General features: G+C 45.5%; 1 pseudogene; it reads left to right on the top strand.

Moving 5' to 3' along the window:
* The first annotated feature begins 15543 nt into the window (after positions 1–15543).
* Positions 15544–40090, top strand: LOC141042873 (uncharacterized; annotated as a pseudogene).
* The last annotated feature ends 31999 nt before the right edge of the window (positions 40091–72089 follow it).

Genomic DNA, 72089 nt, shown 5'->3' with positions numbered 1-72089 from the left:
GTGCCATCGCATCCTGGAGGGTAGTGGGCCAGAAGAAACCTTGCCGGAAAGCCTTGCCGGCAAGGGCCCTCGACCCTATGTGGGAGCCACATATGCCTCCATTTATCTCCGCCAACAGCTCCAGTCCTTCCTCCCGGGGGATGCACTTCAATTTCACTCCATTTGGTCTTTTTCTGTACAGAACGTTGTCAACGAACTGGTACAGGGCAGACCGGCAGGCTACTTTCTCTGCTTCTTCCTGCTCCTCAGGAAGCTCCCCTATTTGGAGGAATTGGACGGTATGCTGCGCCCATGCTGGAGTCGGTTGTCCCACGGCAGGCTCGACGTCCACGGCAACATCTTCGCCGGCGGCTCCAGGGAGCTCGGTGGGGAAGTACTTGCCTGGGTCTGACTTCCTCCGCTTGTTCTGCTCTGTTGATGGTTCAACGGATGGTTGAGTTAACTGAAGCACAAAAGTACCTGGGTCCACAGGTAGCTTGAGGGCAGCACGATTCGACAGGTAGTCGGCGATGTCATTCTCCACTCGGGGGACATGCTCTGCCTGTATACCGTCAAAGCGCTCCTCCAGTTTCCTCACTTCATCCATGTAAGCTTCCATGAACGGGCTTTGATAATCCTTGTTGATCTGCCTGACGACAAGCTGTGAATCACCCCTGACGATGAGCTTCTTGACCCCGAGGTCTGCCTCGATCCTGAGACCGGCAAGCAATCCCTCGTATTCAGCAGTGTTGTTCGTCGACATCTCCCTAGGAAAGTGCATCTGGATCACGTACTTGAGGTGCTCTCCGGTGGGTGCGACGAGCAGCACACCAGTACCGGCGCCTTGTAGCGAAAAAGCCCCATCAAAGTACATAATCCAGTTGCGACTTGTTTCCTTGCCGGGGAGAGTGGTCTCCTGGATCTCTTCGTCGGGCGTCGAGGTCCATTTGGCAATGACCTCCGCCAAGACTCTGCTCTGAATCATCGAGGTGCTTTCGAACTTCAACCCAAAGCTTGATATCTCCAAGGTCCATTCCACAATCCTCCCCGTTGCATCTGGGTTATGCAGTATCCGTTGCAACGGGAGGCGGGTGAGAACGGTGATCTCGTGCGCTTGGAAGTAATGACGCAGCTTCCTCGAGGCCATAAGGAGGCCGAAGAGCAATTTCTGCACACCGGAGTACCTCGACCTAGCCCCTTGCAAGAGGGAGCCGACGAAGTAAACCGGGTGCTGCATCATCTTCTTCTTCTGCACCACTTCACCTAGTTGCGTGGGCCCTGTCGCACTGGTGTCAGATCTTGCTGGGGGCTCAACCTTGCCGGGACCAGGCCTTGCTGGGGGAGTTTTGGCCCGCCATCCGTCAACTCTGCCGTTGCCGTTGCCTCTTCGTCAACCTCCCTCTGCGCCACCAGTGCGGCGCTAACCACTTGATTCGTTGCTGCTAGATATAGCAGCAATGGCTCTTGTGGTTTGGGCGCAACCAGCACCGGGGTGGAGGAGAGGTATTTCTTCAAATCCTGCAGCGCTGCCTCGGCCTCCGGGGTCCACTCCATTGGGCCCGCCTTCTTCAAGATCTTGAAAAAGGGAAGGGCACGCTCAGCAGACTTGGAGATGAATCTGCTCATGGCGGCGACGCAGCCAGTGAGCCGACGCACATCCTTGATCCGCTTAGGTGCCTCAATCTCCTCGATGGCCTTGATCTTGTCTGGGTTCGCCTCAATCCCACGCTATGACACAAAGAACCCGAGAAGCTTGCCGGACGGGACACCGAAGACACACTTCTCAGGGTTCAACTTGAGGTTGATCTTGCGCAAATTTGCAAACGTCTCTTCCAAATCTTGCACAAGTGTCACCTTGTCCTTGGTTTTAACCACCATGTCATCCATATAAGCTTCCATATTTCTATGTAGCTGGGGCTCAAAACCAATTTGGACTGCTCTTGCAAAGGTCGAGCTAGCACTCTTCAACCCGAAAGGCATCCGTAAAAAGCAATACGTACCACATGGGGTGATGAATGCCGTATTCTCCTCATCTTCTCTTGTCATGAAAATTTGGTGGTAGCCTGAGTAGGCGTCAAGGAATGATAACAGGTCGCACCCGGCCGTGGAGTCAACAATCTGGTCGATGCACGGCAACGGGAGAGGATCTTTCGGACAAGCCTTATTGATATCTGTGTAATCAATACACAGCCTCCACTTCCTGTTTGCCTTGCACACCACCACTGGATTGGCCAACCACGTCGGATGGAGTACCCCTCTTACCAAGCCTGCAGCCTCTAGCTTCCTGATCTCTTCCGTGATGAACTCCTGCCTCTTTAGAGCCTGCTTCCTGACCTTCTGCTTGACGGGCCACGCATGAGGATAGACAGCAAGATGGTGCTCAATCACGTCCTTGGGAACGCCGGGAATGTCGGATGCTTGCCACGCAAACACATCGACATTCGCCCGCAGGAAAGTGACGAGCTCGCCTTCCTATTTGTTGTCGAGGGTGGAGCTTATGGTGAAAGCCCCTCCCGTGCCGTCCTCTCTAATGGACACCTTCTTGGTCTCTGGTGGTGCAGCTCTGGACTTCTTGCTCTTGCCGGTGGAGCTCTCTGGCACGTCCTCGACGGGAGCACAGCACTCCGGAGAGGTGCGCTTGTCGGAGTGGGTGCGAGAGGTCTCGCCGGTCTTCTTCCCTCGCGGGGCTTCGGCGGCAGGAGCAAGTGCCTTGGCGCCAGCTGCTGCGACTGCTTCTCGGTAGAGTTGGTCAGCGCAGATCAGCGCGTCCTTCTTGTCGGAGGGGACGGTGATGATGTTCATCGGCCCGGGCATCTTCAGCGTGTTGCAGGCGTAATGTGACGCTGCCATGAACTTGGCGAGTGCCGGGCGGCCGAGGATCCCGTTGTAGGGCAAGGGGATCTCGGCCACATCGAAGAGAATCCTTTTCGTCCTGTAGTTCAGCTATCCTCCAAACGTCACGGGCAGCATGACCTTACCATTTGGCTGGCTTCTCCCCGGATTGGCCCCTTGAAACGTGCCAGTCTCTTCGAGGTCTCCATCAGGAATCTGAAGCCTTTTGACCACGATCGGCGAGATCAAGTTCAGACGGGCCCCGCCGTCAACTAGCATCTTCGTCACTTTGAGGTTGCGGATTGTTGGAGAAACCAACAACGGCAAACACCCGACCGCGGGTGTGCGATCAGGGTGGTCCTCGGTGTCAAAGATGATAGGCGTGCTGGACCACTTTAGTGGCTTCCTTGCATCGAGTGACGGCTCCACCGCTGTGATCTCGCACGCCAACTGCTTGAGTTGGCGGTGAGAGGTGTGCAGCGAGGTGCCACCATCGACGCACATGGCCTCTGTAGCTTTCTGAAACTCGTGGTCGCCGGACTCGTCATCCTCATCATGATCATCATCTTCCAGCTTCTTATCGCGGCCCCGGGCGGGCCTCTCTTGCTGATTATCCTTGCCGCAGCGGCCTCCCTGGCCGCCACGCTTTTTGCCGGATCCTTCGGCACCTTCCTGGCCCTTCTCCTTGTCCCGCCTCTCAAATTCAGCTTTTTGCTTCTCAGCAAGCAGCTCGACTTGCCGGCAGTTTTGGAGGTCGTGGCCCTTGGTACGGTGGATCTGGCAATACTGCTTGTCGGAGCCTCCCGGCTTGTCGGCTGCCGCCAAGGCCCGGCAAGCGGCACACCAAACAATTTCCTTGCCGGGGTCGCTCGCCTTGGCCTTCTTGGCGGTGCCGGTGTCGTCGGACCCCTCGACAACAAGTACAGTCTTGCCCTTGCGCTTCCTTTTACGGCGCCGGCCTTTCTTCGTCGGGGCAGCGGTGTCGTCGTCCGTGGAGTCGGTTTCCACGCCGACGTCCTCGCCGGGGTACTTCCTCCCCTCTTCAGCCCGAGCGCACCTATCGGCCAAGACATAAAGCTCGGCCACATCCCTGACCTTGTTCATCGCCAGCTCCTCACGCATCTTGCGGTTACGTACATTCTGATGGAACACACTGATCACGGCGGCGGGATGAACGTCTGGGATGTTATACTGCACTCGGCTGAACCTTTGGATGTACTTGTGCAGGTTTTCTCCTTCCTTCTGGGGGATAATATGCAGATCGCTTGCCTGGCCATGAGCTTGATGGCCTCCAGTGAGGGTGCCAACAAACTCATGGCACAGATCCGACCAAGAGGAGATGGAGTCCACCGGCAAGTGCATCAACCATGACATGACATTGGGCTTGAGCGCCAAAGGGAAGTAATTGGCAAGCACCTTATCATCGCGGGCTCTAGCAGCTTGCATCGCGACGGTGTAGATGCTGAGGAACTCTGACGGGTGAGTCTTGCCGTTGTACTTCTCGCTAACGTCGGCCTTGAACGTGCGGTGGGAGGGCCACTGGAACTGCCGCAACACACGGGTAAAGGCCGGACAACCCACCTCGTAGGGTAGGCCACCGTAGCCTCCCGGTGCCGGGTGGTCCATAGTGGGTCCTACCCGCCTGTCTGACTGGTGGCGTGCATCACGCCGGCGCTCGATGGTGGTTCGAGCGCCTTCAAGGGCTCGCTCCCGAAGAATTCGACGCTGGTCGCGGTGGGTCGGCGGATCGGACGACGCTATGGAGATATCATCTCAAGCGTCATCGCGACGGATCGACACCCGCGGTGGCTAGCGTGGGGGAGGAGAATGCACCATGGCTGCATCGCCCCCGACCCTTCCACCGCTGACATGCGGTGGCTCTGTCAGGACCCTGATCCAATGCCACACCGATCTAGCATGTAACACCTCATATCACTTTGTGGCCTCACGCACGGTATTCCCACGGGTGTCGCCTTACCAGGCCCGGGACCGTTTGCGCCTTTTGGCTCACGTATATGATAGTGTCGCTAGCATCCATATGACAAGGAACCCGGGCTGACATGACTAGTCGTGAACCCAAAGTGGCACTAACTTACAGGGACAGGCATACATGACCCAACAACGAACGTGTCGGTCATCAGCGAGTGAATCCGGGCTGTAGCAGCTGGGCTAACAGGACTCCAGAGAATCCGAGCTGTAGCAGGCTAGCAGGACTCCGGTAGACACCGCGTGACATTTCCCCGAAGGGACAGACACATGAACGAAGAAGGACACATGCCGGCCAGCATAAGTGTTCCGGAGCAGTAGCAAGCTACCAAGGCTCAGTGGAAGCACTAGGAGACATTTCCCGGTAAGAGAGGCTACCAAGGATAAACAACTAGATAGTCAGATCCCACACATACCAAACATTTCAATAACATACACACAATATGCTCGATATGTGCAAATACAACATGGCATCACAACATGACTCTACAACTCAAGTATTTTATTCAGTAGGCTCCGAGGAGTGAGATATTACAAACATGGGTCTCACGACCCAACATTCAGAGCATGCAAGTCAAAGCACATGCGGAAGCTTAACATGTCTGGGTACAGACATCTACAAATGAAAAAGGCTGAGAAGCCAGACTATCTACCAGATCCTGCCGAGGGCACAAGATCGTAGCTGAGGTAGCAAGCCAAACGTCGAAGTCCAAGCGGAACTAAAGTCTCTCTGCAAAAACATAAAATAGGCAAACGTGAGTACAAATGTACCCAACAAGACTTACATCAGAACTAACTACATATGCATCATTATCAACAAAGGGGGTGGTGGGGTTTAACTGCAGCAAGCCAGCTTTGACTCGGTGGCTATCCTGAACTACGACTGCAAGTAACTCTTTGAGGTGGCGCACACGAGTCCACATATTCACCATATCAATACACCACTATGGATCCGCTTCCGTCTCCCTACGAGAGCGCCATCCATAGCACTCACACTTATCTTGCGCATTTTAGAGTATCCATTTTCACTTGTCTATGAACTGTATAGGCAACCCAGAGGTCCTTTACCGCGGACGCGGCTATTTGAATAGATTATTTATAACCCTGCAGGGGTGTACTTCTTCATACATGTTTCCACCATTTAGCGTCTGCACACGACATGTGCTCGGCAGACTTCAAGCGAAAGCCGACGTGGGTGTAGACCACGACCTACCTAAACACTCAAGTCTCTAGTCCAGGTTTATCGCCTATTCAGGTTCCATCCGCAGGGAGTCCGACCGAGGTTTCCACATACGGCCCCGAACAATGTGTACAGGGTTCCCCGACACCAAACGGGCACCCTGTATACCCGGCCACGTGCCTACCGCATCACAGCCCACCCCTCGGGTCAGCGCTGCGCACGGCCTCCAGCATACTACAAACACCAGAAACTACTTGCAACTCCTGGACAGAGGACTAGGGTGATTAAGAAGTCGAGCGGGGTCATATTTCAGGGCCCAATGCATGGTAGTAGCTGTTTCATGCATCACAAACACAGAACTCAGTTCCTGAGGATGGCTTAACCCACCATGTACTCCTACATGGCCTCTCACCGCTACCTTTACCAAATCGTGTTCACACACTTAGCTCACACACAGTAGGACATGCTCACCACAATCCAATTCATCCCTGATGAATCAGACCTGACAGAACTCTAAGCAATAGCAGGCATGACAAACAAGCATGAATGAGTAGGCACATCATGGCTCAAACAACTCCTACTCATGCTAGTGGGTTTCATCTATTTACTGTGGCAATGACATGTCATGCAGAGGAAAAGGGGTTCAGCTACCGCAGCAAGTAAGAGATGAATCGTTGTTGTCCTAATGCACTAAAAGAGAGCAGGAGCGAGAGAGTGGGCTTGTATCGAAATGAACAAGGGGGTTTTGCTTGCCTGGCACTTCTGAAGATAGTATAGTTCTTCATCGGTGTCATCGAACTCATCGTCGGAACCACGTCTATCGAGAGGGGACAAACACCGGCAAACAAGGAAGAACACAATCAATGCAATGCACAATATGATGCATGATCATGACATGGCAATATGCTGTGGTTAGAGCTAATGTCACTAGCAGCGGGTTAAATGAAGTTGGTTTGAATCTAAGATTCAAATTCAAACTCCATATATGACATTTCAAATGCCATTAATTCAAATTGTTGTATACAGCAGCTTTAAGTTGTTCCAACATGCATGATAATGCCATAACAGATTCTTTGGATTTTTCTGATCATTTTTCATATATAATTTATTTCATTCTGAGTTACGGTTGATTTTATATGATTTTTAGAAGTTTATAACATTTTCTGAAATAAATAAACCATTTAAGATTTATTTAAATTCCAGAAGAATTACTACGTCAGCATGACGTCACTTTGACGTCAGCAGTCAACGGAGATGGTACAGGTCAAACCTGACCTGTGGGTCCCGTCTGTCAGTGACTAACCTAACTAATCTAATTTAGTTAGCGTTAAACTAACACTAATCTAGTTTAGTTAGTGGCCTGGGGCCCACACGTTAGTGACCCAGGGGGGTCAAACTCGCCGGAGTTGACCCGGGGCTCGTCGCCGGCAAGCCCAGGGACGGCGGAGAGGTGCGGGTTTCCTCCTCCGGCGACCAAATGGACGGCGAAGGGCATCTATGAGCAGCTGGGAACAAGCCACGTCGATTGATGTTGGAGGTGGAGCTCGGGGTCGCCGGAAACGACGCTGGCGACGACCTTGGCGGATGCCGGAGCTCGGGCGAGCTCGGGCTCGTCGCTAGGGGCCACGGCGAGGTGCGTGGAGTGGTGCTATGGACTCCTGGGGATGCGGTGAGTGCGGTAGCGTGCTCTGCAGCAAGTTGCACCGGCTGTAGCCACGGCGGCGATGAGGCATGGCGCCGGCGAGCTTCAAAGCTCATGGGGAGGACGTCTATGGCGAGAGATAAACCATGGGGTCAGGGGAAACAGTGGCAGAGCTCATCGCGGTTGCAGCGCCGGTCTCTGCGAGCTCGGGGAGGGCTGGAAACGACGTGGGGTCGCCGGCGATCTCCGCGGCCGAAGGAGGAAGAAGGGATCGGGGACGACGCGTCGGGGCTCTTCCGGTCGCGTGGGCCGTCGGGGAGGACGAGGGAGACGCGGCGGTGCTTCTGGGATCAGCGGCAGAGCGAGGGGAGCACGGTGGCGCGGCTATGGCGATGGCGAGCTGAAGCACGCGTCGGCCATGGCGTCAGGGGGAGGAGAGAGCAGGGGAGGAAAAGAGAGGGCCAGCTGGATCGGGACGGCTCTGGGGCATTCACCCACGCGTCCAGAGGCTCGGCGGCAAGCAGGAGGAGGCGTGGCGCCTCGCGCGCGCGTGCGCTGTCCCGCCTCTGCCTACTGGCAGAGGTTAGGGATGACTGGCACCACGCCAGGTGGGCTGGGCCAGCACAGGTGAGGCCCAGGTGGGTTTCTCTCTCTCTCTCTCTTTTAATCTGTTTCACTTTTCTATTTTATTCTGTTTTGTTTTAATTTATTAAAAATACTAAACCATTTTTAAAAGTCCTGAAAATATTTGTGGGCACTGTTGAAATTATTCCCAACAGCCCGCACTTATTTCCCTAATTATTTGGGCATTTAGATTATTTCATAGCATTTAAGTGCCGAAATGCAAATAGGTAATGATTTAATCGAGTGACCTTATGTGTCCTAGAAAAATGTGAACCAATTTTTGGCAGAGGTTCTAACCCAAGGCAAAAATGATGGACATTTTAGAAAGGCATTTCAGGTTCGTTGAAAATGATTTTATGTTGAACCTATTTGATTTGATCTGGTGCTAGGGTTTGATCAATCCCCATTTCAAATTCAAAAGAATTTAAACATGATGCAACACATGACTAGCTAGTCTAGGTCAAACCAGAACTAGGGATGTGACAACTCACCCCCACTAAACAAGAATCTCGTCCCGAGATTCAAGCGTAGGGTAAGATGAAGGGGGGACGCAAACTAACACAATCTTCACGATCCAGGGTGCACTTCATAAGAACGTTGATTCGATCACCATCATTGTCTCAGTGTCTTGCTCTGAGAACTCCAACTAACATGACAATGAGAGGAAAGGGAAAACTCTAAAAGAATCGATCTTCTCGGAGATCAAGCAACTCAGGATCAACTCACGGAGTAAGACATAGCACATCTCTCGAGCTGGGACACGAAACACACATCCAAAGGGATGGGGTGAAATAGATGACGAGGGTTCACTAGGTAGACAACAATTCCACATTTAAGAGGGTGGTGAACGGTTGTCAACGTAGCGAGGAGTTGAGTTGCCATGATACCATAACGAGACATCTTAGAGGAGGTGACTCGTGAAATCATCCCTTAAGTGGCAAAAAGAGTTACCTTTGATTCAAAGATCATTGAAACTCTTTATACCAGCTTAAGGCAAATCACAATCGATCATTTGGAGGAGTTCGGTAGAATGACATACTCGGACTAGTATGGGTGATGTGGATTAACTTGTTGAAGACAACACAATGGATGGTTTTGCTTATCACCGAAAATGGATGGGACCCATGGTAGAATGGCACATTGGCGGTGCAAGCTGGGAACAAAATGCAAATGCTGGGAATGATTCTGGTAACTGGGGAGAAGCTTAACAGTAGAGAGTGAATCCACTGTTTGAAAGGTTATAGCATATCAGAGGAAAACTGGGAGCAATCCCAGTTAGTGCCGGTGCTAACACCTAGCGCTTGTGCGTGCTCTCAAGAACTTGAGCATCTCCATATTCATCAAGGTTTTACCAATATCCGTGTCAAGGATCCTGGCAACACAACGTACTACCATGATGAATACCGGTGGAAGATGCAGATGCAAAGGAAGATAACACCTTCTCAGATTTCACCTTGGCGGGGCCAAGGGAACAAAATCTGGATGATCGACCGAGAGACATTCAGCACTCCGCTTCTAATGTTCGCCTTGATGTGCTAGTGTATCCCATTCATAGATATGGTTTGATATCTAGAACATCAAGTAAAAGGTCGGACTTCAGAACACAAAAATCCATAAGGGACAACTAGGGAGTAAATCCTACGAAATCCTTATGGGGGAGGTGGCCAACTTCCTCAATCAAGATACTACAATGATGGGTCTTCCGGCTGGGTGTGTTGCCATGATATCCACTTTACCGGGTTACAGAGAGGCCAATATTATAGTTCTTGGGAAACGTCCCAACCATCATATCTGCCTGAGATTCAGATCTGGTTGGTGTCAGAATAATCCAGACTCATCGAGTCTAGGAAGAAAAATGAAAGTTTGCAACACAAATCGACGAGATGACGTTGCGAGATTCTCGGGAAATGAACTACGGTAGTAAGCTCCAAAACATGAGCTGGTTGTGCTACAAACATGTGAACACGTTGTCCCAGACAAGCATGGCCACGTAGTAGTCTTATAATAACATACTACCGAGTTCAGGTGGGGAACCATCATCGAGGATATCAAAGTCCTTACATAAGGCATGCTCTTAAGAAAGAACTTCTTCTCCCTGAAAAATTCAATCAGTGGCTTAGTATGCTAGGGATACATATGGAATGAAGGTAGCTAGTCTCACAAACCAATGTATACTTCGCACATGCATGACTGACTTGGGATGATTCCAGAGGAGGCAACATTGACTTCTCGAGGTCACGGCGGCAACTTACATCAGATGCACATGAACTGGAGAAAGTCACTTCTTACATCCGATCATATGCTTCATGAGCTAGCATGAAGAGAAGTTTCTAACACTAGCTTAATGTTCAACAAAATCATGGAGGAGATCAGGATGTTGTCGATGGGCTCAACAACAATTCATCCAGGTTTCCGTATAAACGGGATTCCACAATTAAGTGAACACGGTGATAGCATTGGTCAGACCAAAGGATGTAATGGTGTATGCCCGAGGAAACAATCACGAGTAAGACAACGTTACGAATATGGTTGGTTCTGATTTGATTTGGCGATAACCCATACCCAAATCAAAGATTGGATAAGATGATAGATCCATTAACTGGCCATGAGGGTCAATCGATGAAAATACCATCTTCCTTCAATACACACACACAAAGATATCCCTTTAAATGAACTAAATCGGACAAGCTTCTATCTTCCAACTCTCCAAGTTGTTGTTCAGCTTAACAACTAGTTCAGGGGTACCCAACACAGATTCTTGGAGAAGGGGTGGTTACAAGCAACCAACTTGCTCACGAACTCAACATAGCGGTCAGGTGACGTCCTAGTGATACTTCTGAGAGGATATTCGGAAAATCACGAACCACCGATATGTTATTAAGCTCGGGAACAATCTTGCTTTCGAAGCAAGACGATATGATCAAAGGAGCGAGGGATTGGCATAATCCTAACTCATTGATCGAAGAGTGCACCAGAAATAAGGACAACGTAGCACGACCAATCCTAGAATAGTGATTCGATAACCAACACGCTAAGAATGATAGTAATGTCCATTAACTACCAAGCAACGGAGTTGCTAGGGGTATAGATTTCACTCATCACGATTCACTTGTCGGCACTCCGGTTGCAACAACACGGAAACCGAGAAATGAATAATGAGGGCGAGACGTATCACTGTATCAAGAGTTCATAGGATGGTGTGCAATTCCTATGATATTGCTGATATAAAAGATGGTAATACTCCAAGGTAGAACAGAATCAAAAGCTGGATTGCAATTGATCTGCGGAACACAACTGCTTTGGCCCAATCCTGGATATGGATGAGGTACCGGAAATTGTTTCTCCTAGTCATTCCGGGGTAGAATGGCTTGACGGATCACAAGGGTAATAGGCATCGATGAACGAATGCACGCATACTGTTGACTATCAATTGAGAGACGAAGGTCAGAAGACAACTAAAGAGGAACAACCCAAAAGAACATATGATTTTCTGAGTTGTGGATGCATGGACTAGCATGTCGAACGAGTTCAACATATTTCTTCCGGATAATCCATGCAGAAAGGTTGAACTGGCAGAGACACACCATAGAATCGGGAACTCGTCAAGAGCACTCTGGTTGTGATCTTTTGATCAGCGAGGAACTTCTGCCATAGGGAGTTCATGGTATTTGGAAGAAGGATATACCACGAACCTCGAGGACTATCACAAAGGTTACTATTAACCTAAAGGAACTAGCAAACACTATCAACATGAAGTAAGTAGGGTAAATCTCGGGTTCAAAACCCAGGAGTAGAATACCTACTAACTAAATTGCATCACGGGATGCTTTCAAAAATGACGGCCAGAATCATCACACTGGGAACACAAAATATGGCTAGATTACGAGGTGATCCCCTAAGACACCTAGGTTCATAATAATAACTCCAACATATATACCGAGGTAATGAAGTACCATACACTAGCTAGTGTGGTTAATCTGGCCAAAGGAACATCGGGAACGGAAAGAAGGGATTTGCAAATGCATCAGACTATTTAGAGACCTGGGATGGCTCGGACAGCATAACGGTTCTAAATGCTCGAAAAGATTTGAGACATCCTACAAAAAGGTGGCATAACCACTTAACAGCATAATATCGAGGTTTCTAGACCAACTGTCAACATACAGAATTAGTAGGAACTGAGCAGAGGCTTAAATCCATCAACCCTATAAGTCTACGGATTAGTAACACGTGATCCTGATAGAAAGAAGATAAATCCTAGTTCCTTAACCCCGTAGGAAAGATAAGATGACTCGGATCAGAAGGCATAAGGTATAAGGAGTAAAAAGAGCCTTACGTTCCATCCCTCAATCAATTCCCTTATATAACTAAAGAATTTCTAGACTCAACTTCGACCAGTTTGGATTGGTAATCCTATAGTCAGTCAGGCTCTGATACCAAAGCTGTCAGGACCCCGATCCAATGCCACACCGATCTAGCATGTAACACCTCATATCACTTTGCGGCCTCACGCACGGTATTCCCACGGGTGTCGCCTTACCAGGCCCGGGACCGTTTGCGCCTTTTGGCTCACGTATATGATAGTGTCGCTAGCATCCATATGACAAGGAACCCGGGCTGACATGACTAGTCGTGAACCCAAAGTGACACTAACTTACAGGGACAGGCATACATGACCCAACAACGAACGTGTCGGTCATCAGCGAGTGAATCCGGGCTGTAGCAGCTGGGCTAATAGGACTCCGGAGAATCCAGGCTGTAGCAGGCTAGCAGGACTCCGGTAGACACCGCGTGACATTTCCCCGAAGGGACAGACACAGGAACGAAGAAGGACACATGCCAGCCAGCCTAAGTGTTCCGGAGCAGTAGCAAGCTACCAGGGCTCAGTGGAAGCACTAGGAGACATTTCCCGGTAAGAGAGGCTACCAAGGATAAACAACTAGATAGTCAGATCCCACACATACCAAGCATTTCAATAACATACACACAATATGCTCGATATGTGCAAATACAACGTGGCATCACAACATGACTCTACAACTCAAGTATTTTATTCAATAGGCTCCGAGGAGCGAGATATTACAAACATGGGTCTCACGACCCAACATTCAGAGCATACAAGTCAAAGCACATGCAGAAGCTTAACATGTCTGGGTACAGACATCTACAAATGAAAAAGGCTGAGAAGCTTGACTATCTACCAGATCCTGCCGAGGGCACAAGATCATAGCTGAGGTAGCAAGCTAAACGTCGAAGTCCAAGCGGAACTACTAGCGAGACTAAAGTCTCTCTGCAAAAACATAAAATAGGCAAACATGAGTACAAATGTACCCAGCAAGACTTACATCAGAACTAACTACATATGCATCATTGTCAACAAAGGGGGTGGTGGGGTTTAACTGCAGCAAGCCAGCTTTGACTCGGTGGCTATCCTGAACTACGACTGCAAGTAACTCTTTGAGGTGGCGCACACGAGTCCACATATTCACCATATCAATACACCACTATGGATCCGCTTCCGTCTCCCTACGAGAGCGCCATCCATAGCACTCACACTTATCTTGCGCATTTTAGAGTATCCACTTTCACTTGTCTATGAACTGTATAGGCAACCCAGAGGTCCTTTACCGCGGACGCGGCTATTCGAATAGATTATTTATAACCCTGCAGGGGTGTACTTCTTCATACATATTTCCACCACTTAGCGTCTGCACACGACATGTGCTCGGCAGACTTCAAGCGAAAGCCGACGTGGGTGTAGACCACGACCTACCTAAACACTCAAGTCTCTAGTCCAGGTTTATCGCCTATTCAGGTTCCATCCACAGGGAGTCCGGCCGAAGTTTCCACATACGGCCCGGAACGATGTGTACAGGGTTCCGCGACACCAAACGGGCGCCCGGCATACCCGGCCACGTGCCTACCGCATCACAGCCCACCCCTCGGGTCAGCGCAGCGCACGGCCTCCAGCATACTACAAACACCAGAAACTACTTGCAACTCCTGGACAGAGGACTAGGGTGATTAAGAAGTCGAGCGGGGTCATATTTCAGGGCCCAATGCATGGTAGTAGCTGTTTCATGGATCACAAACACAGAACTCATTTCCTGAGGACGGCTTCGATGAGACAACCCACCATGTACTCCTACATGGCCTCTCATCGCTACCTTTACCAAATCGTGTTCACACACTTAGCTCACACACAGTAGGACATGTTCACCACATTCCAATTCATCCCCGATGAATCAGACCTGACGCAACTCTAAGCAATAGCAAGCATGACAAACAAGCATGAATGAGTAGGCACATCAGGGCTCAAACAACTCCTACTCATGCTAGTGGGTTTCATCTATTTACTGTGGCAATGACAGGTCATGCAGAGGAAAAGGGGTCCGGCTACCGCAGCAAGTAACAGATGAATCGTTGTTGTCCTAATGCAGTAAAAGAGAGCAGGAGCGAGAGAGTGGGTTTGTATCGAAATGAACAAGGGGGTTTTGCTTGCCTGGCACTTCTGAAGATAGTATAGTTCTTCATCGGTGTCATTGAACTCATCGTCGGAACCACGTCTATCGAGAGGGGACAAACACCGGCAAACAAGGAAGAACACAATCCATGCAATGCACAATATGATGCATGATCATGACATGGCAATATGCTGTGGTTTGAGCTAATGCAACTAGCAGCGGGTTAAATGAAGTTGGTTTGAATCTAAGATTCAAATTCAAACTCCATATATGACATTTCAAATGCCATTAATTCAAATTGTTGTATACAGCAGCTTTAAGTTGTTCAAACATGCATGATAATGCCATAAACAGATTCTTTGGATTTTGCCGATCATTTTTCATATATAATTTATTTCATTCTGAGTTACGGTTGATTTTATATGATTTTTAGAAGTTTATAACATTTTCTGAAATAAATAAACCATTTAAGATTTATTTAAATTCCAGAAGAATTACTGCGTCAGCATGACGTCACTGTGACGTCAGCAGTCAACAGAGATGGTCCAGGTCAAACCTGACCTGTGGGTCCCGTCTGTCAGTGACTAACCTAACTAATCTAATTTAGTTAGCGTTAAACTAACACTAATCTACTTTAGTTAGTGGCCTGGGGCCCACATGTCAGTGACCCAGGGGGGTCAAACTAGGGTCAATCCCGGGTCAAACTCGCCGGAGTTGACCCGGGGCTCGTCGCCGGCAAGGCCAGGGACGGCGGTGAGGTGCGGGTTTCCTCCTCCGGCGACCAAATAGACGACGAAGGGCATCTATGAGCAGCTGGGAACAAGCCGCGTCGATTGATGGTGGAGGTGGAGCTCGGGGTCGCCGGAAACGACGCCGGCGACGACGTTGGCGGACGCCGGAGCTTGGGCGAGCTCGGGCTCGTCGCTAGGGGGCACGGCGAGGCGCGTGGAGTGGTGCTACGGGCTCCTGGGGACGCGGTGAGTGCGGTGGCGTGCTCGGCGGCAAGCTGCACCGGCTGTAGCCACGGCGGCGGTGAGGCACGGCGCCGACGAGCTTCAAAACTCATGGGGACGACGTCTATAGTGAGAGATAAACCACGGGGTCAGGGGAAACGGTGGCAGAGCTCACCGCGGTTGCTGCGCCGGTCTCTGCGAGCTCGGGGAGGGCTGGGAACGGCGTGGGGTCGCCGGCGATCTTCGCGGCCGAAGGAGGAAGAAGGGGTCGGGGACGACGCGTCAGGGCTCTTCCGGTCGCGTGGGCCGTCGGGGAGGACGAGGGAGACGCGGCGGTGCTTCTGGGATCAGGGGCCGAGCGAGGGGAGCACGGTTGCGCGGCTATGGCGACGGCGAGCTGAAGCACGCGTCGGCCATGGCGTCAGGGGGGAGGAGAGAGCAGGGGAGGAAAGAGAGGGCCGGCTGGATCGGGACGGCTCTGGGGCGTTCACCCACGCGTCCAGAGGCTCGGCGGCAAGCAGGAGGAGGCATGGCGCCTCGCGCGCGCGTGCTCTGTCCCGCCTCTGCCTCCTGGCAGAGGTTAGGGATGACTAGCACCAGGGCAGGTGGGCTGGGCCAGTACAGGTGAGGCCCAGGTGGGTTCCTCTCTCTCTCTTTTAATCTGTCTCACTTTTCTATTTTATTCTGTTTTGTTTTGATTTACTAAAATACTAAACCATTTTTAAAACTCCTGAAAATATTTGTGGGCACTGTTGAAATTATTCCCAACAGCCCTCACTTATTTCCCGAATTATTTGGGCATTTAGATTATTTCATAGCATTTAAGTGACCAAATGCAAATAGGTAATGATTTCATCCAGTGACCTTATGTGTCCTAGAAAAATGTGAACCAATTTTTGGCAAAGGTTCTAACCCAAGGCAAAAATGATGGACATTTTAGAAGGGCATTTCAGGTTCATTGAAAATGATTTTATGTTGAACCCATTTGATTTGATCTGGTGCTAGGGTTTGATCAATCCCCATTTCAAATTCAAAATAATTTAAACATGATGCAACACATGACTAGCTAGTCTAGGTCAAACCAGAACTAGGGATGTGACAGGCTCGACGGAGCGACGGCCTACGGGCCCTGCCGGTCGCGGCTCATCTTTGTTGGCGATGCTGACGAGGCTCTGGACAGTGGCTCTCCACTCGTCAAGCCTCTCCGCAGGAGGAGGAAAGTCGAGGAGTAGCTGTGCGTGCGCCAGAGCTTCTGCCGGTGTGGGCGGCGGCGAAAGCTGCGTGGACCGTGACGCGCTTTGACTTCTAACTATGTTAGAAGGAGCTCTATCACGGTCCTGCGGCTGTTCGCCATTTTTGCCAGCACCTCGGCGTGCATGCTGGCCTTCCTTGTCCCGTGAAGGACGCGCGGGACTCTTCCCAGGGCGGCGCCCAGGGTCACCAGCGGGGTGGCGCTGCTCATCGCGCACAACTTGGGGAGAACGCGCCGTGGGCGCCGGTGTTGGTGTCTTGGAGGCCGCCGCGCCGCCGTCGGGCGGCATGGCGACGCCCCAGGAGGGCCCCGCGCCGCCTGCGGGGGCCCCAACTCTGTCTCTGGAGTTTGCGGCGTGCGGCCCGTCGCCTGGCGCACGAACGACGCCGCTCACCAGGTCTGGACTGCCAGGGTGATGTGGGTGCTCGCGGGTCGTGCCACGGGTTCTTTCTGCGACCGGCCCGCTGCTGGTCCGCACCTGTACAGGCAGTCTGGTTCCGGATGAACTGATCGCCGTGGTCGTCTTCCTCTTGGGAGCCATGGCGACGAAGAGCTGTTCGACTAGCTGCTAAACCAGATTCTTACGACTGCGCCCCCTACCTGGCGCGCCAAAGATGTCGGTGGAAACGACACCTATGGGATCACGGGAATCCCTACTACGGTTGCGGGGCGCGGGGTCGTGAGAAGAGCGTGATCAGCAATCAGCACAAGCACACGGGGCGTTTACCCAGGTTCGGGCCGCAAGGATGCGTAATACCCTAGTCCTGCTTTTGTGTCTATTTGAGTGTTCTTGGAGTGCTTGAGTTAGCTACGATGAGCGTAACTTGTCCAGGGGTCCCAATCCTTCTCCTGGATGCCTCGGGCCTCCTTTTATAGTCAAGGGGATCGCCACAGCGGCACACAGGAGGTGGCATCGGTGTACAGTGGCTAAGCTTATCGCCTAGCCATTCCGGGACAAGACGCATTAAATGCGCCTCTGAGGTGTCCCCTCACTTTATCGCCGCCTTGCCCTGCTTCGACACGCGCCCGGGCCAGCGAGGTGGTCAGCGCCATGTAGGCTGGCTGGCTGCTGAGGTGGCGTGGTGGCGGCGTCTTCACGAAGATCTGCATGCCACCACGTAGGCATGCGCTGAGTTGGCCTCGGGACCGCGCGTCGCCACGCAGGTGCCCGCCTGGCTGGCTGGCAGCTGCATGGGAACGGCGGTGGGGCCTTGGCGCGCGCGGGCCTGGCTATGGCTCCGCGGATGTCCTCAGCAAGGGCCTTGCCGGGGCCCCGGCAAGGGTCTTGCCGTGGCGTCGTGGTCGTCCCCGGCAAGGATCTTGCCGGAGATCTTGCGGGTTTTCTCGGCAAGGATCTCGCCGAGGTTCGTCGTCTTCTAATCCTCATCTGACTTGGAGTGCTTCTTGTCTTCACAAAGATCTGCATGCCATCATGGAGGTGCCTCCCGAGCCTTGGTCCCAATGTGGTTGTCGGAAACCTTGGGCTCGAGGGTGGCGCGCTCTGTTGGGATTGGGCAAGCTGTCCCGGCAAGGTCCTTGCCGGGGCCGTGGAGGCCGCCCCGGCAAGGGTCTTGCCAGGGGAAGCTACCTCGCCCTCTTGCTCTTTGGGTCTCTGTGTCTTGGCGTTGCTTTATCCATCTTGCGGCTTTGACTCCTCCCTCTGCCCTGCTAAGCGTGGCCGGCGCGGCTCTGACTGCCCGTGCACAAGTTGGGGTACAAAGGAGTGCCCCTACTTTAGTACACTGACAGTCCGGCTCTCCGGGTTCGGAAATCCGAACATACTTTGTCCTCAACGTGGGAGGAGAGTTATCTTCGTCTTGTTTCTCCAAGATTGCGACATGATGGGTGATCGGCGGAGATCTGATTTCTCTCTGATCGGGTTTAAGCCCAATCCGACGTAGTCGGTTGCGACCCCCAGGGTGGCGATGCAATCTAGCAGTTCGTTTAAGGCCGAAACATCTGCCGGATCGAACGCGTCGGAGTATTCAGGGCCGATGCGGAGGCGATTTTTGACGATGAGTTGGGTTGCTTCTGGCTCAACGGCCGGGCGAGCGCCCATAATGAAGCTGCCGAGTTGGAGAGTTTGCCTGGAAACCAGGGCCTCTCCAGAAGTGATGTTGTCTTTAATGACAAGGCGAGCCATCAATCCTTTTGTCGACGGCGCAGAGGAACTCTCAATGAAAGCACCAATGTGGGTGTCAAAACCGGCAGATCTCGGGTAGGCGGTCCCGAACTGTGCGTCTAAGGATCGAAGGTAACAAGGAGGCAGGGGACACAATGTTTTACCCAGGTTTGGGCCCTCTTAATGGAGGTAATACCCTACTTCCTGCTTGATTGACTATGATGAATATAGGGGTTACAAGAGCTGATCTACCTCGAGATCGTAATGGCTAAACCCTAGATGTCTAGCCTGTATGATTGTGATGGCCCCTATAGACTAAAACCCTCCGGTTTATATAGGCACCAGAGGGGACTAGGGGTGTACAAAGTCGGTTTACAGAGGAAGGAAACTATTCATCCGGGCACCAAGCTTGCCGTCCATGCAAACGAGAGTCCCATCCGGACACGAGAGGAGGCCTTCTGTTCTTGTATCTTCACGGCCCGTTAGTCCGACCCATGTCATATAGGTTGGCTTCCCGAGGACCCCATAATCCAGGACTCCCTCACCCGTAGCTGATAACTTGTCTAGGCTTGAAAATGTGCTTGATGACCCACTACCTATTAATGATAATTTTCCTGATGAGCAGTTAGCTGCAATAAATGTTACTCATAATACTCCTTAGTATGCTGATTATGCTAATTATATTGTTGCTAAATATTTACCACCTAGCTTTACATACCAACAAAAGAAAAAATTCTTCTATGATTTAAGACACTACTTTTGGGATGACCCACATCTTTATAAAGGAGTGGATGGTATTATCAGACGTTGTGTACCTGGGCATAAACAGGGACAAATCCTTCAGAAATGTCACTCCGAAGCATATGGAGGGCATCATGCTGGAGATAGAACTGCTCACAAGGTATTGCAATCTGGATTTTATTGGCCTATTCTCTTCAAGGATGCCCGTAAGTTCGTCTTATCTTGTGATGAATGTCAAAGAATAGGTAATATCGGTAAGTGTCAAGAAATGTCTATGAATTATTCACTTGCTGTCGAACCAGTTGATGTTTGGGGATTTGATTACATTGGACCTTTTCCTTCCTCTAATGGGGATACACATATTTTGGTTGCTGTTGATTATGTTACTAAATGGGTAGAAGCTATTCCAACCAATAGTGCTGATCACAAAACCTCTATTAAAATGCTTAAGCAAGTTATTTTCCCAAGGTTTGGAGTTCCTAGATATTTAATGACTGATGGTGGTTCACACTTTATTCATGGTGCTTTCTGTAAAATGCTTGCCAAGTATGATGTTAACCATAGAATTGCATCACCCTATCATCCTCAGTCTAGTGGTCAAGTTGAACTTAGTAATAGAGAAATAAAATTAATTTTGCAAAAGACTGTCAATAGGTCCAGGAAGAATTGGTCTAAGAAATTAGATGATGCACTTTGGGCTTATAGAACAGCATATAAAAATCATATGGGCATGTCTCCTTATAAAATGGTTTATGGGAAAGCTTGTTATTTGCCTCTTGAATTAGAACATAAAGCATATTGGGCAATCAAAGAACTCAACTGTGATTTCAAACTTGCCGGTGAAAAGAGGTTATTTGATATTAGCTCATTAGATGAATGGAGAACCCAAGTTTATGAAAATGCCAAATTGTTTAAAGAAAAAGTTAAAAGATGGGATGATAAAAGAATCCTAAAGCATGAGTTTAAAGTTGGAGAATATGTTCTTTCGTACAACTCTCGTTTCATGTTCTTTGCAGGAAAACTCCTCTCAAAATGGGAAGGACCCTATGTTATCGAGGAGGTTTATCGGTCTGGAGCTATCATAATAATAATGCCGAAGGTACTAACCCAAAGGTGGTTAATGGGCAACGAATAAAACATTATATCTCAGGTACACCCATGAATGTTGAAAGCAATATTATCCAAACTTTGACACCGGAAAAACACATAAAAGAGTCCTTCCGGAACACTCCAGAATCGTGAAAGTAAGGAGGTACATGATACGGTAAGTAAACGGACTCCGAAAAATCCGCAAAAATATTTTTTGTCAGTTCTGGAATATTTAGAAAATTAGGAAAATAAGAAACTTCCAAGAAGCGTACCCTGGTGGGCACAAGACACCAGGGCGCACCTGGCTTGCCAGGAGCGCCTAGGTGGGTTGTGCCCACCTGGGGCACCTTCCGGACTCCGTTTTTCTTCCGTCTGCTTGTTCTCCAAGATAAAAAAAATCTTTATATACTCCCCGAAGCTGTTGACCACCGTATCGCGGAGAAATCCTCTTTTCTCTTTTCTTGCTGTTTTCGGTCAGATCTATCAAGCCGGGCATCATGTCTTCCTCCTCCAACAACATGGAAGAAGATGCTTGGTTGATGAAGATCGAGCTCAAGAGGGCAAGGAGGCTACTGTAGATCCACCCTCGATGGCAGAATAAGCATTGCCGTCCGAGGAGGAAGAAGAAGATATCCTTAAGCCTTACCTTACTCATCTTACCCCTACTGAGGTTCAAGCCTTTCGCATCATTGAAACAGTTCCCATGCAAAATAAGTATCTCACTCGTGAAAATATTCTGCATCAAGAGCATATGATCCACCTCCGGAGCGTCATCCATCGATTGGAGATTCTCTTGACCCTTAAGGATAGGATCGCTTCATCACCACCACCCACATCTTCTTCATCACCAAAAGAAAATTGAGTTTAGAGTATGGGCACTCCCCTTGGCTTCCGCCAAGCTTGGGGGAGGTGCCCCGGTATCGTATCATCCCTACTATCTTTTTGCCTTTACTATTTTTAGTTCGATCTTTTGCTTTAGAATGAATAAAAGTTTAGTTCGACCCTTTCTTTTTGAGAGCTTGCTTAGTGATCTATCCTTGTAATCGTGTGCAAGATATATAATAAAGTTTAGTTTGAGTTTTTGCTTTCTTTACTTTCATGTTGCAATAAAAAGAAAGGATTTAAATAAAAAGAAAGGAAATAAAAGAAAAGATCATATGCTAATATTATGGTAGGTGATGGCACCACATAAGGAAAAGTATAAGTAGAAAATTTTATTAGAGATTGACAAACATAGCATTGGTCAATGATGGAACTCATGAAAGAATTAATAAGGGGAGAGAAGATTCACATATAAATATACTATCCTAGAAATCTTTTGTGATTGTGAGCCCCCATCAAAATATTATATGCCAAAATTGTTGACGTTCGACAAGGAAGACAACGTAATGGTTCATGTTTGTTCATATTCACATAGAAGTCATATTGTCATAGATTCTTTAACATGTGGTGCTTGCCTCTATCTTTTGTAGCCAAAACCGCACTAAGTAGAGATACTACTTGTGCATCCAAAAACCCTTAAACCCAAATCTTATTTTCAAGAGTCCACCATACCTACCTAGGGATTGAGCAATATCCCTCAAGTAAGTTGTCATTAGTGAAAAAAGGCAATAAAAAATTGCTTCTAAATGTGTGAGATCATTTAGTGTAAGAGAAAATTGACCGTTGCACGAACTTGTGATGGTGAAGAATAAAAGTGACAGACTGCATAATAAAGGTCGCTATCACAAGGGGCAATGCAACGTGACGTTCTTTTGCACTAAGGGGTTGAGCATGCAAAATAAGCGCATGGCAACCTTTGTTTCTCTCTGCGAAGGGCCTATCTTTTACTTTTATGTATTTACTTTTTATGCAAAGAGTCAAAGTTTCTTCTCTCTATTCCTTTTTATTTTCTCCTTTGGCAAGCATCATGTGGTGAGGTAAGATCATGGCACATATGTCCAGTTGAATATGGGTGGCACGAGTTATTATTGTTGACATCACCCTTGAGGTGAATACGTTGGGAGGCAAAACTATAAGCCCCTATATTTCTATGTGTCCGGTTGAAACGTTTTGCTCATGTGTATGCGGTGAGTGTTAGCAATCATAGAAGACTATATGATGGTTGAGTTTGTGGGCTTGCCTAAAGGCTGCAATACGTGACTCTTCCTGAAAAGATGATGAATTGTAGTTGCAAAGTTGACTGAGAACATAGTTTGTTGGTTTCTAATAGAGTTTATGCTTTATACTTCGATTGTGTGATGAACCGTTACTTATTCATGAGAAGTTTATGATAAAAGCTCTATGATAAAAGTCTTATATTTAAATTTGTTGCTGTTATAATAATCTACATGATGCTTCTATGTCTGTATTTTGTTTTTATCGACACCTCTCTCTCAAAGCATGTGGACATGTTTTTCGATTTCGGCTTTCGCTTCAGGACAAGCGAGGTCTAAGCTTGGGGGAGTTGATACGTCCATTTTGCATCATGTTTTCTTACTGTTATTATGATCTTTTTATCCATAATAATGCTTTTTGGAGTAATTATAATGTCTTTTCTCCCACAAAGAGGGAGAATTCCGGCAGCTGGAAATCCGGACCTGAAAAAGCTACGTTAGACTACCTATTCAGCACAACTCCAAACAAGCTAAAACTTCACGGAGAATTTTTTATGGAATATATAATGAATATTGGAGCAAATAACTACCAGAGGGGGGCCACAGGTGGGCACAACCCACCTGGGTGCGCCAGGGAGCCCAGGCGCACCCTGGTGCATTATGCTCACCCAGGCCCACCTCCGGTGCCGATCTTCTGGTATATAGGTCATTTTGACCTAGAAACAATAAGGAGAGGAATATCGGGATAGAGCGCCGCCGTCTCAAGGCGGAACTTGGGTAGGAGCACTTTTGCCATCCGGCGGAGCGATTCCGCCGGGGGAACTTCCCTCCCGGAGGGGGAAATCATCATCATCATCATCACCAACAACTCTCCCATCTTGGGGAGGGCAATCTCCATCAACATCTTCAGCAGCACCATCTCATCTCAAACCGTAGTTCATCTATTGTGTTCAATCTTGTTACCGGAACTATAGAATGTGCTTGTGGGTGACTAGTAGTGTTGATTACATCTTGTGGTTGATTACTATATGGTTTATTTGGTGGAAGATTATATGGTCAGATCCATTATGCTATTTAATACCCCGGTGATCTTGAGCATGATTATCATTTGTGAGTAGTTACTTTTGTTTTTGAGGTCACGGGAGAAATCATGTTGCAAGTAATCATGTGAACTTGATATGTGTTCGATATTTTGATAGTATGTATGTTGTGATTCCCTTAGTGGTGTCATGTGAACATCGACTACATGACACTTCACCACATTTGGGCCTAAGGGAATGAATTGTGGAGTAGTAATTAGATGATGGGTTGCATGAGTGACAGAAGCTTAAACCCCAGTTTATGCGCTATTCCGTAAGGGACCGATTGTGATGAGGACATGACTACCTTGGATACGACCAAAAATATTGCATACATGCATATTTGTCAGGTGATTTCTAGTGCAAACTATTCAATAATCTATTTATGTTATCCAGAACAAAAATACTTCACACACTTTTGTGTTTTGTCTAATTGCAGGTGTATGGGACATTTATACAATCCACATATGAAGATAAGGCAAAAGTAGAAGTTTAGGTTCTGTTCAAAAAGTCCTCTCACGTCACTTTTGGGCCAAGAGAAGATAGAGTCCAAGTCTCTCACGTTCTGGATTCAGATTCGGACTGCACAGACATACCTGACTCAAAACGCCAACAACTTTTTCATACGGACTCCGAATTGGGTGATTCTTTTTTTGTTGGAAACTAGATTTCGTGATCTTTCCAACCCAATTGGATTCACCTTTAAATTCGTCCGGAGCATTGAGTTATGGTCGAAACAATCTGACGTTGCACCAGAATCCGAGTCAAACTACAAGTCCAAAGGTGTTGCATCACCTCCACTTGGGCCCATGAGCCTTGTACGACCTAGGGTTGGTTTTAGGCTGCCTTAGGACGTCCTCCCACCTCCTTGGCCGCCACCCCTTGCTCCTATATAAGTAGATCCATCTAGTAGCTTTTTCCTTGGGATTTGTTTAGTTAAAAGTTAGCCATTGCAACTTCGTGTACTTCGTTTGTGTCCAACGACCAGACCAAGACCGCTTACGGATCCCCACCATTATCAATACTTCATATATATTCGCAATATTCAGATTGCTTTATCATATTCTTGCTCGTTCTTCGATTGCTTGCAGGAATAGACCTTCGTGGTCAGGCTGATCGTGCTTCCGGTATCGTCAGTAACCTCAGGAGATTGGTTTAGCGATTGCTAAGGCGCAACATTGTGCACGTTTGTAGTCGGATCGTCAAAGTCGACTCCACCAAATCGATAGTTATCATCTCATCGAAAGATCGGGACACCCTCGCCCCTATCAAGTGGTATTAGTTTTCAGGTTGCTCGGTGAGAATTTCCAGTTTCCCCTAGATTAGATTTATTTTCTTACCTATTGTCCAAGAAAAAGCCACAAAAAAGTTAGATCTATTCATCCTTTTGTCCAAGCCAGTCTGAGCCTTTGCAATTTTCTATTCATTGTTTGCATTATTGAATTATCGGTTGCATCGTCGTGTCGAGTTGCTGGTCTTAGGGTCTAGTTCGTTTAGAGTTTCGAGTTCTGTTCACATTAGTCACGTCGCCGCTGCATCGTTATCCCTTCTGCTGTCCACCACACCATCCATCAAATTCTACCACGTGCTACCCATAGTTCATTGTCACAATCATAGTTGAGGTCGTTCACATCTTCGCTTGATCCAATCTGCATCTTATCTAGTTTGTCTTGGAAAGAGGGAGAGAAAAAAAGACAGAGAAAAAAAAAGAGAGAAAAAGAAAGAAAAAAAAGTCAGAAAAAAAGAGAAAGAAAAAAAAGTGTGAGGAAAAAAAAAGAGAGAAGAAAAAAAAACAAAATTCGGATCTATCTAGACTCGATCTCGTAGTTGAATTCGGATTGGAATCTGTTTTGTGCACTGTTTAGTAAAACAGGCATAACTTCCTCATGAGAGCTAGCGACGAGCCGCATCTAAATAGTTGCAGAGACTAGTTCAATATTTGACACCTCAAAATCGTCTTCTAAATAGGTCTTTTTGCCCTCCGAAGTTCGCGGACACAGCTTATTCCAGTTTTTCAAGCCAGTTTCAGAATTCTTTGACTCCTCATATCAACTCGGAATTGAGTGATTCTTTTTGCATTGGAAAGCTTGAGTTAGTAGCATTATTTGAAAAAAAAATTATCAGAAAATTGGCACAAACATTTCAAGAGGAAAGTTGGAGAGAGTTGTTGTATATCCTGCTTGGCAGTTGTTTTTCATCATTATCTTTACTGCCGTTGTGATCTTCACTTATATCTTGCTGTCCAGAGCTACTTAGTATCCTTCATTGATGCTAGTTGTGCTACGCCATGACCTCATTAGTGTTCTAGGCTCGCGTCTCTAGTCCGGTCTAGCCTAGGACCAGCACAGTACCGTCGTTGAGCGTTTATTCAACATTGCATCTCTGAATTGATTATTGCTAATATTTTGCTACCATATATAGCCAACCCAGCTCCACATATTTCTACACCGTGTATACGTACGTTCCCCTGGCAATCGCTTTACTCAATCTTTGGAGTTATTTGACACCGCTGGTTGCCTGTCACCACCTGCTGCTTGGTAAGACCTTGTAAGATATTGATATTTGCTTTACTGTGAGCGCTTTACCACCACATCCTAGTAGTTCATAGGAACATTATTCTTGAATTTTGTTTCTTGTTTCTACTAATCATGACAGGATCTAGAGTCAATTCATGGGGTTTGTCGATCGTGGGAGATGTACCATCACCTATGCAAATACCACAACCGTCACGAGAGGTGCACAAACATCCAAATGCACATGATCAGGTTAATGTTTCTATACCACCATTTTATGGCCGTTTTAGACCTGCTTTATATATTGAATGGGAGTTTGACCTAAATAATATATTTGCTTCCAATAATTTTGATGTACGTAAAAAAGTTAAGGTTGCGGTTGGTTCTTTGATGAGGACATCAATACAATTATTACACCCACAGTCCCTGCTGCTATACATACTGGACCAATTACTAGAGCTCGCGCACGCCAATTAAATTACCAGGTACTTTCGTTTCTTGCTAATGATTCTAATGTTCATGAGAATATGATGCTGCCTAAATTGGATACATTTGTTTTGCTTACAAATGAAGGGCCTAGCTTTGAGAAGGATGAACATTGGAGCAAGAACAAGCATGGAGATGATGGCATGCGCATGGGGAACAAGAACGGAGTTACAAGTGATGATTTCAGGACGTTGAAGCCACCATAATGCGTGCATGAAGCCTTGGACGAAATATACAAGATGCTACTTCATAACTTTCATCCAGAGGCTATTCTAGGTGCTGCGTCACCTTATTATTGGGCCAGGCCCATGTAATTTCGAAATACATAAGTATAGGCTGTTTTTAGAGTCCGTATGTGTGGGGAAACAAGAGATAGGGTTGGTTTCGGACCCCTTCCTCAAGGGCCACGAAATTCCCCCCCTCTTCCTCCATATATACAGCCCTTAGGGCGTCGTTTAGACTTTGGGTTTTGTTTAGATTAAAAGTTCGCCATAGCTGCAACTTCGCGTACTTCGTTTGTGTTCAGCGACCAGACAAAGGCGTCACAGAACCCCACCTTGATCAATAAAGCTTTCATCTTATATTCGCAATATCCAGATTGCAATCTCAGTTTCTTGCCTGTTCTTCGTTTGCTCGCAGGAAACAGACCCTCGTGGTCAGGTTGATCGTGCTCCGGCGTGGTCGATAACCTCTCGGAGTTGGTTTAGCGATTGCTAAGGCGCGACGTCCTCGCACGTTCGTAGTCGGATCGTCAAAGTCGACTTCCATCAAAGCGATATTCATCATCTCATCGAAAGACGGGACACCTTTGCCTCTATCAAGTGGTATCAGATTTCCAGGTTGCTCGGTGAGATTTTACAGTTTTTCGTAGTTTAGATCGAGTCTGTTCTTCATACCTACAGTCCACGAAAAAGCCACAAAAAAAAATTAGGGTTAGTTCATCATATCCGAACCAATCTGAGCCTTTGCATAATCTTTTTAGGGTTTTTGCTTTGTTGAATTTGCGGTTGCATCGTCGTGTCAAGTTGCTGGTCTTAGAGTCTAGTCTTTTAGAGTTTCGAGTTCTGGTCATAAGTTGTCACGCCGCCGCCGCACCATCATCATCGCCTTGCCATCTACCACCATTGCTTATCCGCCACCGCTTTGAATCCGTATCCATATACCACCACCGCTGCCATATACCACCGCCATATATCCACCACCAATCCGAGTTCTTTTCATAGTCGGTTTGTTTTAGAGATCCATATATTTTCCGTTTCGTGTTTCCTTGCCTGAGTAGGTCTCGGAAAAAAAAAAGAAAAAAAAAAAAGAGTCTGGAGACCCCCGGGCAGTTTTTAGGCCAAAATTTCGGCAACCAAAAATATTTTTTCCCCATCCTATTTTTAGGCCCCGGGTAGTGTTTTGAGACACTCGCCATCATAGTGATTTTTTGTCGCACTTTTTCGTCGTCGCTGCCCTGATTTCCGAAAAAAAAAAATAGTCAAAAAATTTTGTGCCCATCCTGTCAGTTTGACCTGGGAAGAGTTTTGAGACACTCGCCATTATAGTGATTTTTTCGCAAAAAAAAAAAAAAAAAAGGAGGAGCGCAAAAAAAAAGAGCGCAAAAAAAAAAAGAGCGAAAAAAAAATTCCTGAGTGTGCTTTTCCCTTGTTTACGTGCAGCGCCGTGATTTTGTTAGTGTTCTAGGCTCGCGTCTCTAGCACGGTCTAGCCTAGGACCAGCACAGTACCGTCGTTGAGCGTTTATTCAACTTTGCATCTCTGAATTGATTATTGCTTACCATTTTGCTACCATATTATAAGCCTTCCCAGCTCCACATAAGTCTACATCGTGCGTTTGACTCTCCCTGGTAATCGCTATATCCAAGCTTTGAGAGTTTTTGACTACAACGGTTGCCGATCACCACCTGCTGCTGGGTAAGAACTGGTAAGAATTTGAGATTCGCTTGAAGGTTTTGTGACACACCACCATCCCACCACTTCTAGTAGTCTGCAGGATCATATTCTTTTGTGTTTCTATTGCTGCTAACCATGGCAGGTTCACAAGCCGATGAGACTGATTGGGCGAACATGACGAACAAGGAGTTGCATGATAAATTTCAGCAAATGATGAGTGGCCAGGTGGGAGATGTGCTAAACAGATTTGAAGAGGCTATGGAGAAGATAGATGCCGTGGAGAAGTCGTTTGAGACAAAGCTGGATAACAAGTTTACTGAATTACTAAAGCGTCTTCCCCAACCACCACCGGCTGCACATGTCGCACCTCTACAACAACAACAACCACATCTCCAACGCCGCCTTCCAAATCAAGTGGGACGGGCACAGCGCGTTCCAATTGAGATTGGTCAAAATTCGGGTGCTGCTGTCCCTACTGTTGATGCTTCTTTGGCTCCTGCTCCTGCGGCGGCTGAGGAGGATGACGATTATGCGGGCGATTATGAGGATGAGGTTGATCAAAATCAGAACTACGTGCAGCCACCAGCACCACCACCAGCAGGTCGACCTCAGGTATATATTCGCAACGGTAGGCCGGCACCACCACCTCAGGTACGAGATCATGACCATCTCCCTAAACTGAAATTGAATATTCCACCATTTGAGGGTAGATATGTTCCTGATATATATCTTACTTGGGAGTTAGAAACTGAACAACGATTTACATGTTTACAATATCCTGAGGAGAGACGTGTTCCTGCTGCTGTTTGTGCTTTCACTAGCTTTGCATGTGTTTGGTGGTCTGAACATTGTAGATTATATCCTGTTCCAGCTACTTGGGCTGCTTTGAAAACTGCTATGCGTACTCGTTGGGTTCCACCATATTATCAACGTGAATTACTTCAAAAATTGCAGCGTTTAAGACAAGGAAAAAATTCTGTAGAAGAATATTATCAGGAATTACAAACTGGCATGATTAGATGTGGTATTGTTGAGGAGAATGAAGCTATGCTTGCACGTTTTATGGGTGGATTAAATAAAGAGATTCAGACCATTCTAGAGTATAAGGATTATAATAATATCACTCGTTTATTCCATCTTGCTTGTAAAGCTGAACGTGAAGTGCAGGATCGAGAGCCATTGGCGCGAACTAACTTTTCTGCAGGTCGACCTTCATCATGGACACCGCGTGCATCTTCTACTTCCACTTCACCATCACCTCCATCAGGTGCCACCTCCAGCCGTGATACAAGAAAGCAGGCACAGCCACCACTCTCTGCCAAGAGCACACCTGCCGGGCCTGTGCAGAGCTCTTCTTCTTCCATGGCATCGACAGGGCACACAAGTGATATTATTTGTCGTCGTTGTAAGGGAAGAGGACATTTTGCGAGAGAATGCAAATCTCAGCGTGTCATGATTGCTACTGAGGATGGTGGGTATGAGTCCGCTAGTGACTATGATGAGGAGACTTTGGCTCTTATTACACGTGAAGAACATGGTGGAGATGATTCTGAAAATGAGACGCAATACATGGCTCCTGAAGACGCTGACAGGTATGAATGTTTAGTTGCTCAACGTGTTTTGAGTGTGCAGGTCACACAAGCAGAGCAAAATCAGAGGCATAATTTGTTCCATACAAAGGGAGTTGTGAAGGAACGTTCTGTTCGCGTCATCATAGATGGAGGGAGCTGTAACAACTTGGCTAGCATGGAGATGGTGGAGAAGCTATCTCTCACCACAAGACCACATCCACATCCTTACTACATCCAATGGTTCAACAACAGCGGCAAGGTTAAGGTAACACGTACTGTTCGTGTGCATTTTAGTATCTCTACATATGCTGATTATGTTGATTGTGATGTGGTACCCATGCAAGCATGTTCCTTATTACTAGGTAGACCATGGCAATTTGATAAAAATTCTGTACACCATGGTAGAAACAATCAGTATACTCTTGTTCATAAGGATAAAAATATTACTTTGCTTCCTATGACTCCTGATTCCATTTTGAAAGATGACATTAATAGAGCTAATAAAGCAAAACAGGAGAAAAATAAGAGTGCAAATCAGATTGTGGCAAAGGAATTTGAGCAACAAATGAAACCTAATAATAAACCATCTAGTGTTGTTTCTGAAATTAAATTGAAAAGTGCATGTTTACTTGCCACAAAATCTGATATTGATGAACTAGATTTCAGCAAATCTGTTTGCTATGCTTTTGTGTGCAAAGAGGCATTATTTTCATTCGAGGACGTGCCTTCCTCTTTGCCCCCTGCTGTCACTCACATTTTGCAGGAGTTCGCTGACGTCTTCCCACAAGACGTGCCACCGGGATTACCACCTATTCGAGGGATTGAGCATCAAATTGACTTAATTCCCGGTGCATCGCTACCCAACCGTGCACCATACCGTACCAATCCAGAGGAGACGAAGGAGATTATGCGTCAAGTACAGGAGCTGCTCGACAAAGGTTATATACGCGAATCTCTTAGTCCTTGTGCTGTTCCTATTATACTCGTGCCTAAAAAGGATGGTACGTCGCGTATGTGTGTTGATTGTAGAGGCATTAATAATATTACTATTCGTTATCGTCATCCTATTCCTAGGCTCGATGATATGCTTGATGAATTGAGTGGCTCTACAATATTCTCCAAAGTTGATTTGCGTAGTGGATACCATCAAATTCGTATGAAATTGGGAGATGAATGGAAAACTGCATTTAAAACTAAGTTTGGTTTATATGAGTGGTTAGTCATGCCTTTTGGGTTAACTAATGCACCTAGTACTTTCATGAGACTAATGAACGAAGTTTTACGTGCTTTCATTGGACGATTTGTGGTGGTCTATTTTGATGATATACTGATTTATAGCAAATCTTTGGAAGAACATTTGGAACATTTACGTGCTGTTTTTATTGCTCTACGTGATGCACGTTTGTTTGGTAACCTTGGGAAGTGCACCTTTTGCACCGACCGAGTATCTTTTCTTGGCTATGTTGTTACTCCACAGGGAATTGAAGTTGATAAAGCCAAGATTGAAGCTATTGAGAGTTGGCCGCAGCCCAAAACGGTCACACAAGTGCGGAGTTTTCTTGGACTCGCTGGTTTCTATAGGCGTTTTGTGAGAGATTTTAGCACCATTGCTGCACCTCTCAACGAGCTTACAAAGAAGGATGTGCCTTTTGTTTGGGGTACCGCACAGGAAGAAGCCTTCACGGTATTGAAAGATAAGTTGACACATGCTCCTTTACTCCAACTTCCTGATTTTAATAAGACTTTTGAGCTTGAATGTGATGCTAGTGGCATTGGATTAGGAGGTGTGTTATTACAAGATGGCAAACCTGTTGCATACTTTTCTGAAAAATTGAGTGGGCCTAGTCTGAATTATTCTACTTATGATAAAGAACTATATGCTCTTGTTCGGACTTTAGAAACATGGCAACATTATTTATGGCCCAAAGAATTTGTTATACATTCTGATCATGAATCTTTGAAACATATTAAAAGTCAAGCTAAACTGAATCGTAGACATGCTAAATGGGTTGAATTCATTGAAACTTTCCCTTATGTCATTAAACACAAGAAGGGTAAAGAAAATGTTATTGCTGATGCATTGTCTCGTCGCTATACTATGCTTTCACAACTTGACTTCAAAATATTTGGTTTGGAGACCATCAAAGATCAATATGTGCATGATGCTGATTTTAAAGATGTATTGCAGAATTGTAAAGAAGGAAGAACCTGGAACAAGTTTGTCGTTAATGATGGATTTGTGTTCCGTGCTAACAAGCTATGCATTCCAGCTAGCTCTCTTCGTCTTTTGTTGTTGCAGGAGGCGCATGGAGGAGGATTAATGGGACACTTTGGCGTGAAGAAGACGGAGGACGTACTTGCTACACATTTCTTTTGGCCAAAGATGAGACGGGATGTTGAGCGTTTTGTTGCTCGCTGCACTACATGTCAAAAAGCTAAGTCACGACTCAATCCTCATGGTTTATATATGCCTTTGCCTGTACCTAGTGTTCCTTGGGAGGATATATCTATGGACTTTGTTTTAGGTTTACCTCGAACAAAGAAGGGGAGGGATAGCATATTTGTTGTCGTGGATAGATTCTCGAAAATGGCGCACTTTATACCATGTCATAAAAGCGATGATGCTGTTAATGTTGCTGATTTGTTCTTTCGTGAAATTATTCGCTTGCATGGTGTGCCAAATACTATTGTTTCAGATCGTGATACTAAATTTCTTAGCCACTTTTGGAGATGTTTATGGGCTAAGTTGGGGACTAAACTGCTTTTTAGTACTACTTGTCACCCCCAAACTGATGGACAAACTGAAGTAGTCAATAGAACATTGTCTACTATGCTTAGGGCTGTTTTGAAGAATAATAAGAAAATGTGGGAAGACTGCTTGCCTCATATTGAGTTTGCTTATAATCGTTCATTGCATTCTACTACTAAGATGTGCCTTTTGAAATTGTGTATGGTTTCCTACCTCGTGCACCTATTGATTTGTTGCCTCTTCCATCTTCGGAGAAGGTTAATTTTGATGCTAAACAACGTGCTGAATTGATCTTAAAAATGCATGAGTTAACTAAGGAAAACATTGAGCGTATGAATGCTAAATATAAACTTGCTGGAGATAAGGGTAGAAAACATGTTGTGTTTGCACCTGGAGATCTTGTTTGGTTACATTTGCGTAAGGATAGATTTCCTGATTTGCGCAAATCAAAGCTAATGCCACGTGCTGATGGTCCTTTTAAGGTGTTAGAGAAAATAAATGATAATGCATATAAACTTGAGCTGCCTGCAGATTTTGGGGTTAGTCCCACTTTTAATATTGCAGATTTGAAGCCTTATTTGGGTGAGGAAGATGAGCTTCCGTCGAGGACGACTTCATTTCAAGAAGGGGAGGATGATGAGGACATCAATACAATTATTACACCCACAGTCCCTGCTGCTATACATACTGGACCAATTACTAGAGCTCGCGCACGCCAATTAAATTACCAGGTACTTTCGTTTCTTGCTAATGATTCTAATGTTCATGAGAATATGATGCTGCCTAAATTGGATACATTTGTTTTGCTTACAAATGAAGGGCCTAGCTTTGAGAAGGATGAACATTGGAGCAAGAACAAGCATGGAGATGATGGCATGCGCATGGGGAACAAGAACGGAGTTACAAGTGATGATTTCAGGACGTTGAAGCCACCATAATGCGTGCATGAAGCCTTGGACGAAATATACAAGATGCTACTTCATAACTTTCGTCCAGAGGCTATTCTAGGTGCTGCGTCACCTTATTATTGGGCCAGGCCCATGTAATTTCGAAATACATAAGTATAGGCTGTTTTTAGAGTCCGTATGTGTGGGGAAACAAGAGATAGGGTTGGTTTCGGACCCCTTCCTCAAGGGCCACGAAATTCCCCCCCTCTTCCTCCATATATACAGCCCTTAGGGCGTCGTTTAGACTTTGGGTTTTGTTTAGATTAAAAGTTCGCCATAGCTGCAACTTCGCGTACTTCGTTTGTGTTCAGCGACCAGACAAAGGCGTCACAGAACCCCACCTTGATCAATAAAGCTTTCATCTTATATTCGCAATATCCAGATTGCAATCTCAGTTTCTTGCCTGTTCTTCGTTTGCTCGCAGGAAACAGACCCTCGTGGTCAGGTTGATCGTGCTCCGGCGTGGTCGATAACCTCTCGGAGTTGGTTTAGCGATTGCTAAGGCGCGACGTCCTCGCACGTTCGTAGTCGGATCGTCAAAGTCGACTTCCATCAAAGCGATATTCATCATCTCATCGAAAGACGGGACACCTTTGCCTCTATCATTCTTTCACTGGTTATGCTGTAGTTTGGTGGAGTGAATATTGTTGGTTACACCCTAATGATATACCTACTACTTGGGATGATTTGAAACTTGCCATGCGACATACATTCGTTCCCGCTTATTATACTCGTGACATGATTACAAAGTTGCAACATTTAAAACAAGGTAGTAACACCGTAACGAAATATTATGATACTTTACAAACTACCTTGCTGCATTCCTCTTTAGAAGAAAGTGAAGAAGATTTTATGGATAGATTTTGGGGAGGATTAAATCGTGACATTCAGGAGATACTAATACATGAAGAGTGTTATCCTATGGACCATTTGTTTCATCTTGCTTGCAAAGCTGAACAGGAAATAAAACGACGTGTTGCGCACAAGGAGAACAAGCGCGAGATGCACATTCCAAGAGTTGATACGGTTGTCCCTTCAACTACTAAGCATACTATGACAACCACATCCGTTGTTGTGAGGACTACATCACCTCCACCATGTGACACATCATCACCGAGAGTGCCTACCTCATCTGAGTTGATCATAAGAGGTAATGACAAAGGTACTAATCTTCCACTTCCACATGAGTATGATGAATGTCTTGTCAATTTAAGTGCACCATGCGGTGAGCTACCCACTACTTTGATCACACCAGCTACCTTAGAGGAATATGTTGATGATTTGACTTTGCCATGTGATCAAACAATTTTGAGTGAGCCCATTGAATTAACTATCGATGCAAAAGAATCAAGTGAATCAGGGAATAAATCAGATTTGGATCAAATATGTTTGAAAATAATTATGCCAATGTTTAATCAAATCATTTTGATATGACCTCTAATCTTGGTGATGGTTCATCAATGTTGGGGTGGTTTAATGATGAATATTGTCAATCTTTTCATATGAATAAGAGCTTCACTTATATGTGCAAACTGAGTTGCAATACTTTCATGCCTTCTACTTCTTGTGATAATATTTTGGCTTTATATTTTATTAACTATGAAAGTTACTCATGTATACATGTGTCATATGTGCAAAATCCACGGGAAGTAAAAATGGATGACATATACATATACAACATGTACACCTTGTCTCTTTTGTTAGCCACATTTCAGATTAAGCAACGCCGAGGACGGCTTTGTTTTCAAGAAGGGGAGGATGATGAGGACATGACTACCTTGGATACGACCAAAAATATTGCAGGTGATTTCTAGTGCAAACTATTCAATAATCTATTTATGTTATCCAGAACAAAAATACTTCACACACTTTTGTGTTTTGTGTAAATGCAGGTGTATGGGACATTTGTACAATCCACATATGAAGATAAGGCAAAAGGAGAAGTTTAGGTTCTGTTCAAAAAGTCCTCTCACGTCACTTTTGGGCCAAGAGAAGATAGAGTCCAAGTCTCTCACGTTCTGGATTCAGATTCGGACTGCACAGACATACCTGACTCAAAACGCCAACAACTTTTTCATACGGACTCCGAATTGGGTGATTCTTTTTTTGTTGGAAACTAGATTTCGTGATCTTTCCAACCCAATTGAATTCACCTTTAAATTCGTCCGGAGCATTGAGTTATGGTCGAAACAATCTGACGTTGCACCAGAATCCGAGTCAAACTACAAGTCCAAAGGTGTTGCATCACCTCCACTTGGGCCCATGAGCCTTGTACGACCTAGGGTTGGTTTTAGGCTGCCTTAGGACGTCCTCCCACCTCCTTGGCCGCCACCCCTTGCTCCTATATAAGTAGATCCATCTAGTAGCTTTTTCCTTGGGATTTGTTTAGTTAAAAGTTAGCCATTGCAACTTCGTGTACTTCGTTTGTGTCCAACGACCAGACCAAGACCGCTTACGGATCCTCACCATTATCAATACTTCATATATATTCGCAATATTCAGATTGCTTTATCATATTCTTGCTCGTTCTTCGATTGCTTGCAGGAATAGACCTTCGTGGTCAGGCTGATCGTGCTTCCGGTATCGTCAGTAACCTCAGGAGATTGGTTTAGCGATTGCTAAGGCGCAACGTCGTGCACGTTTGTAGTCGGATCGTCAAAGTCGACTCCACCAAATCGATAGTTATCATCTCATCGAAAGATCGGGACACCCTCGCCCCTATCAGATTGGATCCAAAAGTTTAATGCTATGGTTAGAATTTATTCTTAATACTTTTCCCGTAGTTGCGGATGCTTGCGGAAAGGTTAATCATAAGTAGGAGGTTTGTCAAGTAAGAACATCACCTAAGCACCGATCCACCCACATATCAAATTATCAAAGTAGCGAACACAAATCAAACCAACATCATGAAAGTGACTAGATGAAATTCCCGTGTACCCTCAAGAACGCTTTGCTTATCATAAGAGATCGTTTTGGCCTGTCCTTTGCCTCAAAAGGATTGGTCTACCTTGCTGCACTTTTTTACTACTATCGTCACTTGCTCGTTACAAATTATATTGGTATCAAACTACTCTGCTACTTACAATTTCAGCACTTGCAGACATTACCTTGCTGAAAACCACTTGTCATTTTCTTCTGCTCCTCGTTGGGTTTGACACTCTTACTTACCGAAAAGAGCTACAATTGATCCACTATACTTGTGGGTCATCAAGGGATCATCTTATGATGCTACCGCCGTACTAAGCAAAATAAGATGCATAAAAGATAAACATCGCATGCAGTCAAAATATGTAACATGATATGGCCATCATCATCTTGTGCTTTTGATCTCCATCTCCAAAGCATCGTCATGATCTCCATTGTCACCGGCTTGACACCTTGATCTCCATCGTAGCGTTGTGGTCGTCTCACCAACTATTGCTTCTACAACTATCGCTAACGCATAGTGATAAAGTAAAGCAATTTCATGGAGTTTGCATTTCATACAATAAAGAGACAACCATTGGGCTCCTGCCGGTTGGCGATAACTTCTACAAAACATGATCATCTCATACAATAACGTATATCACATCAAGTCTTGACCATATCACATCACAACATGCCCTGCAAAAACAAGTTATACATCCTCTACTTTGTTATTGCAAGTTTTACGTGGCTGCTACGGGCTTCTAGTAAGAACCGTTCTTACCTACGCATCAAAACCACAACGGTGATTTATCAAGTTTGTTGTTTTAACCTTCAACAAGGACCGGCCGTAGTCAAATTCGATTCAACTAAAGTAGGAGAAATAGACACCCGCCAGCCACCTTTATGCAAAACTAGTTGCGTCTGTCGGTGGAACTGATCTCATGAACGTGGTCATGTAAGGTTGGTCCGGGCCGCTTCATCCAACAATACTGCTGAATCAAAATAAGACATTGGTGGTAAGCTGTATGACGATCACGGCCCACAACTCTTTGTGTTCTACTCGTGCATATCATCTATGCATAGACCTGGCTCTGATACCACTGTTGGGAAACGTAGCATGCAATTTCAAAAAAATTCCTACGCTCACGCAAGATCTATCTAGGAGATGCATAGCAAGGAGAGGTGGAGAGTGTGTCCACGTACCCTCGTAGACCGGAAGCGGAAGCGTTTGACAACGCGGTTGATGTAGTCGAACTTCTTCTAGATCCGACCGATCAAGCACCGAACGTACGACACCTCCGAGTTCTGCACACGTTCAGCTTGATGACGTCCCTCGTCCTCTTGATGCAGCAAAGGTGTCAAGGAAGAAGATAAGTTCCGTCAGCACGACAGCGTGGTGACGGTGATGGTGAAGTGATCCGCGCAGGGCTTCGCCTAAGCACTACGAAATATGACCGGAGGCGTAAACTATGGAGGGGGTGCCGCACACGGCTAAAGATTATTGTTGTGTGTTCTACGCGCCCCCAACCCACGTATATATAGGTGGGAGGAGGAGGGGAGCAGCAAGGGTGCGCCCCAAGTAGGAGGAATTCTACTTGGGGGCCTCCTCCAATTCGGCCTCCCCCCTTCCTTTTTTTGCCGGAAAGAAAAGGGAAGGGTGAAGAAGAGAAGGAAGGGGGGGGTCGAACCCCTTCTCCTCCTTCTCCAATTTGGCCACATGCCTAAGGGGGGTGTGCCACCCCTTATGGGCTGGTGTGCTCCCCTCTTATGGCCCATATCTTCCCCCCGGGGTTCCGGTAACCCCCCCAGTACTCCGATAAATCCCCGATACTATCCGAAACACTTCCGGTGTCTGAATACTATCATCCTATATATCAATCTTTACCTCTCGACCATTTAGAGACTCCTCGTCATGTCCGTGATCTCATCTAGGACTCCGAACAACATTCGGTCACCAAATCACATAACTCCTATAATACTAAATCGTCATCAAACGTTAAGCGTGTGGACCCTACGAGTTCGAGAACTATGTAGACATGACCGAGACACCTCTCCGGTCAATAACCAATAGAGGAACCTGGATGCTCATGTTGGCTCCTATATATTCTACAAAGATCTTTATCGGTCGAACCATTATGACAACGTACGTTATTCCCTTTGTCATCTGTATGTTACTTGCCGGAGATTCGATCGTCGGTATCCACATACCTAGTTCAATCTCGTTACCGGCAAGTCTCTTTACTCGTTCCGTAATACATCATCTTGTAACTAACTCATTAGTCACTTTTGCTTGCAAGGCTTCTTATGATGTGCATTACCGAGAGAGCCTAGAGATACCTCTTCGATACTCGGAGTGACAAATCCTAACCTTGATCTATGCCAACTCAACAAACACCTTCGGAGATACCTGTAGAGCATCTTTATAATCACCCAGTTACGTTGTGACGTTTGATAGCACACAAGGTGTTGGGGATATAATTATTGGGTATGACCCGCCCAGGAGGGGCCGGGTTATACCACTGGCGGTTCGTAATGACGAAGACCATGAATGTGTTGAAGATGGCGGTTCACGAAGCAAGCTTATTGAAGGCCCAAGATCCAAAGGCAACTTGGGGCCCACGGGCGTAAACCGCCATATGTTAACTTGTATGTTAAGGAAAGTATATATTCTGTCACCGAGCCGGACACGTTGTGTATGAGCCGGCCAGGACTCTGTAGGCCGCCGGGTATCAGCCTATGTATATAAAGGGGTGACCCGGTGACGATTTAGGGCAAGAAAGAAGAGATCAAGAACTAGGTCAAGCGTATTCGCTCCCTGGAATTCAAAGCCGAAGGAATACAAACCTAAACTGGAGTAGGCCTTTACCTCCACCGTGAGGGGCTGGACCAGTATAAACTCTCTGTCTCTCTTGGTGGCTCAGCAAGTGTCAGGAACCTGGGATTCAAAGGATCCACTCATGGCGGCTTACCGCCGAGAGGTTGATACTATTGCTGGTCATTTCAAAGGTTATCGAGTGGAGCATGTTGATCGCAGGAAAAATGAAGCTGCTGATGCTTTAAGCCGGCTGGGGTCTCAGCGTAAGCCAGTACCCCCTAATGTTTTCCTCGATGTTTTTCATAACCCATCAGTTAAATTGCCCATGGAGGAAGATCTTGCAATTCCTGACCCGGAGGCACAGTTGGTGGGGCCTCTCCATGTTATTCCTGATTGGACTGTTCCATATTTGGCTTATATGACCTGGGGCGAGTTACCTGAGGATGAAACCTTTGGGCAGGCAAATAACCCAGAGGTCTAAGTCAATGACAATTGTCAATGGTGAGCTACACAGATGCAGTGTTACAGGGGTGTTTCAACGATGCATTTCTCCTGAGGAGGGCTGTGAAATTCTAAGGGAGATTCATGAAGGAGATTGCGGCCATCATGCCGGCTCTAAATCTCTAGTTGCTAAAGCTTTTTGTCATGGGTTTTATTGGCTGACAGCTCATGCTGATACGAAAGATCTGGTCAGTAAATGTGATGGCTGTCAGAAATTTTCAAGACGAGCTCATGTGCCGGCTCAAGAATTGAGGATGATTCCAATTACTTAGCCGTTTGCAGTCTGGGGGCTGAATATGGTTGGGCCTTTTAAAAGGTCCAAGGACAAAAAGACTCATCTCCTGGTAGCTGTTGACAAGTTTACAAAGTGGGCTGAAGCTGTGCCGGTCAGCAAATGTGATGCAGCAACGGTGGCTCAATTCATCAAAAAGGTGAACTTTCATTTTGGATACCTCATAGTATCATTACTGATAATGGTACTAATCTGTCTAAGGGTGCAATGAAAGAATTCTGTCAACAAGAGCATATCCGGCTTGATGTGTCGTCAGTGGCTCACCCCCAGTCTAATGGTCAAGCTGAAAGAGCCAATCAAGAAATGTTGAGAGGTATCAAACCCCGTCTTATGGTCCCTTTGCAGAGGATGCCAGATTGTTGGGTGGAAGAATTGCCCTAAGTGCTTTGGAGTATCAGTACCACCCCCAACAGATCTACGGGTTACACGCCTTTCTTCTTGGTTTACGGAGCAGAGGCGGTTCTCCCTAGTGACATACGTCACAACTCGCCCCATGTGGCGGCTTATGTTGAAGCTGATAATGAGAAAGCACGTCAGGATGCTATTGACCTTTTGGATTAGGAGCGTGACCTTGCGGCGGCTCGCTCCGCGATTTACCAGCAAGATCTGCATCGTTATCACAGCCGCCAGGTTAAAACTAGGACCTTTCAAGAAGGATATTTGGTGCTCCGGCTCATCCAGGATCAAACTGATATGCACAAGCTATCCCCGCCTTGGGATGGGCCCTTTGTGGTCAGTAAAAATCTGAACAACGGGTTATACTACCTTATGGATGTTCGAAACCACAAGGACTCACGTACGCCAGAGGAGGAGACCCACTGGCCGTGGAATATTGTTCATCTTCAGCCTTATTACACCTGAGCCACCGGCTCTTGTGATGTACATACTTTTACTAATGTATATATTATGATTAGTATAATAAAGCCGGCATCCCTGATGATTCAGGGCCTCTGTCGTTTCATTTCTGAGAATCTGAGTCTTTATTGTCACTTCATAAGGTCACTTGGGGGCTTCCTGCTCATTGAGCATAGCTATGACTACCCTTTTGATCTGGCTTGTACGCCTTGATTACAAATTACTTGGGGGCTTCCTGCTCATTTAGCATAGCTATAATTACCCTACTGGTCTGGCTTGTACGCCTGGATCAAAACATTACTTGGGGGCTCCTTGTTAACTGGACAGAGCTTTGTTATCCCTCGTAATAGGCTTGGATGCCAGGTGTATTCACCAAAAATCCGGGTTATCCTGCCTTTGTATGCTTGCCACTCCGACGAGGTAATCCTGGAATGACTCGCCGCACTCTTGGCAGTCAATCTTTAAAAAGACCCTGAACTTGTCAAAGTTAAAACGACGATTGGTCATGTGAGGCCCGACTTACAGGTTTGAATTAAGGAGTAACTCAGTGGCTGTGCAGCCCTTGAATAACACTTGATGTTGAGGCTTGGCAGCCTTTGAATGCCTTGTTTTTCTGGTTTATATTGACTTTGAATCTTTTTTGGTGATTTCTGCTTGTACCATGTTGATATATGGTTGAAAGTTGATTCGGTCCATGTTGCCTGGATCTTTATGATTTATATTTAAAAATATCCGATGTTTTGCTGACCCGGCCTGGCTTTGGATGTTAAGTTGCCAGTGTATGATGATCATTTGTTTGGAGTTCTGTACTCTAAAGATTTTAGGGATGTTACCCTTTGCTATCTATGGCGTTGTAAGCCGACAGTATGAATAAATTACACAGAGCGCTGCGCTCTGAGTCTGGGCTGTTACCCTTACTGCATGTGGCATGGTAAGCCGGCAATACGCAGAAGTATCACATGTATGGTATTTATTTTGTTATGATTATATGAGGTTTTGATAAACCGGCCCTGGTTATGGATGATGTAGTAGCCAGTGGCTTTCATATGGGGTATTATGACCCGCCTTGGGGTAAACCGCCAAGGCACTTGTTCTTTGTTTGTATGCAGGGTTTATGACAACATGATCAACAAAGTTGACAATGATTATGAGCATAAATAGTGGATCGTCAAATAAGGTCAAACGGCTCATAAGTGTTATGCAAATCAACATGCACGATGGCATGGCAGATCATTGTTTTCAAGCTAGCCTGTTACAAGGCATCAGACGGCCCAAAAGAATAAGTGTTTGATGCGTAAAGTATTTCAACTGGCAGATGCTAAGCCAGCCTTCAGATTAATGGTCTTGACCTTGGCGGGTAGAGGATTCCGGGTGATCTTGCACCAGTTCATCTTCTTCCTCTTCACCCATTGGCTGGAAGTCAGAGGTGGCCCAATTGATCCTAGTCAAAGCTTTGAACATAGGTTCATCATCAATAAGTGTTGACGGGTCAATATCAGGGGAAAAGGTGTGCTTACGGATTGGCGGAATAAGCTCCTGGGAGTCGTGAACCGGTGCCTTCACCTTCTTGTTATCAGCATTATAAGCCGCCTGGTAATGAGACAGATCCGTGTCTTCAGCCAGTTTGCTTGCTAGAGGGCGCATTTCTCTTGCTATCGCCGCAAAATCCTTAACACGGAAGGGAGACCCGCCCTCCTTTACACTTGGGCAGCCATTGGCCAAGTCTTCCGGGTGCAGATCTGCTTGCCATGCCTTGGCCCGGGTAGTGCAGTGATGGCACCGACTCTAGCAGTTGATCGCTTCAGATCCTCCACTCTTTGCGGCAATACAGACAACTTTTCCAGATGAGAAGCTGCAGAGATAGCTTGTTGCGTGCCAGTATATAATTGCTCGATAAGAGTATAGGCGGCTTTCAGCTTCATGTGCATGTCTGCACCAAGATGGGCGATTCTGGAGCCTGCATTACCAAACAAATTGATAAGCCGTATGAATGATTATTCAACTACATGTATGGTGGCATATTGGAATAATTTTACTTACCAAAGACAGCGGCGGGCATGGTGTTAATTTGATGTTTTAAACCAGAAAGCTCTTCAGCCACCAGCTTAAGGGCCGCCTCTGCTTCTTCCGCTCTTTTCAATAGAGCTGCTTTGTCAGACTCCCAGGTTGTCCTATCAGCCTTGAAGTCCTTTTTCAACTTCTCCATTTCTTCCAAGGCGGTTGTCAGTTCTGATTTGGCCTTGGAAGTTTCAGATTGTTGAGACTTGATATTTCCTTGAAGGTTGGTGACTCGGGATTCTTTTGCATTGAGTTCAGCCTGCAGTATGCAAACAACAGGTGCTATTACAATCATTTTCTTTAAAGTCCCAAGCACAATACAAGTATTTCACTTGACACTTGGGGGCTAATGCACATTGCTCTTTTTAAAGACAATTTCATGATGACTCGGCTACACTATTGTGACTATAGCCGATTCATGGGGGCTATATACTTGGATTTCATTGGCAACTATGGTAATGAGACCCGACTTATCTTTATAGTTTAAGCCGGCCCTTGGGGGCTACATGTGCGAAGTTGAAGCATTACTATTTGATGTCCCGGCTTATATTGACAGTTTAAGCCGGCCCTTGGGGGCTACTTGTTTTGTTCTACAAGGCTATATAAAAGTCTATATTACATTCAATTCTATCATATCTAGTAGACTTGGCGGTTGATAAAGTATGTTTATATGAAGAAGGCTAGCATTTACCTCAAAATGTTCCTTCATGAGATTTACTAAGCCGGCCTCGAAGTCACGGCTTGTGTGCAGACGGTTCAAATACCTAGAGTGGATCTCTTGAGTGCTATAGTGAGCATAACTCTCTAAGTTCACTAACCACTTGCCTTTGTCAGCAACAGATATTTCTTCTTTAGCACTGTGCTTTGACAAGACAGTGGGGTTGCCCGGTGCTGTGTAACCAAGCCCTGTAATGATAAAATCATTAGCCTTTGCTTCAGTAGGCTTGATGGGACTTGGCGGCTTGGTGGTGGCTGGGTCAATATCCATATGATCTATGTTGACGTTGTGCTCTTCCAGTGGCGGCTCATCAACTGTGGCCTCAGTGGCATGGAGAGAAGTTTCTGTTGATTACTTCTCCGGTTCAAGAGGGTTTTCAGTTTTTTTGACACCTTCAAATTCTTGCTGGGCTTTGCCATAGCTCTGAAAATGAAGCACTAGACGAGGTTAACACAACAATTGAGTATATGATTGAAAGCAGAGATTTCACATTCTTACCCAGGCACAGTCTTGAAGACTGGGACGTGAGTCCCCGTTGAGTCGTCAGAGGAGGAATGAGATGTTCCTTGGTAATTTGAGTCGGAAGGATTAAGAGGTTGTCGAAAAAGACCTGCCTTGGGATAAATTAAGTCGGAAATTGTTGAAACCTCTGGACGACGCTTGCGGGGAGCTGGGGTGTTTGGTAAGCCGGAGCAAAGGATCCCGCCTCCGATATTCCAGGTTGTACGGCGAGCTTCATGTTGCTGCTTCTTCAAAATAAAGTTGGGACCCAAATAAGCTAAAGGATGAGAAAACCTTACTTTCCGGCTTGCTTGTTGAGATTTCTGTTTTTGCAGAGGTTCTGAGCTGGAGGAAAGAACAATTACCTCTTCATCACCCACACAGCTAGCTTCCGCGCCATCTTGATAATAGTCGTTGCCAATGAGATGTACAAAAAATGAGCCAAGAGAATCAAGTTCTACCTCCGACTCATCATCATCATCATCATCGTTATCCAAGTTAAGTAACTCAGAGGGGTTTGTCTTCTTCTTGGCAGGCTTTTTGTTAGCCTTGTCTTTGTCCGGGTTTTCTTGACCGGTTTGTCCTGTAGCTTCTTCTTCCAAAAAGGAGAATCGGCCTGTGGAATTCAGATGAGTATAAGAGGACAGTTTTTTTTATGAAAACGTGATTCAACTGAAAAATTATGTGCAAAACTTACAGCTGGCGGCTGGTTGAGGGTGCAGAAAGGATTAAGTCTGGCTTTGCTGCAATCTGCCAAGCTTTCATTCAATAAAGCCTTGGTCGCATCATTGATTTCTTCATCAGTTAATTGGATCTCGAAGTGGCGTTGTGGATCTTTTAAGTCGCCGGTGTACTCGCACATTAAGCCGGGGCAGCGACTTAAGGGAAGAATTCTCCAGGCGACCCAGCACCTAACAAGGTCGATGCTGGTTAAGCCGTTAGCCATAAAGGCTCTAATTTTTTTTAAATGGGTGCATATTTGGCCAGTTCCTTTGTGCTGATCCGCTCTGGGAGTCGATGTGTGTTGCTAAGCCAGTGTTCATGGTAACCCGACAGGGGATTTTCACCCTCTGGAGATGTATCTTGGCAATAAAACCAAGTCTCGTTCCAGTCCTTAGGATGACTAGGCGGCTTGGCATATGGGAAGGTGGCTTCTTTCCGCTCCCGAATTGAAACTCCGCCTAGCCCCAAGTTGGGCCCGTCAGTGAATTCAGTCAGCCGGTTCAAGTAATTGAATTCCCTGAACAGTTTGACAGTGGGCTCTTTTTCAAGAGAAGCTTCGCAAAAAACTTGTAAGTTGCAGATGTTTGGAGACAGACTTGGGTCCAATATCTTGAGGATGGAGTTGAAAATAGTGTAGCACGTCTCGGAAGAATTTTGAACCGGGCGGGGTAAACCCCCGGATCATATGATCAATAAAAACGATTACTTCGCCTTCCTTGGGCTCAGGAGGATTTTAAGTGCCTGGGACCCTCCAGTGGATGTCATCTTTTTTGGCTAAGACGCCTGTCTGAACAAAATTGTTCAAGTCTTCCTCGGTAACCCGGGATGCTACCCAGTTGCATGAAGTGAAGGTCTTAGTCATTGTTGATGATGAAGGCCTAAAAAGAAAATATTGCCGGTTTAAGATTATGTTGTTAAGCCGGTCATTGGTTTAAAGGTAAGAACTATAAACATGCAGTGTGTTAAGCCGGAGGATAGTGTTAAATTATGCAGAGCAATCTATTGGCGGCTTAAGAGGGGACTAATGGTATCTGGCGGGTTATGGTTTATAAGTTAAGCCGCCTACACGTCTATCAAATTTCAGATCTATGAGTGAAGGATTGCTAAGTGTTGGACAAACAGTTTTCACAGATCGGTGTTATAATTTTGGATCTATAGCAGTTCAGATAATGAAGAAAAATTCTAAACCTAAGTTGGTGCCAGCAGAACAGTTTACGTGCTCAGACGAGATCTCCTATGGAGGGGAGGCATTCAGATATTAAAATCGAGTGCTAAACTGCAACCGCACAAGATTGGTACTATACTCAGATAAAAAACTACAAGATCTAGGGTGGAACAGAGATGAACGGAGATGAGCTCTGATGTCCACTACGCAACCTTCTTCTTGTAGACGTTGTTGGGCCTCCAAGTGCAGAGGTTTGTAGGACAGTAGCAAATTTCCCTCAAGTGGATGACCTAAGGTTTATCAATATGTGGGAGGCGTAGGATGAACATGGTCTCTCTCAAACAACCCTGCAACCAAATAACAAAGAGTTTCTTGTTTCCCCAACACACCCATTACAATGGTAAATTGTATAGGTGCACTTGTACGGCGAAGAGATGGTGATACAAGTGCAATATGGATAGTAGATATAGGTTTTTGTAATTTGAAAATATAAAAACAGCAAGGTAGCTAATGATAAAAGTGAGCGTAAACGGTATTGCAATGCTTGGAAACAAGGCCTAGGGTTCATACTTTCACTAGTGCAAGTTCTCTCAACAATGATAACATAATTAGATCATATAACAATCCCTCAACATGCAACAAAGAGTCACTCCAAAGTCACTAATAGCGGAGAACAAACGAAGAGATTATTGTAGTGTACGAAACCACCTCGAAGTTATTCTTTCCGATCAATCCATTGGGCTATTCCTATAAGTGTCACAACCAGCCCTAGAGTTTGTAGTAAAATAACACCTTAAGACACACATCAACCAAAACCCTAATGTCACCTAGATAATCCAATGTCACCACAAGTATCCGTGGGTATGATTATACGATATGCATCACACAATCTCAGATTCATCTATTCAAACCAACACAAAGAACTTCAAAGAGTGCCCTAAAGTTTCTACCGGAGAGTCAAGACGAAAACATGTATAGATTCCCAAGGTCACGGAACCCGCAAGTTGATCACCAAAACATACATCAAGTGAATAAATAGAATACCCCTTTGTCACCACGGGCATCCCACTCAAGACATACATCAAGTGTTCTCAAATCCTTAAAGACTCAATCCGATAAGATAACTTCAAAGGGAAAACTCAATCCATTACAAGAAGGTAGAGGGGGAGAAACATCATAAGATCCAACTATAATAGCAAAGCTCGTGGTACATCAAGATCGTGCCATATCAAGAACACGAGAGAGAGAGAGAGAGATCAAACACATAGCTACTGGTACATACCCTCAGCCCTGAGGGTGAACTACTCCCTACTCGTCATGGAAAATGCCGGTTTGATGAAGATGGCCACCGGTGATGGTTTCCCCCTCCGGCAGGGTGCCGGAACGGGGCCCCGATTGGTTTTTGGTGGCTACATAGGCTTGCGGCGGCGGAACTCCCGATCTAGGTTTTGTTCTGGAAGTTTGGGGATTATTAGGAGGGGTTGGCGTCGGTTTCACGTCAGGGGCCCCATAGGGAGTCCACGAGGCAGGGGGCGAGCCCTAGGAGGGGGGGGGGCGCCCTACACCCTCGTGGTGCCGTCGGGACTCTCCTCTGGTAGCTTTTCGTTCCAGTATTTTTTATATTTTCCGAAAATATTCTTCGTTGATTTTCAGCGCATTCCGAGAACTTTTATTTCTGCACATAAACAACACCACGATAGTTCTGCTGAAAACAACGTCAGTCCGGGTTAGTTCTATCGAAATCATACCAAAGTCATGTAAAAATATTATAAACATGGCATGAATACATCAAAAATTATAGATACGTTGGAGACGTATCAAGCATCCCCAAGCTTAATTCCTGCTCGTCCTCGAGTAGGTAAATGATAAAAACAGAATTTTTGATGTGGAATGCTACCTAAAATATTTATCAATGTAATCTTCTTTATTGTGGCAAGAATATTCAGATCCATAAGATTCAAAACAAAAGTTTAATATTGACATAAAAACAATAATACTTCAAGCATACTAACAAAGCAATCATGTCTTCTCAAAATAACATGGCCAAAGTAAGCTATCCCTACAAAATCATATAGTCTGGCTATGCTCCATCTTCATCACACAAAATATTCAAATCGTGCTCAATCCCGGTTTCAGCCAAGCAATTGTTTCATACTTTAGTATTCTCAAACTTTTTCAACTTTCATGCAATACATGAGCATGAGCAATGGACATATATAGCACTATAGGTGGAATAGAATATGGTGGTTGTGGAGAAGACAAAAGAGGAAGAAGATAGTCTCACATCAACTGGGCATGTCAACGGGCTATGAAGATGCCCATCAATAGATACCAATGTGAGTGAGTAGGGATTGCCATGCAACGGATGCACTAGAGCTATAAGTGTATGAAAGCTCAAAAATAAACTACGTGGGTGTGCATCCAACTCGCTTGCTCACGAAGACCTAGGGCAATTTGAGGAATCCCATCATTGGAATGTACAAGCCAAGTTCTATAATGAAAAATTCCCACTAGTATATGAAAGTGAGAACATAGGAGACTCTCTATCATGAAGATCATGGTGCTAGTTTGAAGCACAAGTGTGGTAAAAGGATAGTAACATTGCCCCTTCTCTCTTTTTCTCTCATTTTTTATATTTTTTATTTGGGCCTTTCTCAATTTTTTTATGGCCTCTTTTTTTTGTCCGGAGTCTCATTCCGACTTGTGGGGCAATCATAGTCTCCATCATCCTTTCCTCACATGGGACAATGCTCTAATAATGAAGATAATCACACTTCTATTTACTTACAACTCAAGAATTACAACTCGATACTTAGAACAAAATATGACTCTATATGAATGCCTCTGGCGGTGTACCGGGATGTGCAATGAATCAAGAGTGACATGTATGAAAGAATTATGAATGGTGTCTTTGCCACAAATACGATGTCAACTACATGATCATGCAAAGCAATATGACAATGATGATGCATGTCATAATAAACGGACCGGTGGAAAGTTGCATGGCAATATATCTCGGAATGGCTATGGAAATGCCATAAGAGGTAGGTATGGTGGCTGTTTTGAGGAAGGTATATGGTGGGTGTATGGTACCGGTGAAAGTTGTGCGATACTAGAGAGGCTAGCAATGGTGGAAGGGTGAGAGTGCGTATAATCCATGGACTCAACATTAGTCTTAAAGAACTCACATACTTATTGTAAAAATCTACAAGTCATCAAAACCAAGCACTACGCGCATGCTCCTAGGGGAAGGGTTGGTAGGAGTTAACCATCGTGCGGTCCCGACCTCCACTCATAAGGAAGACAATCAATAAATAAATCATGCTCCAACTTCATCACATAACGGTTCACCATATGTGCATGCTACGGGAATCACAAACTTTAACAGAAGTATCTCTCAAATTCACAACTACTCCACTAGCATGACTCTAATATCACCATCTTAATATCTCAAATCAAACTTCTCATAGTATTCAATGCACTTTATATGAAAGTTTTTATTATATCCCTCTTGGATGTCCATCATATTAGGACTAAATTCATAACCAAAGAAAATTACCATGCTGTTTACGACTCTCAAAATAATATAAGTGAAGCATGAGAGTTCATCTATTTCTTCAAAATAAAACCACCGTCGTGCTCTAAAAAGATATAAGTGAAGCACTAGAGCAAGCGACAAACTACTCCAAAAGATATAAGTAAAGATAAATGAGTAGTCGAATAATTATTTAACTATGTGAAGAATCTCTAACATTTAATAATTTAAGATCTTGGGATATTATTCAAACAGCAAGCAAAAGAAAATAAAACAAAATGACGCTCGAAGAAAAACACATATCATGTGGTGAATAAAAATTAAGCTCCAAGTAAGGTTACCGATGAACGAAGAGGAAAGAGGGGATGCCATCCGGGGCATCCCCAAGCATAGGCTCTTGGTTGTCATTGAATATTACCTTGGGGTTCCTTGGGCATCCCCAAGCTTAGGCTCTTGCCACTCCTTATTCCATAGTCCATCGAATCTTTACCCAAAACTTGAAAACTTCACAACACAAAACTCAACAAAAAACTCGTAAGCTCTGTTAGTATAAGAAAATAAATCACCACTTTTGGTACTGTTGTGAACTCATTCTAAATTCATATTGGTGTTATATCTACTGTATTCCAACTTCTCCATGGTTCATACCCTCCGATACTACTCATAGATTCATCAAAATAGGCAAACAACACATAGAAAATAGAATCTGTCAAAAACAGAACAGTCTGTAGTAATCTGTAACTCTCGAATACTTCTGTAACTCCAAAAATCCATCAAAACTAGGAAAACCTGAGAATTTTTTGTAACAATCCATAGAAAAAATAATCAGATCAAAAGCACATTTCTGCGAATTATTAAAACTAATTTACTGGGTGCAGAAGTTTCTGATTTTTAGCGGGATCAACAAAACTATCACCGTAAGCTATCCCAAAGGTGTTACTTGGCACTTTATTGAAACAAAAGCTATAAAACATGATTACTACAGTAGCATAATCATGTGAACACAAAAAATAGTAGGGGTAAATATTGGGTTGTCTCCCAACAAGCGCTTTTCTTTAATGCCTTTTTAGCTAGGCATGATGATTTCAATTATGCTCACATGAAAGATAAGAATTGAAACATAACAGGAGCATCATGAAGCATATTACTAGCACATTTAAATATAACCCACTTCCTATGCATAGGGATTTTTTGAGCAAACAATGATGAGGACATCAATACCATTGTTACACCCACAGCCCCTGCTGCTATACATACTGGACCAATTACTAGAGCTCGCGCACGCCAATTAAATTACCAGGTACTTTTGTTTCTTGGTAATGATTCTAATGTTCATGAGAATATGATGCTGCCTAAATTGGATACATTTGTTTTGCTTACAAATGAAGGGCCTAGCTTTGAGAAGGATGAACATTGGAGCAAGAACAAGCATGGAGATGATGGCATGCGCATGGGGGACAAGAACGGAGTTACAAGTGATGATTTCAGGACGTCGAAGCCACCATAATGCGTGCATGAAGCCTTGGACGAAATATACAAGATGCTACTTCATAACTTTCGTCCAGAGGCCATTCTAGGTGCTGCGTCACCTTATTATTGGGCCAGGCCCATGTAATTTCGAAATACTTGAGTATAGGCTGTTTTTAGAGTCCGTATGTGTGGGGAAACAAGAGATAGGGTTGGTTTCGGACCCCTTCCCAAAGGGCCACGAAATTCCCCCCCTTCCTCCATATATACAGCCCTTAGGGCGTCGTTTAGACTTTGGGTTTTGTTTAGATTAAAAGTTCACCATAGCTGCAACTTCGCGTACTTCGTTTGTGTTCAACGACCAGACAAAGGCGTCACAGAACCCCACCTTGATCAATAAAGCTTTCATCTTATATTAGCAATATCCAGATTGCAATCTCAGTTTCTTGCTTGTTCTTCATTTGCTCGCAGGAAACAGACCCTCGTGGTCAGGTTGATCGTGCTCCGGCGTGGTCAATAACCTCTCGGAGTTGGTTTAGCGATTGCTAAGGCGCGACGTCCTCGCACGTTCGTAGTCGAATCATCAAAGTCGACTTCCATCAAAGCGATATCCATCATCTCATCGAAAGACGGGACACCTTTGCCTCTATCAGGTGGTATCAGATTTCCAGGTTGCTCGGTGAGATTTTACAGTTTTTCGTAGTTTAGATCGAGTCTGTTCTTCATACCTACAGTCCACGAAAAAGCCACAAAAACAATTAGGGTTAGTTTAGTATATCCGAACCAATCTGAGCCTTTGTATAATCTTTTTAGGGTTTTTGCTTTGTTGAATTTGCGGTTGCATCGTCGTGTCAAGTTGCTGGTCTTAGAGTCTAGTCTTTTAGAGTTTCGAGTTCTGGTCATAAGTTGTCACGCCGCCGCCGCACCATCATCATCGCCTTGCCATCTACCACTATTGCTTATCTGCCACCGCTCTGAATCTGTATCCATATACCACCACCAATCTGTATCCATATACCACCACCGATCCGTATCCATATACCACCACCGCTGCCATATCCTACCACCATATATCCACCACCAATCCGAGTTCTTTTCATATTCGGTTTGTTTTAGAGATCCATCTATTTTCCGTTTCGTGTTTCTTTGCCTGAGTAGGTCTCGGAAAAAAAGTCTGGAGACCCCCGGGCAGTTTTTAGGCCAAAATTTCGGCAACCAATTTTTTTTCCCTATCCTATTTTTAGGTCCCGGGGAGTGTTTTGAGACACTCGCCATCATAGTGATTTTTTGTCGCACTTTTTCGTCGTCGCTGCCCTGATTTCCGAAAAAAAATAGTCAAAAAAATTTTGTGCCCATCCTGTCAGTTTGACCTGGGAAGAGTTTTGAGACACTCGCCATTATAGTGATTTTTCGCAAAAAAAAGGAGCGCAAAAAAAAGAGAGCGCAAAAAAGAGCAAATTTTTTTCTCCAGAGTGTGCTTTTCCCTTGTTTACGTGCAGCGCCGTGATTTTGTTAGTGTTCTAGGCTCGCGTCTCTAGCACGGTCTAGCCTAGGACCAGCACAGTACCGTCGTTGAGCGTTTCTTCAACTTTGCATCTCTAAATTGATTATTGCTGACCCTTTTTGCTACCATATTATAAGCCTTCCCAGCTCCACATACATCTACATCGTGCGTTTGACTCTCCCTGGTAATCGCTCTATCCAAGCTTTGAGAGTTTTGACTACAATGGTTGCCGATCACCATCTGCTGCTGGGTAAGAACTGGTAAGAATTTGAGATTCGTTTGAAGGTTTTGTGACACACCACCATCACCACCACTTCCTAGTAGTCTGCAGGATCATATTCTTTTGTGTTTCTATTGCTGCTAACTATGGCAGGATCACAAGGCGATGAGACTGATTGGGAGAACATGACGAACAAGGAGTTGCATGATAAATTTCAGCAAATGATGAGTGGCCAGGTCGGAGATGTGCTAAACAGATTTGAAGAGGCTATGGAGAAGATAGATGTCGTGGAGAAGTCGTTCGAGACAAAGCTGGATAACAAGTTTACTGAATTACTCAAGCGTCTTCCCCAACCACCACCGGCTGCACATGTCGCACCTCTACAACAACAACAACCACATCTCCAACGCTACCTTCCAAATCAAGTGGGACGAGCATAGCGCGTTCCAATTGAGACTGGTCAAAATTCGGGTGCCGCTGCACCTACTGTTGATGCTTCTTTGGCTCCTGCTACTGCGGCGGCTGAGGAGGATGACAATTATGTGGGCAATTATGAGGATGAGGTTGATCAAAATCAGAACTACATGCAGCCACCAGCACCCCCACCAGCAGGTCGACCTCAGGTATATATTCGCAACGGTAGGCCGGCACCACCACCTCATGTACGAGATCATGACCATCTCCCTAAACTGAAATTGAATATTCCACCATTTGAGGGTAGATATGTTCCTGATATATATCTTACTTGGGGAGTTAGAAACTGAACAACGATTTACAAGTTTACAATATCCTGAGGAGAGACGTGTTCCTGCTGCTGTTTGTGCTTTCACTAGCTTTGCATGTGTTTGGTGGTCTGAACATTGTAGATTATATCCTGTTCCAGCTACTTGGGCTGCTTTGAAAACTGCTATGCGTACTCGTTGGGTTCCACCATATTATCAATGTGAATTACTTCAAAAATTGCAGCGCTTAAGACAAGGGAAAAATTCTGTAGAAAAATATTATCAGGAATTACAAACTGGCATGATTAGATGTGGTATTGTTGAGGAGAATGAAGCTATGCTTGCACATTTTATGGGTGGATTAAATAAAGAGATTCAGACCATTCTAGAGTATAAGGATTATAATAATATCACTCGTTTATTCCATCTTGCTTGTAAAGCTGAACGTGAAGTGCAGGATCGACAGCCATTGGCGCGAACTAACTTTTCTGTAGGTCGACCTTCATCATGGACACCGCGTGCATCTTCCACTTCCACTACACCAGCACCTCCATCAGGTTCCACCTCCAGCCGTGATACAAGAAAGCAGGCACAACCACCACTATCTGCCAAGAGCGCACCTGCCGGGCCTGCACAGAGCTCTTCTTCTTCCATGGCATCGACAGGGCACACAAGTGATATTATTTGTCGTCGTTGTAAGGGAAGAGGACATTATGCGAGAGAATAAAAATCTCAGCGTACAATGATTGCTACTGAGGATGGTGGGTATGAGTCCGCTAGTGACTATGATGAGGAGACTTTGGCTCTTATTACACGTGAAGAACATGGTGGAGATGATTCTGAAAATGAGACGCAATACATGGCTCCTGAAGAGCTGACCGGTATGAATGTTTAGTTGCTCAACGTGTTTTGAGTGTGCAGGTCACACAAGCAGAGCAAAATCAGAGGCATAATTTGTTCCATACAAAGGGAGTTGTGAAGGAACGTTCTGTTCGCGTCATCATAGATGGAGGGAGCTGTAACAACTTGGCTAGCATGGAGATGGTGGAGAAGCTATCTCTCACCACAAGACCACATCCACATCCTTACTACATCCAATGGTTCAACAACAGCGGCAAGGTTAAGGTAACACGTACTGTTCGTGTGCATTTTAGTATCTCTACATATGCTGATTATGTTGATTGTGATGTGGTACCCATGCAAGCATGTTCCTTATTACTTGGTAGACCATGGAAATTTGATAAAAATTCTGTACACCATGGTAGAAACAATCAGTATACTCTTGTTCATAAGGATAAAAATATTACTTTGCTTCCTATGACTCCTGATTCCATTTTGAAAGATGACATTAATAGAGCTAATAAAGCAAAACAGGAGAAAAATAAGAGTGAAAATCAGATTGTGGCAAAAGAATTTGAGTAACAAATGGAACCTAATAATAAACCATCTAGTGTTGTTTCTGAAATTAAATTGAAAAGTGCATGTTTACTTGCCGCAAAATCTGATATTGATGAGCTAGATTTCAGCAAATATGTTTGCTATGCTTTTGTGTGCAAAGAGGCATTATTTTCATTCGAGGACGTGCCTTCCTCTTTGCCCCCTGCTGTCACTAACGTTTTGCAGGAGTTCGCTGACGTCTTCCCACAAGACGTGCCACCGGGATTACCACCTATTCGAGGGATCGAGCATCAAATTGACTTAATTCCCGGTGCATCGCTACCCAACCGTGCACCATACCGTACCAATCCAGAGGAGACGAAGGAGATTATGCGTCAAGTACAGGAGCTGCTCGACAAAGGTTATATACGCGAATCTCTTAGTCCTTGTGTTGTTCCTATTATACTAGTGCCTAAAAAGGATGGTACGTCGCGTATGTGTATTGATTGTAGAGGCATTAATAATATTACTATTCGTTATCGTCATCCTATTCCTAGGCTAGATGATATGCTTGCTGAATTGAGTGGCTCTACAATATTCTCCAAAGTTGATTTGCGTAGTGGATACCAACAAATTCGTATGAAATTGGGAGATGAATGGAAAACTGCATTTAAAACTAAGTTTGGTTTATATGAGTGGTTAGTCATGCCTTTTGGGTTAACTAATGCACCTAGTACTTTCATGAGACTAATGAACGAAGTTTTACGTGCTTTCATTGGACGATTTGTGGTAGTCTATTTTGATGATATACTGATTTATAGCAAATCTTTGGAAGAACATTTGGAACATTTACGTGCTGTTTTTATTGCTCTACGTGATGCACGTTTGTTTGGTAACCTTGGGAAGTGCACCTTTTGCACCGACCGAGTATCTTTTCTTGGCTATGTTGTTACTACACAGGGAATTGAAGTTGATAAAGCCAAGATTGAAGCTAGTGAGAGTTGGCCGCAGCCCAAAACGGTCACACAAGTGCGGAGTTTTCTTGGACTCGCTGGTTTCTATAGGCGTTTTGTGAGAGATTTTAGCACCATTGCTGCACCTCTCAACAAGCTTACAAAGAAGGATGTGCCTTTTGTTTGGGGTACCGCACAGGAAGAAGCCTTCACGGTATTGAAAGATAAGTTGACACATGCTCCTTTACTCCAACTTCCTGATTTTAATAAGACTTTTGAGCTTGAATGTGATGCTAGTGGAATTGGATTAGGAGGTGTGTTATTACAAGATGGTAAACCTGTTGCATACTTTTCTGAAAAATTGAGTGGGCCTAGTCTGAATTATTCTACTTATGATAAAGAACTATATGCTCTTGTTCGGACTTTAGAAACATGGCAACGTTATTTATGGCCCAAAGAATTTGTTATACATTCTGATCATGAATCTTTGAAACATATTAAAAGTCAAGCTAAACTAAATCGTTGACATGCTAAATGGGTTGAATTCATTGAAACTTTCCCTTATGTCATTAAACACAAGAAGGGTAAAGAAAATGTTATTGCTGATGCATTGTCTCGTCGCTATACTATGCTTTCACAACTTGACTTCAAAATATTTGGTTTGGAGACCATCAAAGATCAATATGTGCATGATGCTGATTTTAAAGATGTATTGCAGAATTGTAAAGAAGGAAGAACCTGGAACAAGTTTGTCGTTAATGATGGATTTGTGTTCCGTGCTAACAAGCTATGCATTCCAGCTAGCTCTCTTCGTCTTTTGTTGTTGCAGGAGGCGCATGGAGGAGGATTAATGGGACACTTTGGCGTGAAGAAGACGGAGGACGTACTTGCTACACATTTCTTTTGGCCAAAGATGAGACGGGATGTTGAGCGTTTTGTTGCTCGCTGCACTACATGTCAAAAAGCTAAGTCACGACTCAATCCTCATGGTTTATATATGCCTTTGCCTGTACCTAGTGTTCCTTGGGAGGATATATCTATGGACTTTGTTTTAGGTTTACCTCGAACTAAGAAAGGGAGGGATAGCATATTTGTTGTCGTGGATAGATTCTCAAAAATGGCACACTTTATACCATGTCATAAAAGCGATGATGCTGTTAATGTTGCTGATTTGTTCTTCCGTGAAATTATTCGTTTGCATGGTGTGCCAAATACTATTGTTTCAGATCGTGATACTAAATTTCTTAGCCACTTTTGGAAATGTTTATGGGCTAAGTTGGGGACTAAACTGCTTTTTAGTACTACTTGTCACCCCCAAACTGATGGACAAACTGAAGTGGTCAATAGAACATTGTCTACTATGCTTAGGGCTGTTTTGAAGAATAATAAGAAAATGTGGGAAGAATGCTTGCCTCATATTGAGTTTGCTTATAATCGTTCATTGCATTCTACTACTAAGATGTGCCCTTTTGAAATTGTGTATGGTTTCCTACCTCGTGCACCTATTGATTTGTTACCTCTTCCATCTTCGGAGAAGGTTAATTTTGATGCTAAACAACGTGCTGAATTGATCTTAAAAATGCATGAGTTAACTAAGGAAAACATTGAGCGTATGAATGCTAAATATAAACTTGCTGGAGATAAGGGTAGAAAACATGTTGTGTTTGCACCTGGAGATCTTGTTTGGTTACATTTGCGTAAGGATAGATTTCCTGATTTGCGCAAATCAAAGCTAATGCCACGTGCTGATGGTCCTTTTAAGGTGTAAGAGAAAATAAATGATAATGCATATAAACTTGAGCTGCCTGCAGATTTTGGGGGTTAGTCCCACTTTTAACATTGCAGATTTGAAGCCTTATTTGGGTGAGGGAGATGAGCTTCCGTCGAGGACGACTTCATTTCAAGAAGGGGAGGATGATGAGGACATCAATACCATTGTTACACCCACAGCCCCTACTGCTATACATACTGGACCAATTACTAGAGCTCGCGCACGCCAATTAAATTACCAGGTACTTTCGTTTCTTCGTAATGATTCTAATGTTCATGAGAATATGATGCTGCCTAAATTGGATACATTTGTTTTGCTTACAAATGAAGGGCCTAGCTTTGAGAAGGATGAACATTGGAGCAAGAACAAACATAGAGATGATGGCATGCGCATGGGTGACAAGAACGGAGTTACAAGTGATGATTTCAGGACGTTGAAGCCACCATAATGCGTGCATGAAGCCTTGGACGAAATATACAAGATGCTACTTCATAACTTTCGTCTAGAGGCTATTCTATGTGCTGCGTCACCTTATTATTGGGCCAGGCCCATGTAATTTCGAAATACTTGAGTATAGGCTATTTTTAGAGTCCGTATGTGTGGGGAAACAAGAGATAGGGTTGGTTTCGGACCCCTTCCCCAAGGGCCACGAAATTCCCCCCTCTTCCTCCATATATACAGCCCTTAGGGCGTCGTTTAGACTTTGGGTTTTGTTTAGATTAAAAGTTTGCCATAGCTGCAACTTCGCGTACTTCGTTTGTGTTCAACGACCAGACAAAGGCGTCACAGAACCCCACCTTGATCAATAAAGCTTTCATCTTATATTAGCAATATCCAGATTGCAATCTCAGTTTCTTGCTTGTTCTTCATTTGCTCGCAGGAAACAGACCCTCGTGGTCAGGTTGATCGTGCTCCGGCGTGGTCAATAACCTCTCGGAGTTGGTTTAGCGATTGCTAAGGCGCGACGTCCTCGCACGTTCGTAGTCGGATCGTCAAAGTCGACTTCCATCAAAGCGATATCCATCATCTCATCGAAAGACGGGACACCTTTGCCTCTATCAAACAACTTATGGGAACAAGAATCAACTAGCATAGGAAAGCAAAACAAGCAGAACTTCAAGATTTTTAACACATAGAGATGAAACTTGATATTATTGCAATTCCTACAAGGATATTCCTCCCTCATAGTAATATTCAGTAGCCTCATGAATGAATTCGACAATATAACTATCACATAAAGCATTACTTTCATGATCTACAAGCATAGAAATTTTATTACTCTCCACATAAGCAAATTTCTTCTCATGAATAATAGTGGGAGCAAACTCAATAAAATAACTATCATGTGAGGCATAATCCAATTGAAAATTAAAATCAAGACAAGTTTCATATTTATCATTATTCTTTATAGCATACATGTCATCACAATAATCATCATAGATAGCAACTTTGTTCTCATAATCAATTGGAACCTCCCCAAATCCACTTTCATAGTTATCACAATAAGATTCAACACCCTCCAAAATAGTGGGATCATTACTTCCTAAAGTTTACACTCTTCCAAACCCACTTTCATCAATATTATCATCATAAATAGGAGGCATGCTATCATCGTAATAAATTTGCTCATCAAAACTTGGGGGACTAAAAAGATCATATTCATTAAACATAGCATCCCCAAGCTTGTGGCTTTGCATATCATTAGCATCATGGATATTCAAGGAATTCATACTAACACCATTGCAATCATGCTCATCATACAAAGATTTAGTGCCAAACAATTTATTGCATTCTTCTTCTAACACTTTGGCACAATTATCGGAATCCTTATTTTCACGAATCACATTAAAAAGATGAAGCATATGAGGCACCCTCAATTCCATTTTTTGTAGTTTTCCTTTGTAAACTAGACTAGTGATAAAACAAGAAACTAAAAGATTCGATTTTAAGATCTAAAGATATACCTTCAAGCACTCACCTCCCCGGCAACGGCGCCAGAAAAGAGCTTGATGTCTACTACGCAACCTTCTTCTTGTAGACGTTGTTGGGCCTCCAAGTGCAGAGGTTTGTAGGACAGTAGCAAATTTCGCTCAAGTGGATGACCTAAGGTTTATCAATCTGTGGGAGGCATAGGATGAAGATGATCTCTCTCAAACAACCCTGCAACCAAATAACAAAGAGTCTCTTGTGTCCCCAACACACCCAATACAATGGTAAATTGTATAGGTGCACTAGTTCGGCGAAGAGATGGTGATACAAGTGCAATATGGATGGTAGATATAGGTTTTTGTAATCTGAAAATATAAAAACAGCAAGGTAGCGAATGATAAAAGTGAGCATAAATGGCATTGCAATGCTTGGAAACAAGGCCTAGGGTTCATACTTTCACTAGTGAAAGTTCTCTCAACAATGATAACATAATTAGAACATATAACAATCCCTCAACATGCAACAAAGAGTCACTCCAAAGTCACTAATAGCGGAGAACAAACGAAGAGATTATTGTAGGGTACGAAACCACCTCAAAGTTATTCTTTCCGATCAATCCATTGGGCTATTACTATAAGTTTCACAAACAGCCCTAGAGTTCATAGTAAAATAACACCTTAAGACACACATCAACCAAAACCCTAATGTCACCTAGATACTCCAATGTCACAACAAGTATCCATGTGTATGATTACACGATATGCATCACACAATCTCAGATTCATCTATTCAAACCAACACAAAGAACTTCAAAGAGTGCCCCAAAGTTTCTACCGGAGAGTCAAGACGAAAACGTGTGCCAACCCCTATGCATAGATTCCCAAGGTCACGGAACCCGCAAGTTGATCACCAAGGCATACATCAAGTGAATCAATTGAATACCCCATTGTCACCATGGGCATCCCACGCAAGACATACATCAAGTGTTCTCAAATCCTTAAAGACTCAATCCGATAATATAACTTCAAAGGGAAAACTCAATCCATTACAAGAAGGTAGAGGGTGAGAAACATCATAAGATCCAACTATAATAGCAAAGCTCGCGGTACATCAAGATCGTGCCATATCAAGAACACGAGAGAGAGAGAGAGAGAGAGAGAGAGAGAGAGAGAGAGAGAGAGAGATCAAACAGATAGCTACGGGTACATACCCTCAGCCCCGAGGGTGAACTACTCCCTCCTCGTCATGGAGAACGCCAGGATGATGAAAATGGCCACCGGTGATGGTTCCCCCCTCCGGCAGGGTGCCGGAACAGGGTCCCAATTGGTTTTTGGTGGCTACAGAGGCTTGCGGCGGCGGAACTCCCGATCTAGGTTTTGTTCTGGAAGTTTGGGGATTTATAGGAGGGGTTGGCGTCAGTTTCATGTCAGGGGGCCCCACAGGGAGTCCACGAGGCAGGGGCGCGCCCTAGGCGGGGGGGAGGGCGCCCTCCACCCTCGTCGTGCCCTCGGGACTCTCCTCCAGTAGCTTTTCGTTCCAGTATTTTTTATATTCTCCAAAAATATTCTCCGTTGATTTTCAGCGCATTCCGAGAACTTTTATTTATGCTGAAAAACAACACCACGATAGTTCTGCTGAAAATAGCATCAGTCCGGGTTAGTTCTAACCAAATCATACCAAAATCATGTAAAAATATTATAAACATGGCATGAATACATCAAAAATTATAGATATGTTGGAGATGTATCAAGCTCTGATGAACTTGAAGCAAACCCTAATGGAGATCTACGGTGAGAAAAAGAGGAGAGCTTACCGGGGCTGATGGACAGCAAAGGCCCGTCGCGGTGCTCTGGTCTGTTCAGGTTGATGCAGCGGCTGGGGTTGAGGCAGTGCGCGAGGTCGACGGCGGTGGAGCTCGGGCGCGTGAGGGGTTGTAAGAAGGAAGATGAAGACGAGGAGGCAAGAGAGGAAAAATGAAAAGGACCCCTGTCCCTATTTATAAGACAGTGGATAGATGGCATGCGCGGGAATCGAGGAGGCTGAAAATGATTATATGACAACACAGATGCCTCGATTTTTGGGAGGTTCATTAAAAGTGAAGATGTACTGAGATGTTTTGGGCCTCGTACGATATTAATGCGAGATGATGTCATGGCGGGTTAGCACAATTCTGTGAGATGACGTCATGGCGGGTTATTAGATTTCATAAGGACTGACGATGAAGGATTTTTTCTAAGTCAAGTATTGAAGATTGATATGAACAAGGTCACATCAACCTGGGGCCTAATGTTGGGGATATAACTATTGGGTATGACCCGCCCAGGAGGGGCCCGATCATACCACTGGCGGTTCATAATGAGAAGGCCCAATAAGATGTTGAAGATGGCGGTTCATGAAGCAAGCTTATTGAAGGCCCAAGACCCGGAGGCGACTTGAGGCCCACGGGTATAAACCGCCATATGTTTTAACTTGTGTGTTAAGGAAAGCTTAGATAGTCACCAAGCCAGACACGTTGTATATAAAGGGGTGAACCGGTGGCGGGTTAGGTCAATAAACAACAAGTCGAGAACTAGGTAAAGCGTATTCGCTCCCTGGTAATCGAAACCCAAGCAATACAACCTAAAGCAGGAGTAGGTCTTTACCTCGTTGAGAGGGGCCAAACCTGGGTAAAACTCTCTGTGTCCTTTGACCCGTTTAACCCCTTCAAGCTAACTACGTTGCGATGGCTCCACACCTAAGTTCTCATGCTAGGGCATCTGCCATGACAATTCCACGACACTACCTCAGTCCAGGTTTTTACGCCACGTCATATATTTTTGTTGAAAGTTTGACCGAATTTTTTGAATACTCACCACTTTCCGGTTTATAGGGCATACATTTTGAAATCTCATCAACCAAGGCAGATGATGAGTGGATAAATGTAGCACTCTATCTTGTAGTTTACAAAATTACGCAAACTTTAATTTTAATCTGCATTAATTACAATATATTCATGGACGACCACTGAATGAGTAGGAATGGTTACATGCACTGGTTGGTTTGTTTTAATCCTTGCGTGCATCAATTTAATGCACCTTGGAATGTTAACATGTGGTGGAAAGAAGTGAAAATAAGACTATTACAAAGAAAATGAGATGAGCCCAATAAACGAAGAAAAATTCAGAACCAACGTAATTAATACGGCCACCAGCGTGTGTGAGAGAGCGACACATCGACCTACTCCTACAGCGAGATGGAGTGTAGTACTACGATTTAGCCGCGAGAGTCGGTGCATCCTCTCACTTGCGGGTGTCCAGTCAGGACAGCTACCATGCCCGCTCCTGACCACCCTGACTCACTCAAAGCCCTCCATCGCCCGCGTGCGCTTCCCGCCCAAAACGGCCAGCGCTACTCTAGAGAATTGGTGTCGCATTCATGCCCGGGCAGAGTGGACGCGACCTCTCACTAGCACATGCGTTGAAGGGAGAAGCGGATTCAATGAAGAGTGATGGTTGCTTCGTCCGTCCAACTTACTGCCCGGTCTATGTGATTTGATGGCTCATTGGTCATTATTACTGAAGTGGTACGATCGTTCAGAGTCTCAGTTGTACTGTACACTTTACTTAGCTGCATGACACGTGCACCGGATGATGGATGTCCCACGTTTCGACGAAAGGAGGTAGAGCGTCTCCACTCTTTATAATTTTCTCCACTCTTACAGCGGAGGAGTGCAAAAATCAGCGAAAACACGACAGCTCAGTGATTACATGGCCCGCCTCACACTATCACCATTTTTTTGGACACCTAACTCTTTAGTACATAGTACTGTAATTTCTCAGTGAGATAAAATTGTGCAATGCTATAAAGCTTGCAGCTTCTGTTTCATGTATCTTGCATCCAAGGTTGCCCCGCTGCAACAATCCATCAAATACAAATGTGACAGCCTGGATTTTGCCTCCTCTCTTTTTACCGGACTTGCCTTCTCTCTTTTTCCGGACTTGGTTTTCATCGTGGTTTTTGCCCTGACTTGATTTGGAGTTTTGAATCAATTCAAATGGACTTGTCACTTGGGCTTATCCTTGGCTTTCACCCAAGTGACCAATCTTCCTATTTCCTCCCACAAATTCCCAAAATAATAAAATGAATATTTTTCCTAAAAGGAAAATGAATATTTTCCTCTCTTTAGTTCATTTCAGAGCTTTGTGCTCCAAAGCAACCTCAATTTTTCTTGCTCAGAAAAATCTGAGATAATTCCTAAATATTCTTAGGATCATGGCACACCTTCCCATGCAAAAATATTGCATCACTTTTTGTAATATTTTTGCTGTAGAAAATCTTTTCACTTCTGGACCAGAAATGCACTTTGTACAACAAGTGCATTTTTTCCCTAAGCTTTTAGCCCTGATCTTTCTTGAGCTTAAACACCCTCCTAAGAAACCCTAAACCCCAGGAGATCATCCCTAATGGCCTTCTAGAAGGTGGCCAAACTTGGCGACCAAGTTTCTGTACAGAAACTTGTTAGCTAAGTGCAGTCACTTCTGGTCGACCTGGGCATGAGCTTTCACCTCTCCTAGACGTAACACTGTGTGGTCGAGAGCGTGGACAAGGTTTGGCCGCGCCTGGGCGTCGTTTTAACCATGCCAGCCTGGTGACCATGAGTGGCCACGGTGCGTGGCATGCGTCTCGACGCGCTCTGGCTGGCGCCTTGCACTCTGTTTCGCGCGTGCGCGTGCCAGCGCTCGCCCCCGACTGCCGCAACGCGCCACCACCCCCGAGCCATCACACTTGACCCCTCCCTGGCGCTCGCCGACGCCGGAGCCGCCGCAATAGGTCCGGTCAAGTCGCGGCCAACACGGCACAGTGCGCGCGTGAGCTTGTCCCCATCCCCAACCGCCTCCTGTGCTTGTCCGCGAGCGTGGGCAAGCGCCGGCGTTGACGCTGCACCTTGTCCCCCTCCGTTGGCGCCTCTCATCGATGTTCGCCGCGTGTCCCGAACGCTCCGGCGGCGACACGTCCCCCCCTGCTCCGGCTATTTAAGGCCACCCCCTCCTCGCTCACTAGCCGCACACACCTCCACGAGCACGTAGACGAGCTGCAGCCCGATCGGGCAGGCCTCTGGCCGTCGCCCCGACCCGAGGACTCCGGCGATCCCCGCGGTCCAGACGCCGCGCTCCGGTGCCCCTCGAGCTCAAGCAGCTGCTTGGGCGGGGCATTGGGGGTCTGCTGGTGCTGCTTGGACCCCGTGGAGCCCTCGGAGCAGCCTCTCGCCGCCGTCTCCTTCCTCTCCGGCGAACCCCGTCCGCCAACGAAGCTTGCGAGCTTGACCGCGACCAACTCCGTCCACCTCTCGCCAAGCCACGGGTACGGGCAGGTGCGCCACGACCCCAGCTCCATTCCTATCCCTCGAGTTTAGCCCCAAGACCCCTCGTCGTCGGCGTATGCTCCGGCGAGGCTCCGCCTCCCCTCTGGTTTCGATCCCCTCCCCTCTCTCCTGGCTGGTGGGGCCCAGTGTCAGCCTCACCACTCGCACCCGAAGCAGTACGAGTGGAGGCACACTCCCACTTTACGCCTTCGACGTCACCCCCCCTGGAATTTCTGTTAATTCAAATTAATTCAGAAATTTGACCAAACTTTGACTAGCTCTAATTTCTAAACCACAAGTCCAAATGAATTGATTCTTTTTGCATTGTCTTTGTTACAAAAAGCTCTAGCAGCACACCAAAGGGTGGATTTTTCCTTGCTGTCTAGAATTTCTGGTGATTTTCATAATGTGTTTTGACATTTATTTTTGTGGTTTTAAAATATTTTCAGAAGGAGGATCTTGCCTTGAAGCTAACCAGGAGGAGTGTGACCCTCCTCTGCACTAAGGCAAGCCACAACAAAATTTGGGTGGTGTTAGTTCAATATCTATGATTTTCTACTTGAATATGAGCTTTTATTTGCATTTAAAATTTGATAACTTATTATGGTACATTTCTAGTTGTTTTATAATGATGGATATGCTTGTTTTAGTTTCTGGTTGAGTGCATAGAATTGTTTGGCTAAGTAAAGTAAGACATTGCACTAGGTATTTGGTTATGGAAATTATGGTAGTTATTTTGTTAGTAATAGTTTTCACTAAATAATGAGCTAATAAAAATATTGTGGGTAGATAAAAATGTGTTACAACCTTAGAGGTTTTTGAACTTAGTAGTGCAATTTAGTCTTGTTGTTTGTTTGGATCCATGTTTAAGAGTTGCTTGCTCTGTGTGACGGTTAGTTGCATGATTCCCGGTATGTTGCTATGCTAGTAAATAAAAGTTTTTCTAAAAACTAAAACTTGATTAAGTTCAACTTGAATATGATGTTGATCACAACATGGTGCCACTGAATCGGGTTTCAGTTCAGTGCGACCACATTTACCTAATGGGAAGGTCTTGATTCGGTCCTTTGTCGTGGCTCTCACCGGTGCCTCCCGTGAGGGAAGGTTATGGGCGTGCATACCCTGGCCCGGTAGGCACACATAACCTTATGTGCTCGTTTTTGTTTTTATGGTACCTTGTCCCCGTTTGGGACCGTTTTGCCACGACGGTGGCCGTTGGTGTCTTTGGTAGACACGGGGCCACCCAAGACCTAGCTCGGTGAGGGAGATGGTCGGAGTGGCCGGGGAGAGTGCATGGCAAAGGAAGGGTTTCGTCGGAATATTTTGGTCCACCCGAATGGGAGTGCGAGGCCAGGTATTCCGTGGTGTGGGTAAAGTGCGCTACCTCTGCAGAGTGTAATTAATCTATCGATAGCCGCGCCCTCTGTTATGGGCAAGACTTGGGAGTAAGTCACACCATGGCTCAACCTTTTTATAAATAATTTTGCGGACTAGTAATGGTTGTGATGCATCGTTTCGTGGTGAACCGTGAACACTCGGGGTGTTCATGCGTAATTGGTTTCAGTTGTGACCCCGGTATGGTCACTGTTTGGTTACGAGGTAACCGTCTGGTAAGCGAGTCCGTGTGACTCGGGGTGCTGTTTGGTTGCTTTGCATAGCCTTGCATTCGTAGTTATTTCTTGCATTAAATTTAATGGATTAATTATCATGATATTGTCTGTCATCGTGCTGATGTTTGTTGTGAGCTTTCAAGTACATTCAATGTACTGACCTGGCGTGTCATGCCAGCTTTCAGGCAAGTCGATTCGCATCGGAGCGCATCTCGTGTCTAGGCCGTGTCCACGTCGGTGTCCCTGTGCCATGGAGTTCCTCTACGTCGTTCTTCCGCTGCCGCGTAGTTTCGTGTGATCGAGGCCCCAGCCATGTTCATTAAATAATGTACATACTGTCCAGCAGCACCGTGTGTGCCGCTTGGCCTCGAATCTTGATGTAATATCAGACTCTTCTACCACGCTAGTATCAATAAAGCGGTTATTTCTGTACCATGTTTGGTAGAGGCAAAGGTGTCCCGTCTTTCGATGAGATGATGGATATCGCTTTGATGGAAGTCGACTTTGATGATCCGACTACGAACGTGCGAGGACGTCGCGCCTTAGCAATCGCTAAACCAACTCTGAGAGGTTATTGACCACGCCGGAGCACGATCAACCTAACCACGAGGGTCTGTTTCCTGCGAGCAAACGAAGAACAAGCAAGAAACTGAGTTTGCAATCTGGATATTGCGAATATAAGATGAAAGCTTTATTGATCAAGGTGGGGTTCTGTGACGCCTTTGTCTGGTCGTTGAACACAAACAAAGTACGCGAAGTTGCAGCTATGGCGAACTTTTAATCTAAACAAAACCCAAAGTCTAAACGATGCCCTAAGGGCTGTATATATGGAGGAAGAGGGGGGAATTTCGTGGCCCTTGGGGAAGGGGTCCGAAACCAACCCTATCTCTTGTTTCCCCACACATACGGACTCTAAAAACAGCCTATACTCAAGTATTTCGAAATTACATGGGCCTGGCCCAATAATAAGGTGACGCAGCACCTAGAATAGTCTCTGGACGAAAGTTATGAAGTAGCATCTTGTATATTTCGTCCAAGGCTTCATGCACGCATTATGGTGGCTTCAACATCCTGAAATCATCACTTGTAACTCCGTTCTTGTCTCCCATGCGCATGCCATCATCTCCATGCTTGTTCTTGCTCCAATGTTCATCCTTCTCAAAGCTAGGCCCTTCATTTGTAAGCAAAACAAATGTATCCAATTTAGGCAGCATCATATTCTCATGAACATTAGAATCATTACCAAGAAATGAAAGTACCTGGTAATTTAATTGGCGTGCGCGAGCTCTAGTAATTGGTCCAGTATGTATAGCAGCAGGGGCTGTGGGTGTAACAATGGTATTGATGTCCTCATCAATGTTGCTGTGTATTGCCAGAAGACTCGATCTCTGGGCTGGCAATGCAGGGTAAACCGGTTGCTCTGAGCCGGGGTGCCACAATGCTTGGTATCAGAGCCGTGCTGATCGTAGGACAAGCTAGACCGGTAATGCGTTAGTAAAACGGTAGTTAGTTTCATTTGAGTAGACATAGGAATTGGTTGTTGCATTGCATGCATGATTTATTGTTGTTATTACGGACCGTATGGTTTGTGAGTGTAGATGGCACCAGTACCGATCTTGTACCACCCTGAGCCAGCTCCGTGCACATCGCCGCACCTGCTTCAGAACGTGTGGCGACGACTCTATCCAGAGGGTGCTGATCCAGAGTATCGGGTGTATCGCGAGCATCTGGCCGGTGCAGTGTATGAGTATTATGCTGAGGTCACTCTACACCACAGTTCCCCATCCGACGCTTACACTCGTTGTCTAAGGGTGGTCTTGCCTCTACGCCATCTCAGGCGGTTCAGTTTGCTGCTATCGAGGCTCTTGTAGACTTGCGCTACAATGAGGTTCGCATGCACACCCACCCTGGGCTTTTCTTCTACCCATCTCTGCACGAGAATGGGTGTATCCGCTTTCCTTTGATTAATCCGGCGTGCGATCGTCCCACTAGTCACCTTGCACGCTACATCACTGCTAGCTATGTCCTTAACTACGAGTTAGCTCGGGAGCTCTCACGCGCTCGCGCTGCTCTCGCCACTGCTCGTGCAAGGAACCCTCTTCCCGCTGTCATTTACACTTCTACTCCTCCCACTTCCGTTCCTACGACGACCTCGTAGGGTACCGTGAACCCTTTGACGGTGAACCCTCACAGCACTCCTGCTGCATGGTCTTCTCTTGTCGCTACCCCTGCCGCTCCTATGCTTAGATCACATCCCCTGCCTGCCCCTGAGGGAGAGCCCTCAAGGCAGCGCCAGCGCACCTCTCTTCCCCCAGAGGTCTCTTCTATCAGTTCAGGATCTGGGTCCGGCACAGGAGACGAGCCTGCAGCAGCACCATCTGAGCAGTAGATCGTTAGCGTATCGCGGTAGTTATGATCATGATGTATGATTGTAATCGCACTTGTCATGATGCGCAGTTTCATGTAAAAGGGTAGTAGACCCGTCGCGATGTTTATCTTCATGTTGGGACTATGTATAATTATGTTGGACTATTTTCTTTCGACTTGGTTTTATTCGCTGTTTTCTTCCGGGAGTTGTCATTGGTTTTCCCCACTTTGGAATTTTCTCATCATGGTTGCTATGTATTGGGAAAACGAAAAATAGGATGCCGCGTGGAGGCAGCAGCAGTCAAGCTGGTGAGGGTGTCCCTGTCCGTCGTTCCGCAAGACAGGCAGGACATTCCCCTGAACCATACCAGCCACCTCCGTCTCCACCGCCACAACCGCCCTCCACTGAGCAAATCCTGGGAATGTTTGAGGAAATAAGGAGCAACAATCTGCTAGAAATACTGAAAAGTGTACAAGTTATGGTTGGGCAGAATGGAAACTAGAATGGCCATCATTCCAAGCTATCAGATTTTCAGCGAACCAAGCCTCCTAGCTTCAGCCATGCTACTGATCCTTTGGACGCCGATGACTGGCTAAGGACCATTGAGAGAAAACTGGAGATTGCTCGCACAGACGAAGGAGACAAGGTTCCCTTCGCTACGCATTATCTTGAAGGAGCTGCCGCTATATGGTGGGATAATGCCAAAGCAATATGGCCTGCCGACGAGGAAATTACTTGGACAAAATTCAAGGATCATTTCCGCAAGTATCATATTCCCTCAGGAGTCATGAAGATCAAGCAACGCGAATTCCTCGCTCTCACTCAAGGCAGCATGACCGTCGCCGAGTACCTGAATAAATTCAACCATCTGGCCCGCTATTCTCTCCACGATGTGGCCACAGAAGAGCGGAAGATCGATCGGTTCCTTGGAGGCCTAAACCAACACCTCCGATGCACTCTCAGCATGTTTGATTTCCCGGACTTCCTGACCCTGGTGAACAAGGCCCTAATCGCCGAGAGGGAACACAAGCTCCTGCACGACAACAAGCCAGTTTCCAATGATCACAAGCGCACATTCGAGCCCAAGAAGGAGATGCAACCAGTGCAAAAGGCTCGTACATGGCAACATACCCAGGTGGAGTACAAACCCAATTGGCAGCAGAACGTCAACAAGACTACACAAGTCAAGAATGTCGTGACCAACCCGGTGCGCGACGATTGCCAGCGCAACAACTCATGCTTCAGCTGTGGTCAAACTGGACACTACGCCCGACAGTGTCCCAAGAACACCAAGCACGGTGCTCCATTTCAGCCGCAAGTCAACTACATGGAGCAGTATTCCGCCCCTGATATAATCCAAGGACAAGTTCATCACATCTCCGCAGACGAAGCCCAAGAGGACCCGGAAGTCGTCATTGGTATGTTTCTCGTTAACAACATACCCGCCGTAATTTTATTTGACTCTGGGGCTTCCCACTCTTTCATTGTGCGGAGTTTTGCTTCCCAAAACAACTTTTCTTGCTCGGTTTTTGGAATACACATGCTGGTACAATCCCCGGGATCCATACTTAGAAGCAATCTCGTCTGCCGAAATTTGGAAATTGACATCAAGGGCGTCAAGTTTCCCACATCTTTGATAATCATCGATTCCAGCAAATTGGATGTCATTCTGGGCATGAATTGGTTAACCCAGTACCAAGTCTGCATTAGCTGTGCGACCAGAGAAGTTACTCTGAAAAATATGGAAGGTCCTGCTACAAGTTTCTATGCCCGCAAGCGCCTCCCCACAAAGGATATGGTTTTAGCAGCCGTGGCAGAAGAAGTGGAATTAATCCCTGTGGTCAGCGAGTATTCCGATGTATTTCCTGAAGAGCTACCCGGCATGCCGCCAGACCGGGAATTGGAGTTCGCTATTGACCTGGTGCCTGGAACCACACCGATACATAAGAAATATTATCGGATGCCCTCCTCAGAATTGGTGGAATTGAAGAAGCAACTGGATGAGATGCTGCAAAAAGGATACATTCGTCCCAGCTCTTCGCCATGGGGATCACCAACAATCTTCGTGGACAAGAAGGATGGCAGTCTACGGATGTGTGTCGACTACCGACAGTTGAATGACATCACCATTAAAAACAAGTATCCACTACCGAGGATTGACAATCTGTTTGATCAACTCAGTGGGGCCAACGTGTTCTCAAAGATTGACTTGAGGACAGGGTATCATCAACTCAAGATTAAGAAGGAAGATATTCCTAAGACCGCGTCAACACTCGATACGGTCTTTACGAATACACCGTTATGTCCTTCGGCCTCACCAACGCTCCTGCATTCTTTATGCATATGATGAACAAGGTGTTCATGGATTTCTTGGACAAATTCGTGGTGGTGTTTATTGACGACATCCTCATCTACTCCAAGAGCAAGGAGGAACATAAGGAGCATCTTTGGGCAGTTCTGCAAAGGCTTCGCGATCATCAATTGTATGCCAAATTCAGCAAATGTGAGTTTTGGCTCTAGCAAGTGGGATTTCTCGGACATATCCTCTCGGGAGAAG

The sequence above is a fragment of the Aegilops tauschii genome, chromosome 3 (genome assembly GCF_002575655.3).
Source record: "Aegilops tauschii subsp. strangulata cultivar AL8/78 chromosome 3, Aet v6.0, whole genome shotgun sequence".
Classification (NCBI taxonomy): domain Eukaryota; kingdom Viridiplantae; phylum Streptophyta; class Magnoliopsida; order Poales; family Poaceae; genus Aegilops; species Aegilops tauschii.
Note: the sequence above shows the minus strand (reverse complement) of the source record. Positions and strands in the feature narration are given on the sequence as shown.